The sequence below is a fragment of the Aquarana catesbeiana genome, linkage group LG11 (genome assembly GCF_042186555.1).
Source record: "Aquarana catesbeiana isolate 2022-GZ linkage group LG11, ASM4218655v1, whole genome shotgun sequence".
Taxonomy (NCBI): Eukaryota; Metazoa; Chordata; class Amphibia; order Anura; family Ranidae; genus Aquarana; species Aquarana catesbeiana.
The window spans coordinates 232255822-232327910 of NC_133334.1; positions in this window are offsets into that span (position 1 = coordinate 232255822).

Genomic DNA, 72089 nt, shown 5'->3' on the forward strand with positions numbered 1-72089 from the left:
CCAGCTGTGCTGCTAAATAATATTTATTGAACCCTGGGAAGGCCAGTTCCCCTTGTGCCAGAGGACGCATAAGTGTAGTCAATTTAATTCTAGGTAATTTATTTTTCCATAATGTTGAGGAAAAAATACTGTGTAATTGTGTAAAAAATTATTTTGGCAACCATTGTGGAGAGTTTCTAAACAAATATAAAAATTTAGGAAGGATCTTCATCTTTATTAAATGTATGTGGCCTAGCAACGACAGGGGCAAGACTTCCCATACCTTCAATTTTTTCTTAAATTCCTGTACTACTGGATTTAGATTAAACATAAGGAAATCTCCAGCCTGTCCTGAGATTATTATACCAAGGTATTTAAATTCTGCTACCCATTGCAGTTGCAAGTTTGCAGTTGCCGTATCTTGCGCTCCTTGATCAATAGCAAACAGTAGGGATTTACCCCAATTTACCTTAAGCCCTGTAAATAGTGAATAGGTATTTAGTAATTCTAGAGCTCCTTGTAGCGCTGTACACGCGTCGCCCAGGAATAGCAGCATATCATCTGCATAAAGGGCTACCCTCTCCTTCAGCCCACCCTACCTGTAGTCCCAGAATATCTAGGGTGGTCCGGAGAGCCTCTGCCACCGGCTCAATTGCTATGGCAAAGAGCGCCAGAGAGAGAGGGCAGCCCTGCCTCGTTTCTCTATATAGCTGAAAAAAGTTGACAGCTTCCCTCCCAACTTAACTGCTGACATGGGTTTATTATATATTGTTTGTATCCAGTTAATAAACAGTAATGGAAATCTCAGCCTTCTGAGTATTTCCCATAGAAAGGGCCATTCAATAGTATTAAAGGCCTTCTCTATATCCAAAGAGGCCACCCTTCTGGATCCTTTGTTAACATGGTGAGCATGTATATTAGTATGTAATCTACGTAGGTTAATATCTGTCTTTTTCTGAGGCAAAAATCCCGTCTGATCTGAATCTATAATTGTTATTAAGAAGGGTTGTATTCTCAATGTTAATATTTTAGTCAGTATTTTAATGTCTATATTTAGTAATGCTATTGGCCTATATGACGTGCACAATTTTGGATCCTTCATTTCCTTATGTATAAGTGCTATATGTGCCTGTCTCATTGAATCTGGAAGAGCCCCTTTCAATAACCCACTTGTAAATACTTCCGCTAATTTTGGGGCTAAAAAGTCCCCGTACTGTATATAAAATTCCACAGGAATTCCATCAGGGCCTGGGGCCTTTCCCCTCAGAAAAGTATGTATTGTCTTCAAGATCTCCTCACTTGTAATCGGGCTAACTAATGTCTCTCTCTCCCTATCCGTCAGCCACCCAAGGGCTATCTGGTCCAGAAGTTCCAACATCTCCCTCGAGCAGAGGTCAGAGCAGAGAGAAGAGGTGTATAAGGAGCCATAGTACCTCTTAAAAGTCTCCAAAACCCCTCAGGATCAGTTACCATTTCTCCTTCTGGGGTCCTAATTTCTGGTATAAGTGTAACCTGATGTTCCTGTTGCGCCAACCTTGCCAAAAATCTCCCACTTTTATCCCCTTGTTCAAAAATTTTTTGTCTATTTTTATATAATTCTAACCTAGTTATTTCCATCATGTGCAAATGTAAATCCCTTTGCGCGGCCATCATTATATCAAAATTAATTATACTAGGATCTAGGCTATACTTTTCCTTCTGTAGTTCTACCGGCATTTGTAATACCAGTATATTATCCTTCTGTTTCTTATTAACCGCCGCAATATTTGAGATGTATTGCCCTCGCACATATGCTTTGAAAGCATCCAAAACAATATCCAACGAAGATGATCCAGCATTATTTTCCCAATCTCATGCTAATATTGATTAAATTTTTTCTGCTATCTCTGGGTACAGCACCCACTGGGGAGCCAATTGCCACAGTGATGCATTTTTCAAGGCAGGGGTACGTATTGACAAAAACAAAGGAGAGTGGTTCGAAAGACCACTTGGTAAATATGTACAGAGGAGACGGAAAGTATTCAGACCCCCTTAAATTTTTCTCTTTGTTATATTACAGCCACTTGCTAAAATCATTTAAGTTCATTTTTTTCCTCATTAATGTACACACAGCACCCCATATTGACAGAAAAACACAGAATTGTTGACATTTTTGCAGATTTATTAAAAAAGAAAAACTGAAATATTACATGGTCCTAAGTATTCAGACCCTTTGCTGTGACACTCATATATTTAACTCAGGTGCTGTCCATTTCTTCTGATCATCCTTGAGATGGTTCTATACCTTCATTTGAGTCCAGCTGTGTTTGATTATACTGATTGGACTTGATTAAGAAAGCCACACACCTGTCTATATAAGACCTTACAGCTCACAGTGCATGTCAGAGCAAATGAGAATCATGAGGTCAAAAGGAACTGCCTGAAGAGCTCAGAGACAGAATTGTGGCAAAGCACAGCTCTGGCCAAGGTTACAAATAAATTTCTGCTGCACTTAAGGTTCCTAAGAGCACAGTGGCCTCCATAATCCTTAAAGTGGTGTTCTGGCCGAAATTATACTTTTTAAATAAAAATACCCCTATAATACACAAGCTTAATGTATTCTAGTAAAGTTAGTCTGTAAACCAAGGTCTGTTTTGTTAGTTTATAACAGTAGTTTGTTATTTTATAAACTTACAGCAGGCCGTGGCCATCTTAAGTGTGGGCATCTGAAGCCAGACTGTATTTCTTCCTGGATCTCATCCTTGCAGATCTCGCACATGCTCAGTGTAGCACAAGCAGTGTAATAGGTTTCAGGTCAGGTTTCCATAGCAATGGCAGTGTCAGAGGAAGTTGCCGCCCCTTCCCAGAAGGCATTGCAAACAGGAAATGATGCGATGGGCCATGGCCAGGGAAGAGGAAGTGAAAAATGAATACAGCAGATATACAGTAGGTGCTGAGAAAAAAAATTTAAAAATATCCAATTCGTTTACAGTGCACAGTTTAGTGAGGGATGCTGAAGAGTTGTAAAAGTGGGTGGAACTCCACTTTAAATGGAAGACGTTTGGGACGACCAAAACCCTTCCTAGAGCTGGCCGTCTGGCCAAACTGAGCTATCGGGGGAGAAGAGCCTTGGTGAGAGAGGTAAAGAAGAACCCAAAGATCACTGTGGCTGAGCTCCAGAGATGCAGTCGGGAGATGGGAGAAAGTTGTAGAAAGTCAACCATCACTGCAGCCCTCCACCAGTCAGGGATTTATGGCAGAGTGGCCCGACGGAAGCCTCTCCTCAGAGCAAGACACATGAAAGCCCACATGGAGTGTGCTGAACACCTGAAGGACTCCAAGATGGTGAGAAATAAGATTCTCTGGTCTGATGAGACCAAGATAGAACTTTTTGGCCTTGATTCTAAGCGGTATGTGTGGAAAAAACCAGGCACTGCTCATCACCTGTCCAATACAGTCCCAACATTGAAGCATGGTGATGGCAGCATCATGCTGTGGGGATGTTTTTCAGCTGCAGGGACAGGACGACTGGTTGCAATCGAGGGAAAGATGAATGCGGCCAAGTACAGGGATATTCTGGATGAAAACCTTCTCCAGAGTGCTCAGGACCTCAGACTGGGCCGAAGGTTTACCTTCCAACAAAACAATGACCCTAAGCACACAGCTAAAATAATGAAGGAGTGGCTTCACAACAACTCTGTGACTGTTCTTGAATGGCCCAGCCAGAGCCCTGACTTAAACTGAATTGAGCATCTCTGGAGAGACCTAAAAATGGCTGTCCACCAATGTTTACCACCCAACCTGACAGAACTGGAGAGGATCTGCAAGGAGGAATGGCAGAGGATCCCCAAATCCAGGTGTGAAAAACTTGTTGCATATTTCCCAAAAAGATTCATGGCTGTATTAGTTCAAAAGGGTGCTTCTACTAGATACTGAGCAAAGGGTCTGAATACTTAGGACCATGTGATATTTCAGTTTTTCTTTAATAAATCTGCAAAAATATCAACAATTCTGTGTTTTTCTGTCAATATTGGGTGCTGTGTGTACATTAATCAGGAAAAAAAAAAGAACTTAAATGATTTTAGCAAATGGCTGCAATATAACAAAGAGTGAAAAATTTAAGGGGGTCTGAATACTTTCCGTCCCCACTGTAGCTTACACAATATCCACTGCCAATGTCGGATCTGCGAAAGCTAAATATATTCGAGATGAGGTTTTATAGGAAGTGGAAAACAGGAATATGTTTTTTTTTGGATTTCTCCATCTCCAAATTTCTATTACACCTGTCTCCTGTGCCCAGTTATATAAATCAGCTGAATACTGCTTGGGAGGCTTTGGTCTATCTAACTCTGGGGAAAAAAAAAAAGAGTTGAAATCTCCAATAAATAATAATTTTGCTGGGGAATGTTGGATAATTTTCTCTAGTATTACATCTAATATTTTAAGAGGAAGGGGTGGAATATAAATTCCTGCTATTACATACTTTTGTTGCCCTAGCATATACTAAAATAACATTTTCCCTGTGCATCTGTATATACCTTCTCTATTAAACCGGAAAAAGATTTATTTATTAGCACTGACACCCCTCTTGCATAGGAAGAATAGGTAGCATGATATGCTTTTTGAATCCATGCTTTTTTTTAAAGTCCTTAGTTTCCCTCCCACTAGATGTGTCTCCTGAAGTAGAATCAACTGTGGATTATATTTTCTTACATATTGGAACATTAATGCTCATTTAAACTTAGAATTTAGCCCTCCCTCGGACATTCCATGATATTATAGAATAGCAATTATTTTCACCTGACATCGTACATAAGTGACGAAACAGAGAAGAATCTCCACATTATCCTGAGCCATATGGCTCTTAAAGAAAACATCAACGGAGCAACAAAACCACACCATCTCTGAACCCTTACACACCAAACATTTACATCTCCCTCTCCTCCCCCCTCCCATCCCACCCTATCCTTTTTCACGCCCCTCCCTAATCTGCAGCCCCATCCATCCATGGGTGGGAGCAGAACGGACCTTTTCCCTACCCTTGACCTCACTGACTATAGCTTTTATTCTATACCCAGTAAACAACACAACACAAACAAAACTAAAAAAAAAAAAAAAAAATGGAGACCCCAATATGTGCAATTAAACAATAACAATACAATTTTCACCCAGATTTGTGAGTCAGGCTCTCTAATAGACAATTGACCTTAGAGACATGTTTAAATCAAAATTATAACTGCATACCAAACATCTTGAATTTAACTTATATAGTCAGGTCTATAAATATTGGGACATCAACACAATTTTATACACCACCACAATGGATTTGAAATGAAACAAACAAGATGTGCTTTAACTGCAGACTTTCAGCTTTAATTTGAGGATATTTACATCCAAATCAGGTGAACAGTGTAAGAATTACAACAGTTGGTATATGTGCCTCCCACTTTTTAAGGGACCAAAAGTACTGGGACAATTGGCTGCTCAGCTGTTCCATGGCCAGGTGTGTGTTATCCCCTCATTATCCCATTTACAAGGAGCAGATACAAGGTCCAGAGTTCATTTCAAGTCTGATATTTGCATTTGGAATCTGTTGCTGTCAACTCTCAATATGAGATCCAAAGAGCTGTCACTATCAGTGAATCAAGCCATCATTAGGCTGAAAAAACAAAACAAAACCATCAGAGAGACAGCAAAAATATTAGGTGTGGCCAAATCAACTGTTTGGAACATCCTTAAAAAGAAAGAATGCACCGGTGAGCTCAGCAACACCAAAAAACCCAGAAGACCATGGAAAACAACTGTGGTGGATGACCGAAGAATTCTTTCCCTGGTGAAGAAAACACCCTTCACAACAGTTGGCAAGATCAAGAACACTGTCCAGGAGGTAGGTGTTTGTGTGTCAAAGTGAACAATCAAGAGAAGACTTCACCAGAGTGAATACAGAGGGTTCACCACAAGATGTAAACCATTGGTGAGCCTCAAAAACAGGAAGGCCAGATTAGAGTTTGCCAAACAACATCTAAAAAAGCCTTCACAGTTCTGGAACAACATCCTATGGGCAGATGAGACCAAGATCAACTTGTACCAGAGTGATGGGAAGATAAGATTATGGAGAAGGAAAGGAACTGCTCATGATCCAAAGCATACCACCTCATCAGTGAAGCATGGTGGTGGTGCCATAGCATGGGCATGTATGGCTGCCAATGGAACTGGTTCTCTTGTATTTATTGGTGATGTGACTGCTCACAAAGGCAGCAGGATGAATTCTGAAGTGTTTTGGGCAATATAATCTGCTCATATTCAGCAAAATGCTCCAGAACTCATTGGACGGTGCTTCACAGTGCAGATGGACAATGACCCGAAGCATACTGCGAAAGCAACCAAAGAGTTTTTTAAGGGAAAGAAGTGGAATGTTATGCAATGGCCAAGTCAGTCACCTGACCTGAATCCGATTGCGCATGCATTTCACTTGATGAAGACAAAACTGAAGGGAAAATGCCCCAAGAACAAGCAGGAACTGAAGACAGTTGCAGTAGAGGCCTGGCAAACCCAGTGTCTGGTGATGTCTATGCGTTCCAGACTTCAGGCTGTAATTAACTGTTAAGGATTTGCAACCAAGTATTAAAACGTGAAAGTTTTATGGATGATTGTTAATCGGTCCCATTACTTTTGGTCCCTTAAAAAGTGGGAGGCACATATACAAACTGTTGTAATTCCTACACCGTTCACCTGATTTGGATGTAAATACCCTCAAATTAAAGCTGAAAGTCTGCAGTTAAAGCACATCTTGTTTGTTTCATTTCAAATCTATTGTGGTGGTGTATAGAGCCAAAAAGATTAGAATTGTGTTGATGTCCCAATATTTATGGACCTGACTGTATTATTATTTTTTTTTATAATCATATCATTCCATAATCATAATCACACTTCCTTATACCCATTTCCGTAAGATAGGGAGGGAGAACGAGAAAAAAAAGGGGGATGGTAAAGCAGAAAAATCTTCCACTCCTGAAAAAGGACCCGCCCCCCCCCCCCACCTTTACCAAGGTGAGACAAGAGGGACGGGCCCTAATCCCCCCCTCCCCATATGTCGAAGAAACTGTTAATTATTCACCTTTATTCGTGTTATCCTCGTGAGTAGGGATGGGCTGAACACCTCCAGTTCGCTTTGCACCAGAACATGCGAACAGGCAAAAAATGTGTTCGAACACGCGAACACCGTTAGTCTACAGGACACGAACATGAAAAATCAAAAGTGCTAATTTTAAAGGCTTATATGCATGGTATTGTCTTAAAAAGTGTTTGAGGACTCGGGTCCTGCCCTAGGGGACATGTATCAATGTAAAAAAAAGTTTTAAAAACGGCCATTTTTTTGGGAGCAGCACCTCCCTGCTGTCTGAGTGGGAGAAGAGCAAGCGTCGCCGAAAAAGATCGAGCCGAGCTGAGTGTACTGTGTACTCGGCTCTTCTCGGCTGCGCTCGTAGTGACGCCGTCCCGCCTCCCTGTTCTCTGAGTGGGAGAGGAGCGAGCATCACCGAAAAAGACAGAGCCGAGTGTACTGTTTACTCGGCCTGGCTAGGCTCTGTGTGCAGTCCCGCCTCCTAGCCCCGCCATTGGACCGGTGATGTGTCCATCATAGGAGCCGGGCCAATGGGCGGGACTGCGAGACAAGCGGTGCAATAATTTTAAAAATCTCAGCGGCGCATAATACAATAATGCTGCAATTTTGGGCAAGGCTGTGGATGAACACTGGGCAAGGCTGGACACTGGGCAAGGCTGCAGATGAACACTGGGCAAGGCTGAACACTGGGCAAGGCTGCAGATGAACACTGGGCAAGGCTGGACACTGGTCAAGGCTGGACACTGCAAGGCTGGACACTGGGCAAGGCTGCAGATGGACACTGGGCAAGGCTGGACACTGGGCAAGGCTGAGCAAGGCTGCAAATGGACACTGGGCAAGGCTGCAGGTACACACTTCAAAAAGTTTTTTTCCTTAAACTTCCCTCCTAAACTTGAGGTGCGTGTTATACGCCGATAAATACGGTACTCGCAGCTATAATGAATTGTCGGTCCCGACTCCCAGCAATACACATAAAAGTTCATTGATAAAAACAGCATGGGATTCCCCCACATGGGAACCCCGAACCAAAATTAAAAAAAAAAAAAAATGCGTTGGGGTCCCCCCAAATTCCATACCAGGCCCTTCAGGTCTGGTATGAATATTAAGGGGAACCCCGCTCCAAATTTTTTTTTAAAAATGGCGTGGGGGTCCCCCTCAAAATCCATACCAGACCCTTCAGGTCTGGTATGGATTTTAAGGGGAACCCCACACCAAAATTTTTTTTAAAATGGCGTGGGGTCCCCCCAAAAAACCATACCAGACCCTTATCCGAGCATGAAACCTGGCAGGCAGCAGGAAAAGAGGGGGGACGAGAGAGCGCCCCCCTGAACCGTACCAGGCCACATGCCCTCCCATGATGGGGAGAAGGGCCTCATCCCCACAACCCTTGCCCGGTGGTTGTGGGGGTCTGCGGGCGGGGGGCTTATCAGAATCTGGAAGCCCCCTTTAACAAGGGGACCCCCAGATTCCGGCCCCCCATGTGAAATGGTAACGGGGTACAAATGTAGTCTTCTTCTCGTGCTCCGACGGACTGAAAAAGGAGAAAAAAGCCACACGTCGCCTACGATCTGCCTCCATGGGAGGCACCCGCCGTAATGACCAGCTGCTCTCAGGTGACAGCGCTTTTTTAACTGAGGGCGGGGTCATATGATGACGTCGCCAGGTGACCCCGCCCCCCCTCTGACGCACAGGGACATCCCTATGGCTTTCCCGTAGTGTCAGAGGTGGCGGGGCCACCTGATCTGCCCCCCTCTGACGCACGGGGACATCCCTATGGCTTCCCCATAGCGTCAGAGGGGGCGGGGTCACTCGGTTACATAACTGGGTGTCCCTGCCCCCCTCTGATGCTACGGGGAAGCCATAGGGATGTCCCTGTGCATCAGAGGGGGCGGACCGGGTGGCCTCGCCCCCCTCTGATGCTACGGGAAAGCCATAGGGATGTTCCCGTGCATCAGAGGGGGCGGGGTCACCTGGTGACGTCATAGTCTGGCCCCGCCCTCAGTTATAAAGGAGCTGTCACCTGAGAGTGGCTGGTCATTACGGCGGGTGCCTTCCGTGGAGGCAGATTGTAGGCGACGTGCAGCTTTTTTTTTTTCTTTTTCGGTCCGTCGGAGCGCGACAATGTTGAGGGCATGTGGCCTGGTAAGGTTCAGGAGGGGGGGCGCTCTCTCGTTCCCCCCCTCTTTTCCTGCGGCCTGCCAGCTTGCATGCTCGGATAAGGGTCTGGTATGGATTTTGCGGGGACCCCATGCCATTTTTTTTTAATTTTGGCGCGGGGTTCCCCTTAAAATCCATACCTTTCAGGTCTGGTATGGATTTGGAGGGGAACCCCCCACACCATTTTTTTTATTTTGGCGCGGGGTTCTCTTTAATATCCATACCAGACCTGAAAGGCCTGGTATGGAATTTGGGGGGACCCCCAAGCATTTTTTTTTTATTTTGGTTTGGGGTTCCCCTGTGGGGGAATCCCATGCCGTTTTTATCAATTAACTTTTATGTGTATTGCTGGGAGTTGGGACCGATAATTCATTATAGCCGCGGGTACTTTTAAATTACTTTTTTTTTCCTTTAGAAATGTAATTTTGCTCTCGGACTGTTGTAAACACGGGAAACATGCTTCGCTTTACAGGCATACTATAGACACCCGCCAGGTACAAAATTTAAAGGAACACTTTTATTGTTTCACTTTAAGCATTATTAAAATCACTGCTCCCGAAAAAACGTCTGTTTTTAAAACTTTCTTTTGCATTGATACATGTCCCCTGGGGCAGGGCCCGAGTCCCCAAACACTTTTTATGACAATACCATGCATATAAGTCTTTAAAATTAGCATTTTTGATTTCTCCCATAGACTTTTAAAGGGTGTTCCGCGGCTTTCAAATTTGCCGCGAACACCCCAAATTGTTCGCTATTCTGCGAACATCGGGACCATCCCTACTCGTGCGTGCCAATTTCCATCATTTATATATTTTCAGTGTCACATCTATATATGTGCTGTTATAAATATTAATAATTTGTGATAGTATATATAGTATTTTTTCTTCACCTCTCCTCCTCCTTCTGCAGCCTTCCACACTCTCCCCCTTCCTCTAAAGCAGCCTGCAGGCCGCCGTGTCATGCACAATCCCCTCTCTGCACCGCTACCGCATGAGGGCTCCTCCGCTCCACCACTTTGCCTGGCTATGCTCCCGCTATCCAACTGGACAAGGTAAGAAAGAGGGGGTGGGCGACTGTCCACTGCCCGCCCTCCATTCAATCCTCACTGATTCTCTCTTCTCCCAACTACCGCGGGAAAGAAGTCAGCTGGAACCACCGTCTCTCGCTGGAATAATCGCGAGATTAGAGCACCACGTCATCATGTCCATACGCTCACACAAAACCATCCACCCTTAGGAAGAAAGATTTCTAACACAATCTGCACTTTCCAAAGAATGTAGAAAGGGAAAGACAGCAGATATACATGTAAAACTTATGTAGGGAGATTTGTTTAATCTCTATCATCTGAGGCTATTCACTTCACTGGGTATATGTGAGGGTTTACAACCACTTTAAGTGGCCCTAGATCTTCAAAAGGTTGAGCACCCCTAGGTTAGAGCCTCTATGCATTTCTCATTGCTGTCTGTATGCTTTCTGTTTTTTGCTGCTTAGGTTTTTCTTTAAACTATTCCTGCAAATAGCATTTGTTAGCATGGACGCATAATAGATTTTAGTGCACTGTATGCCCATCCTACTAAAACATTCACATTGTTATTGCAAATGTCAAAATAAAAGGCTAAATAAAATACCTATAAACACATTACACATTAAATCTATTTGAGATTCAGATACTTTTCTTCATATTTCATTATTTTGTGCTCACATTATTCATTTCCAATAAATGCAGAATTTTAACTCTCTGGATATTAATCTGGCACTTAGACAAAACCCACAAAGTGGACATAGACAAGCAGCATAACATCCTACTGTAAATAATGCATTATCCATTACAAAGGATGTCATAATGGCTCTTTGTATTTAATCTTCATGATATGTAAAGGGCTAGCCGTACATCTCAACTGCACAATGTTAAAGAAGAGACTTTAGTGTTGATTAAATCTGGAAAATTAGAAATGCAGATACAGAAACAATGAGATTCTGTTTCATATTTTCAACTAAAGAATAAAGGATTAAATTGAATTAGTAGCTTTGAGCAAGTTTTATTTTTACTTTTAAATTACAGAAATTAGTACCAGTAACTAAGTTCCAACTAGAGAAGAAATCAAAAAGTGAGCCATCTCGGGGGCCCCCCCGGTCATGTTTGGCAGGCTGGTTGGTGATACCCCCTTCCCTCTTTGCCCCCCCCTTTTTTTTCTCTTCTCGCTCTCCCTCCCCCCTTTTTTTGCTTTTTCCCCACTTCTCTCTTCTTGTTGCTAAGACCTTTAGGGTCACCTCTGTTTTTTTTCTACTTATAATTATTGAACACGGTGGTGTTTGCTGTGCAAAAAAATGGTAGGCGGGCTACAGAGACTCCCTAGACCCGGAAGTCCAGGGTTGTTATCCCTGAGATGTTGGGGCATTTTCTACTACAATGTGGTGTTTGTTCATTTTGTCCGGTATTGGATTGCTTCCTTTTATGCACACGGATGTGGTGGTTTCTGTATTTCTGTATGTGTTACCTAAATGAAGAATTGAAAAAAAAAATCAAAAAGTGATTTTACAGATCTGAAAACCACTGTGAGCACCAATACAGTTAGCATACCTTTTTGTGAAATAGGAAGAATCAGAAAAGGCTCATTTATACTGGATATGGTTCTGGGCCCTTATCTCAAAGGGGCTTAAAAAAAAAAATTGCTTACCTGCTGTTCATTATTGGGGATAAGGTTTAGATTTGCTGCTATCATAGATTTGCAGCCCTAGCAGATTTATGTGCACGTTCACCTGGGGGAATTTTTTCACGCGGGAGAATGCACTGCATGGTTTTGAACTGTGGCCAGAAGGATTAAAAGTGCCAGTAAGTGTGCTTTCACATATGCCAGGCCCCTTCACAAGTGGGGGGCAAGAGAGCAGTCATTGCGTCAGCAGTGGAGATTGCAGGGAAGGGATAGGGAAAGTTGACATGAGGAGACAGGGACAGATAGGAAAACTGTACTTTAACGTTGATTCTAGTGCTTAGCTATTTTGGCGCGCTTTTTTGTTATTATTATTGTTGGCTTTATTTAAACTTTATTTTGGGATTCATTTGAGGTTACGCAGATATTTTTAGCTGCTATTCCTTCCATAGCAATTTTTTTGAGAAAAAATTTGCTTCTATTTCATGGGGGAGGGGGGGGGGGGTTGGGTCTGGCTTGTGTAGTAGTTTTGGGCTATGTTATATTGATAAGCCTTTATTTTAGGTTTCTTAGAGCAAGGATTCCCTTAAGAAGTAGGCTTTTGTTTTTCAGGAAGTAGTATTTTGGGGTACTTATTTATTTTGGGGCTATATTGTTTTTTTTTTTATGGCAATTAGTTGTTGTATATCTTATGGTAAAACTACTTTTTTTTTCTGGAAGATTTATCTTTAACCATTTAAGGACCGGAAGAATTTCCCCCTTAAAGACCAGGCCATTTTTTGCCATACGGCACTGCGTCGTTTTAACTGACAATTGCGCGGTCATGCGACGCTGTACCCAAACAAAATTGATGTCCTTTTTTTCCCACAAATAGAGCTTTCTTTTGGTGGTATTTGACCACCTCTGCGGTGTTTATTTTTTGCACTATAAACAAAAAAACAGCGACAATTTTGAAAAAAAAAAACAATATTTTATATTATTTTCTATAATAAATATCCCCGAAAAAAATAAAAAAAAATAAATTTCTTCATCAGTTTAGGCTGATATATATTCTTCTACATATTTTTGGTAAAAAAAAATCACAATAAGCATATATTGATTGGTTTGCGCAAAAGTTATAGCGTCTACAAAATAGGGGATAGATTTATGGCATTTTTATAATGTTATTTTTTTTTTACTAGTAATGGCGGCGATCTGCGATTTTAAGTGGGACTGCAACATTGCGGCGGAGAGATCGGACAATTTTGACACAATTTAGTGACCTGTGACATTTATACAGTGATCAGTGCTATAGCGCTGATTACTGTGTAAATGTCACTGGTAGGGAAGGGGTTAACACTAGGGGGGCGATCAAGGGGTTAAATGTGTTCCCTGCTAGGTGTTTCTAACTGTATTGGGATGTGACTTAGTAGAGGAGAGCCAGATCGCTGTCCCTATTTAGTAGGAACAAATGATCTGTCTCTTCTCTCCTAACAGAAGGGGGATGTGTGTGTGTGTTTCTGGCTCTCATGCCTGCGATCGCGCGTGGCCGGCAGACATTCGGGCCGCCGGTCATGTGCATCGGGTCTGCCGCCGTGCAGCCTGCTAAGTATGGGCAAAGCTCCTTTGGCCATACTTCCACTGTGGGAGAAGTATGTAGTCATAGGCGTGCGCAGACCATGGCATTAGGGTGTGCACCCAAAGCTCAAACACACGTGTGTATGTGTATGTATGTGTATATATATATATATATATATATATATATATATATATATATATATATATATATAGATATAGATATAGATATATAGATATATATCTATTTCGATATATAATTATATATCTATATCGATATATATCTATATCTATATCGAGATAGATAGATAGATAGATAGATAGATAGATAGATAGATAGATAGATAGATAGATAGATAGATAGATAGATAGATAGATAGATAGATAGATAGATAGATAGATAGATAGATAGATAGATAGACACACACATTTTTTTTTTTTTTTTTTTATAAAAAAAGATTTCATTAATTTTTTTTATTAATTTATATTTTTTATTTTATATTTATATTTTTTTATCATAATTTTATTTTGCAATTTCTCTATTTTTTACAATTTTATTTAATAATATATTATTATTATACCATTTTTTAGGAGCTCCGGGGGGGGGGCTTTGGTGAGATATCAGAGATCTAAACAGACCCCTGATATCTCACTTTTAAGAGAGAGATTCCCCAGTCCCTTCTTCTGCAGCCAAACAGCAGGGGGAATCTGTGCAGAACAGCATGATTAGGGTGTGCCCAGGCACACCTGGCACACCCTGTGCGCATGCCTATGTATGTAGTTCTGCACTCCTGTGAATCAGATTCAGCCAGCAGCATGCTAAAGTCAGCTGTTGGCTGACGTCACAGAGCTGGTCCAGGCTCTGCAGGGACACTGAGTTCTCAGACTTAGAGGCTGCAGGGGACAGATGCAGCATCTAACCAATGCTGCATTCACCTAAGTAAGTATGATTGTTTTTTTTTTTTTTTTTTTTTTTTTTAGAGCCAACACGTTTAAAAAGTGGCCTTTTGTTTTAAAGCAGATGTTCACACAATTTACAAGTTTAGCTTGAGTCATTTTTAAATACAGCATAATATGCAAAATGGAACTTTTTTTTTTCCGGGTGTACCTGTACATATGTGCCTCGGTCTTTTTTCGCTGCATATTGTCTCTGCGGCTGTGGGCGGGTATTTTGCGGGTATTTTCATCATTTCCTGTCCTCGCCGCACTGTCTCCTGGGATCTCATGTCATTACTCCCAGGAGTCAGTGCAGAGGCCCGCCACGAAATCTCGCGGGATTTGCCGTTCTGCCCTTTACTTACTCTGTCTTTGCTGTGTATACAATTTTTAGACATCACAACGGGGCGGGAACTTCCTAAGACGCCACCCGTTGTGATGGCAACCAGGATGTTTACGCCCCTCCGTGCCGTTACAACTGAGCATGCACGGGAACCAGCAAGGAATGCTGGTAGATCTGTAATACTGGAACCAGGAAGTGATTGCTTATGGCTTTAAATGCCCACAAGCAAGATGATAACTGCAGTACACATTTTATATAAGTTACGATTTGAAACAAAACCGGACATCTAGGGAGCAAATGAACGCAAAAAGTGAGTGTGACATTGTAAAGATGTGAATTTCTAAGTGTAAAAAAAATTTTTTAAAAATTGCGAGTGCACATCTGCTTTAGGGGCAGTATTTTGGCATTTTCATTTTTTTTTTCTTTTTAACATTTCATAATATGGCTTTTTTAAGTTTGGGATACTCAAAGTATTCACTTGTTATTGACCATCTGTTCTTGGAGTTACCACTTGTTTGCAACACGCTGTTGCATCATTTGATGTAAGACAAATAACTAGAAGATCACTAAGAACAGCATGCACCTAAACTACCTCATATTATATCAGTGACATTCACCACACTCCCCTATCCCCATAGATTAAAAAAAAGTTAGGCATACACCAGTTAGCTCTTTTATCCATGATAAAACTGTTTTGCTACTTGGCACTTTTACATTCTTATAGTCTCTGCAGTATCTTAATTCTTAGTAAAGCATAGTAAAGCCCCAGTCTACAGTATTCTCTTTGTCTATATTACATTTGGGCCTAGTCTTGCTATTTAAAATTGGTCCTGATGTTGGTCAGTTTCACACTGCGCTGTGGTCTCTTAAAGAGAAATTAAACCCTGATGGGTTTTACTTCCTCTTTATTTCCCTGCAAAGGTAAAGCATAATGGGCTACTATGCATCGCACTCACGTGACATGCGCACGGGAGCCGCCAGTCACGGCATTACCCTGGTTATAAACGGCATGATCTGCCCTTTCTAAAGTGTGCATGCGCCATAGACATCGGCGCACGGCTTTATTGTAAATATCTCCTAAACCGTGGAGGTTTAGGAGATATTTAGGAGATATTTCCAGCACCTACAGGTAAGCCTTAGTATAGGCTTACCTGTAGGTAAAAGTGGTTGTACAGGGTGTACAACCACTTTAAAGTATATGTGAACCCTTGCCTTTTAAAACAACTTATTTAATTTAAAATAGCAATGAAAGGCAAAACATTTGTGTATATACTGTGTATATATATATATATATATATATATATATATATATATATATATATAGTTGGAGCCCTATGTCCGATATGGACCTAGATAACATTTATAGTTAACGTAAGATTTACCATCGGAAATAGACCTGGAAGTGTGGACTTACCATATGAAATGGACCTGAAAGTGTGCCTTGGTCTGATGGACGGTATGCCAAAATAAGGGGGCATACCCTAGTTTAAGAAATGATTATTCTGTAAAGAGAAATGAATAGTTGAGAAATGCCTTGAAATGGGAATGGGAGGGTGGGTATCGCGCACAGGAAACCGACAAGCACCACAGGTGAGCAGACTGCTTAAATACCCCGGGGCTTCTCCCATAAATTCAGGCCACCATACTGGCCTTCCTACTTATGGTTGGAGCCCTATGTCCGATATGGACCTAGATAACATTTATAGTTAACATAAGATTTACCATCGGAAATAGACCTGGAAGTGTGGACTTACCATATGAAATGGACCTGAAAGTGTGCCTTTATCTGATGGACGGTATGCCAAAATAAGGGGGCAAAAACATTCAGGTAGGGGTATAATATTTTATTGGTTTTCAGTTATTCATTGGGTCAATTTTGAAAATACCTGTGCCATCTCTACTTGAGGATTAGGGATATACCGGGCGAAGCAGGCTGACTTCCACCTGCCTAGTCTTTTAATGACGCGGTCTGAGACCCCGTGGCGGGATGCTGCGGAGGCTGCTCCGATACGAAAGGAGTGTCCGGAATACTGACTAGGGTTAAGGTGAAAGTTGCGGAGAAGTATCCTTATGTGTTTCACAAACTGACAGGCTCTTAAGGGTTTAACTGGGAATGGTAGAAGAGGACTGGTGTCCGGCTGTTCAGGCAGGAGTGACAGAAGACGGTTGAGTACGGTGACTGGACACCAGCTGCTATTGGTTTTGTAAAGGTGAATATCCACTCCAGAGCCTGTTTGCTGGGTCTTAGAAACCGCGAGGTGAAGGACGAAATGGTCTTGGTAGCAAACCAAGTGCCGTCTGCGTAGTACCTGGCCTGCGGGATTGTTACTGGTGAATTCGCCAGATCGCAAGAACCCATAGTAGGCCAAATATATGGCTGCTTGTAGGACCATACTGGGGAGAAGACCAAATGGAGAAGTAGTCAGGATGGTCGACATATCCCTGAAGATGGGCCCCGTAATGGGTAAGCGTTTGGTGCTGATCACTGATTGGTGTTTCTGAATGCCACATAGGATGGCTCGGATAGCGTGGGACGAGAACAGTGAAGACTTTGCGGGGTCTTGAAGAGTCAAGAAATGTTGTATGCCAGCTAGGTATAGCCGAATGGTATTATAAGATAAGGCCAGCTGAGTGTGGCAATATGAAATGAAGGCCAGTACTTGCTTGACATCTGTTGTTCCTGTGCAGCAGGGTGCCAGGAATATATTGAACGCCTTCCAAGCTGTCTGGTAGGCTTTGAGTGTGTTATGGGAGAGTGAGTGATTGATAAGCTGCGTTGCTCCTTGTAAATGTTCTACTAGTCCAGGGTCTGTGACCAGACAGGGATAGGGGCCGACACTGGATTGGCTCCGGGAACCTGTTTAAAAAAGGAGGTGTAATTAAAACGTGACAGTGCGTCAGCAGCTAGATTGTATTTGCCTGGAATAAATGAACAGTGGATATTAAACTGATGTTGTAAAGACAGTTGTACCAATCTGCGCAGGAAGGACATGACTGATAGGGACTTGGACCTGCCTTTGTTGACAATGTCTGCCGTGGCCTGATTGTCGGTGGTAAAGACCACGGTTTGCCCTGTCCAACGGTGAGCCCAGAGATTTGCGGCTGCCACGATGGGATAGAGCTCGAAGAGGGAGGATGTTCGGGTAAAGCCGGGTATCAACAGTATCTGTTGAGGCCAGGGTCCTGAAAACCATTGGTGGCCAAAAATTGCCACGAAGCCTGTAGAAGCTGCGGCATCTGTCACCACCTGGGGTGAAAGGGCCGAAACCATGGGTATAAATAGGGATATGCCATTCCAGGCAGACAGGAATTCCTCCCACATAGATAGGTCCGCTATTGCTGCGGAGTCTAGACTTAGGATCTGATCGGGGTCTTGTGCTTCTGACAGGAATCTCAGCAGACGTGACATGAAGGTGCGGCCTTGTGGAATAATTCGCATGACGAAATTAAGCATTCCCAGGAGAGATTGCAACTGCTTTTTGGTACAGTGTGGGTGAATTTGTGAAGGACCACCCTAATGCGGGTTAGTTTGTCGAGGGGGAGACTGGCCTGCATGGTGCAGGTGTCTAAATTGACCCAGAGGAAGGTGATGGTGTGTATTGGGCCGTCGACTTTGTGCTCAGCGATGGGAACATTGAGATTCCCGAATACAACTCTGAGTTTGTCGAGGTCTCCTGGGGGCCTGCTGGGTGGTTCTATTAGTAAGAAGTTGTCCAGGTACTGGATGACTTCTTGGCACTGAGCCTTGTGCAAGAGTATCCAAGCGAGGGACTGAGCGAATGTGTCGAAGATCCAAGGGCTACTCTTCGAACCAAACGTCAGTTTTGTGGCAAAATAGTATGCCTCCTTCCACGTGATGCCATGCCAGCACCAAAGGGATGGGAGGATAGGCAGGAGGTTGAAGGCATCCGAGATATCGGCTTTGGAGAGCCAGGCGCCTGAACCTGCTTTGATGATTGCTTGGATTGCCATGTCCACGGAGGAATATTTTAGGGAGAATTCTTCGGAGGTGATCAGGGAATTGAGACTGGGAATGTGGGAAGAATAAGGCGCAGACAGGTCGTACACCAAACGTAATTTGAGAACTTGCCCTTGACAAGCCCAATAGGGCTGACTCTCCAGGTACTGAAAGGGGGCTGAGTGAAGGGGCCTATAATGAACTCTTGGTCTACTTCTGTCTGTAAGAGCCGATCTATGGCCTGTTCGTCAGTGGCCGCTGAACGAAGATTCCTACATTCGTGGGGTAGTGAAATGAGGCCTGTGTGAAACCCTACTGTGAATTCCTGGATGAGGTTGGTGGCCAGGGAGGGGGTGGGGTGTGAGGTGAGGTATCCTATCCATAAGACGTTGATCCGGCTTAGTCATGCCCTCTTCTGTTTGACTTTGCACAAGTTTCTTGGGTGCGCTCTTTGGCATAAGGTGCAGATGTGGAGTAGGCGGCACTGACTGAAGTTGCAGGACCCATAGTTGTAATGGTTGCAGATGGCTGCCCCTCCCACGGTTCAGACTGGGCGTCCAAATTTGTCCACCTGAGGCGTTTGTTCAGGGGCCGACTGACCCTGAAGTGCACCGGAGGTAGAGGGAAATTCGAAGGGACGTCTGATTGTCGCATTGGCGCACCAGGTGGCAGTGTGAGTGGAGGACTGGCAAATCGCACACAGGGGTGAGCGTAAGCCGGCAAAATGGCGGCAGAACAGCTCTGTGTCCATGAGACTCCAATTTGTTGTCGTTTGAAACTGTGAGCCTGGCTGCTGCCTTTGCAGAAAAGGAACGGTGGTGGTCGTAAAAGGAAAATCCTCCATACTTGTAGCCCAAGTCTACTACCGTATGGAGGTATAAGTCCAGCTCTTCCCTTCTGCTGGGAGCGGCTGAACATAGGACATCCCTCAGCATGCCAAAGGCCAATGTGAACTCTGGGACAGATAATTTCCTATTCAGTCTGGGGTCTTTGGCTTTAAGGACCACCGATACGTCACCCCAGGTATAGGCATTATTTTCTGCCAGATTGTGAACAGAAATCAGGAGAGGGGCCAGGTTGACGTCCCTGCCGTCCAAAATGTCCTTCCTGATGCTGGTTGGAACCAAATGGGAGGGGTAGACAATGGGGCTCCACCCTGTGGTACCTGCAGGAAGGGGTGTCAAGGCTTGGGTTGCGGTTGGGACGGGAATAGCCACGGCCGGCCGAGCCTCCAGGAGTGCCACCCTGGTTTGAACGTCCGTGACCGAGGAAAACAGGGACGACACCATAGTGTGAAGTTGTGAGATGGCACAGGGCATCGACTGGAGAGATGCCTGCTGGGTACTGGATCCTGCTGCAGCTTGTGGGGGGAAGAGGAGCTTGAAGAGCTCGCCTTTCCTAGCTGTAGCGGAGAAGGGCACTCCTCTGCGTCTTAGCTCTGCCGTCAAGTTGGGGATAGTCCATCCCCTGAGGGACTGCACGCTGCCGCTCTCTGAGACCGGAGAAGGTGACAGAGGGGCCATGAGGTCTTCGCTGCCGGCCTGGAACATGGTTGATCTGGTAAAGATATCCTGTCCTTGAGATCGTGTTTTTTGGTTGACTGTAACCTATTGGGGGTGACATGAATTTCAAGTTTGCTTTGTTTCCCTGAGCCATACTTACCCAACTTGTTTTCTTACTTTTTGTGTTTTTTTTTTTTTTACCTGGGGGGATATCGTCCAACCTGGTGCAGGGTGGACCTACTGAACTTTGACTGACCTGGAGGAAAATGAAAGGTGATAATTCGTGAAGGGTTTGCTGACTAGCTTGGAGCAGTAACTTGTATGGTGATTGCGGTATAGCTACAACAAAATGATTTGAAATGTTTGCCTTGATTTATGAAATGAGTGAAATCTCTTGCCATGACAGAGGTCCGGCTCGGTCATGCCGTGACTGCGACTGACCACGAACTGGGCTCTGGAGCATGTACTGAAATGAGGCAACCAAAAGAACCACTGGTGCACACCGGGACAAATCAGTGCATGTTTGATGCAACTGGATTCGAATCGGAGCGCAGTGTGAAACAACAAAATGACAGAAATGTTTTACCTTGACCAAGACTCGAATTGGTTGTGCCGCCTCTGCGACTGACAATGAACCGAGCTCTGTTATAGGTGTGGAAACAGCCGAAACAATTGGGGCATTCCATGATGAATCGGTGCATCTTGGATGCGACTGGCTTCGAAACGGTGATGCGAAATGTGGGAGTGAAATGAATGGTAATAATTCTCATGACAGAGATGCGGATCGGTCGCCCGATATCTGCGACTAACTATGATCCGGACCCTGGAGCATGTACTGAAATGAGGCCGAGCCCTGGGGCACGCCGTAATGAATCGGTGATCGTAGATGCGACTGGATTTGAAGCGGAGCGCGGGGAGTGCAGGTGTAACGTTTTGTTTGCCATGGCAGAGGCAAGAATCGATCATGCCGCTATTGCGGCTGACTACGAATCGGACTCTGGAGCATGTACTGAAATGTGGCGAGTATCTGGGGCACGCCGAGATGAATCGGTGCATTTAATGCGACTGGATTCGTATCGGAGCGTGATACGTGGCAGTGAAATGAAGGCCATGACAGAGGTACGAATCGGTGAGTCATAATGAGCGACTGACAACGAATGTGACTCTGGAGCATGTACTGAAATGAGGCCGTGAGCAACTGGGGCACACCAGAGCGAATCAGTGCATCTTTGGATGCGACTGGATTCGGATCGGAGCGCGGTATGTGACTGAAATGAATGAAATGATTCGAAATGGTTTGAAATGTTTGAAATGTTTTAGAAATGTTCTGAAATGAGAAATGACTTAGTATCGACCTGACGTGAGTCGATTAGAAATAGCGAATTATGAATCACAAAGGTTGTCTACTGACGCATGGTAACAATTTGTTAGACATGCCTGAATGGAGCGACGTCTACTTCGCGGAGGTTTACAGATAACGAAACGGTAACATGGCAATGGTGCGAGTGGTATACATTGCGGTTACGTAGTGAAATTTGCGATTGATTCGTAAGTTTGATATCACGGTTTTAGTGACATGATATCTAACAATGCGTGAAAACAAAAGTCAGTCTGAACCCTACCTGCAACAGCCGAGCCAGACGCGTGGTACGAAAATACGAATCGGTAATGCGGACTTCGAAACTCTCGAGCACGGAAATTTTTGAGAATGTGGGAACTTGCGAGACAAGAACTTGCGGACGCTGGTATTTCGGATAGTCGGCCTAGTGACGTATATCGCGCACAGGAAACCGACAAGCACCACAGGTGAGTGGGCTGCTTAAATACCCCCGGGCTCCTCCCATAAATTCAGGCCACCATACTGGCCTTCCTACATATATATATATATATACATACACACACACACATGTATATACACAGTAATGAGGCCTTAGCTACCCCGGATATCTCCTAAGCCTGCACGGACGTGGTCATCGCGGCTCTGGCCAATCACAGCGCTGGAGTCCGTGATACCCGGAAGTAACTCCAGGAGCGATGTCGCCGGCCGGGGCAGTGTACGGGGACCGCTACGGGGGCTTCGATCTAAGGCGAGTATTTCATAATGAGCTTGTATGAGATGCATACTAACTCATTATGCCTTTGTCTTGCAGGGTTTTTTTTTTATTATTGTGGGTTTACAACCACTTTAAACCTCATCTGCCACATAGTTGCTCAATTAAACAGTGTATTGAGGTTGGCTTTTAAGTTGAGATATCCTGTAAGGGCGTTAGTCCACTGCATAGCTTGGTGTCACCTGCAGACACTGAAATGGTACTTTTAATCTAAGACTCTATATCATTTATAAACATGAGAGGTGTGTCTAAAATGTGAATGGTATCAGAAAACAAACAAAACAGAAGATACAAACAAATTACCTTTATTGACCTTCAAAATAATTGCCATCCTTCACAACACACTTTTGGCAATGTTCATAAAGCTTTTGGAAACTATCAGCAAAGGCCTCTTTAGGAATCAATCGCAGAACTGCTGTCACACATGGATTGCCGCCACGTCTGCAAAAAATGCACCTTTCATGATGCTCTTCAGGCGAGAAAACAGAAAGAAGTCTGCAGGTTCCAGATCAGGGGAGTACGGTGGATGATCAAGAACAGGTACACCGCACTGAGCCGCTTGCATTCCAGATCGAACTGGTAGCACCAGGTCGCATTCACTGTGAAAATAGTTCACAAAAATGATGGATCCTGTTCACACATGGTAATTAAATCTCCAGAGGTTTCCATCTGTTTTGCTCTCTGTTCATTTTTCAGCTTGTGCTGCACAAATCGGGAACAGATCTTTAACTTACCCAAATCTTCGCGGATGATGGTGTCCTTGCTAATGCCTAATTCCTCCTCCATCAATCACAGAGTAAGTTGCCAATCTCGTGGCAGCATTTGTCATAATCGCTCGATCATGTCTGGGGATCTACTTGTCGCCTGAACGTGCCACGGTTTCCTTCCTGTCGCAAAAGCGTTTAAACCAGTCGTAAACATATTTTCTGTTCATGGCTTCTGTCCCGTACACTTGCACTAACATTTCATGCGTCTCCGTCGCCATTTTACTCTAATTTGTAGCAGAACTTGATGTTCACTCATTGCTTCATTGCACTGTGACCCTACCTCTCACACTGACTACATTCAACTGCCCGCAGCGGGTTTACTCTGGTGGTCACATGTACTTCATTCTAGGTGACGCTTCTCAACGTGTCTCTGGATAGCCATGTTCATGCATGCGTACCTGGCCCATATTGCCGTTGAGATATCAGACCATTCACCAAACTTTTTAGACACATCTCGTATAAAAAAGTAAGGGTTCCAACACCGAACCTTGGGGTACATCACTAACAACCCTAGACCATTCAGAGTATGAACCATTAACCACTACTCTCTAACTATGGTCTTTTAGCCAGTTTTCTATCCATTTACAAACTGATTTTTCCAAGCCTGTAGGCTTTACCTTACACTTTAGCTTTGTGCAGGAAACTGTGTCAAGTGCTTTTGTAAAATCCAAATATACTACATCCACATCCACCCCTCTGTCCAAGGTTTTGCTCACCTCCTCATAAATAGAAATCAGATTTTTTTGACTACTTCTCTGTCTTTACAAATCCATTCTGACTTTTTTTTATGTAGTGCACCCCCTAATGAGCCGCAAGTAAAATGGGAACCCCCACCCTGCACAGCTAGGCACACTAAATTTGCGCTTAGAGTCAGAGAACAGTCTGTGACTTCGGGTTTTTTGTTTTATTGAGAGATATAACTTGGATAGGGATTGGAGATTTTATGGGATGCCCACTTGACTTCAGAACAACTTCAGGGACAGAAGCTTGCAGAAACCCAGCTGTGTCACCTTGTTACAATTTGGTAGCAAAGGCCAATTGCAGGCAGGGACTTGCAACCCCTATACTTGGAGATAGGATGGGTAACACAGCTCACACTTTCCCAGCACTTCCTCTCTGCGGTCACTGGTACCAGCACCTCCTCTTTAGGCACTGGCTGCAGTTGCCCCTTTCACTAGCCCTCCAGACTATTTTCTCCCCACAGTCTTCCAAACTGACACTCTCTCCACAGTCAACCAGACTGACTCTCACCAGCCCACCCAGCTGACTCTCAGGAGATCTTCTGGAAGTGCTGACCTGCTCCTGCTGTCCTCTCACTTGCTCTTGTGCCTCCAGGAAGGATTTTCTCTGTTTGTTGTAGGAGGAATCTTCCAGCACCCGAGCCCCAGGCCAGAGGTCACCCCCTCCCCACATTAGGGGCACCCTGCGGGGCCTCCGACAGCTTCCTCAGCACTCCATCTTCCACCCAACTGCCCCTGCTGGCATTGCCCATGACTGTTTATGAGGTAGGCTCTGCCCCCTGCAGAGGCGTATCTAGTGCAAATGGCGCCTATGGCAAGCACTGAAACTGCTCCCCTGTCAAAAAAAAAAACAGCTAACAAAACTACAAGTAAAGCTCTTTAATCTTTCTATTAACAAATTATGGATTAGTACTACATAAACTGCCCAATGGATCAGTTCGCCCCTGGTCATTAAACATTCTACATTCAGTGAAAGTTCACATACTGCAAAGTTTGCACTGCATGAACTTGCACTGAATGTAGAATGTTTAAGGAGCTTGTTGCACAAATCACTTTATTAAACTTCATGATATCTATTTACTTAATCCATATTGAGCACTATTTGATTGTGTGTATATGCCAAGCAGAAGCAGCCAATCAAATATGGTGCTCAATATGGATTAAATTAATATGCATAGCCATAAATATCAGAAATAAAAGTGTAATAAAGTGATTTGTGCAACAGCAGGTACTACTTTTAAATAGACTGCGAATGTGACTACAGCAGATGACCAGACTGTGAATGCGACTACAGCTGATGACCAGACTGCGAATGTGACTACAGCTGATGACCAGACTGCAAATGTGACTACAGCTGATGACCAGACTGCGAATACAGGAGATGACCAGAATGCGAATGCGACATACTACAGGAGATGACCAGACTGCGAATACGACATACTACAGGAGATGACCAGACTGCAAATGCGACATACTACAGGAGATGAGCAGAATGCGAATGCGACATACTACAGGAGATGAGCAGAATGCGAATGCGACATACTACAGGAGATGAGCAGAATGCGAATGCGACATACTACAGTAGATGAGCAGAATGCGAATGCGACATACTACAAGAGATGACTAGACTGCGAATGTGACATACTACAGGAGATGACCAGACTGCGAATGCGACATACTACAGGAGATGACCAGACTGCGAATGCGACATACTACAGGAGATGACCAGACTGCGAATGCGACATACTACAGGAGATGACCAGACTGCGAATGCGACATACTACAGGAGATGACCAGACTGCGAATGCGACATACTACAGGAGATGACCAGACTGCGAATGCGACATACTACAGGAGATGACCAGACTGTGAATGCGACATACTACAGGAGATGACCAGACTGCGAATGCGACATACTACAGGAGATGACCAGACTGCGAATGCGACATACTACAGGAGATGACCAGACTGCGAATGCGACATACTACAGGAGATGACCAGACTGCGAATGCGACATACTACAGGAGATGACCAGACTGCGAATGCGACATACTACAGGAGATGACCAGACTGCGAATGCGACATACTACAGGAGATGACCAGACTGCGAATGCGACATACTACAGGAGATGACCAGACTGCGAATGCGACATACTACAGGAGATGACCAGACTGCGAATGCGACATACTACAGGAGATGACCAGACTGCAAATGCGACATACTTCAGGAGATGACCAGAATGCGAATGCGACATCCTACAGGAGATGACCAGACTGCGAATGGGACATACTACAGGAGATGCCCAGAATGCGAATGCGACATACTTCAGGAGATGACCAGAATGCGAATGCAGCATACTACAGGAGATGACCAGACTGCGAATGCGACATACTACAGGAGATGACCAGACTGCGAATGCGACATACTACAGGAGATGACCAGACTGCGAATTCGACATACTACAGGAGATGACCAGACTGCGAATGCGACATACTACAGGAGATGACCAGAATGCGAATGCGACATACTACAGGAGATGACCAGACTGTGAATGCGACATACTAGAGGAGATGACCAGAATGCGAATGCGACATACTACAGGAGATGACCAGAATGTGAATGCGACATACTACAGGAGATGACCAGACTGCGATTGCGACATACTACAGGAGATGACCAGAATGCGAATGCGACATACTACAGGAGATGACCAGAATGCGAATGCGACATACTACAGCAGATGACCAGACTGCGAATGCGACTACAAGAGATGACCAGACTGCGAATGTGACTACAGCAGATGACCAGACTGCGAATGTGACATACTACAGCAGATGACCAAGTATCCAGTTTTAAAATTGAAGCTTTCAGCAATGCATAGCTATACAGGGGGATAAAGAACATTGTCAGGGAAGGTTTAGTAACACTGAGTCTATAGGTAGAAAGAATATATATAAAACACAAAGTGCTGTGATGCTAAATAGCTGATAATTACACATAAAACCAAGTGAGGCTGCTATCAAAAGAGAGTGTTTTCAGAGTCACTTAAAAAGAATAAATAATGATATGTGAAGCGCTTCAAATATCATTATTTATAGGTAGAAAGACCTACCTGACCAGCCGGGCTCACCTCTCAGAGGTCCGGAGGCGGAGCTTTCCGCGGTAGGGGCGGGGCTTACGACGGTAGGGGCGGGGCTTACGGCGGTAGGGGGCAGGAATATTCGTGGTCCAGGAGAGGCGATGTCAGTGCTCCGAGCACATACAGAGTACATGGGGCGGGGCAGGGCAGGGTCAGAGCGTCAGTGGAACTCCCTGCCCTGCCCCTCCCTGCTGACAGAGCCTCCCGCAGCCTAAACCGAGCCCGACAGCCATCTGATAGAACACCAGCGCCGCGATCCTTCAGGCTGGCCGTGGCGCCAGGGGCTATATTAGTCTGGGAGGACAGGTGGGGGGTTTTTTTCATGCAGAGAGCGGCTTTTTGCCGCCCCTTCCCCCCATGGCGCCCATGGCACTTGCCATGGCTGTCATACCTTAGATACGCCACTGGCCCCCTGCCAGCCCATTGCTGAGGACTGGCCGAGGCCTCATAAATATGCATGACTCCTAAGCTCCACCCACTACATCTAGAACCTTTTCCAAGGTTCCAGAAAACAGGGGAAGGCACCAGAAGTTCTGTCAGATGAATCATCCACCCTCCCTGAGTCACTAATTCCTGACCCAGATTCAACCCAGGCCTGGCTCTCAGCCAAGCCAATTTACCTGCACTAGCAACTAAACTATGTACACCTAGCACACTAGCTAGAGGGTGCTACACTTAAAATGTTTTTTCATGTGTATGCATCTTTCCAATTGTAGAAGTTAAACGAACAGGTCTATAGTTACTTGGTAAAGACTTTGATCCCTTTTTAACCTCCCTGGCAGTATTCCCGAGTCTGGCTCGGGTTGAGATTTCAGTACCAAAAGCGGTAACCCCGAGCCAGACTCGGGATCGCATTGCAGGATCCATGTAGAGGTTACTTACCTTGTACCCTGGATCCTGCGATGTCTCCCTGCTGTGATCTGCGAGCCGGCATGTCTCGCTCGATTCACAGTGCCGAGCTCCGTTCCCTGTGAGCGTTGCAACGCACGGGGACGGAGTTCGGCGCCAGATTCAAAAAGTAAAAAACACAATACATATACAGTACACTGTAATCTTACAGATTACAGTACTGTATCAAATAATTACACATCCCCTTTGTCCCTAGTGGTTTGTCCTGTGCCCTGCATGCAGTTTTATATTATAAATACTATTCTTTCTGCCAGGAAACTGGAGATTGTCCATAGCAACCAAAAAATGTCCGTTTACGTCAAAAGTGCTTTTAGACCAGCTTGAAAACAGCGATAATAAATTAGAATCACTTGCTGAATTGAGCGATAGTGATTCGTGGGGAAATTTGTCATCAAAAACTGAAAGTAACGACAGCGACAATTCTGCAACTGAGCAAATTTCGAGCACATACAGAGTGTTTTTGATTTGATTACATTATTGAATAATTTTTATTATTATTATATTATTATTTGTTATAATTTATAGTTATTTATTATATTATAATTTATGATTTTGTGTTTCAAACTTTATCATACCCGGGATGTGTACTAGACTCTTGTTTGGATAGATTTAAGTGAGTTATTTCTAAGAATTAGAGGTCTACAATATAAAACGCCAAATTTCCATGCAAAATAATGATACCGCTTTCAGCACCTAAAATCTGAAATAATCATACCGCCAGGGAGGTTAAAGGATAAGTTCACCTTCCATAACATGTTACACCCATATTTAGGGTATAACACGTAACATGTTACGAATGGACTGGCCTGTGCACCTCCCCGATCCCCGCTGTGACAGCTAGCAGGGTTCTTCCACCTCCCCGCTAGCTGTCACAATTTTAAAAAAAATGATTGACAGAGCTCTGTGCATGGAAAAATACAAGGACTGGCAGCCTTTGCGGCTGTCAGCTTGTAGCTTTCAATGAAGTACCACGGCATTGTGAAGCGCTGTGGTAGTTGATTCATGCTTCCTGTCACATTGTATCTGCTTAGCCGTATGGGATGTATGGGCAAGCAGATACACTGGCAGATCGGCTGGAGACCTGCATGACACCAGCGATCTGCTGATCGCTGGTGCAATGCTTTACAGGCTCCAAAAATAAATAAATTCACATTTTTTTACCTGCAAAAAATTTTAATTTAATTTATTCTTTTTTTCTAAAAAGTGAGCTTATCCTTTAAATATAGGCACCACATTGTCCTTACGCCAGTCCAGTGGTACTATGCCGGTCAATAAAGAGTCCCTAAAAATATAAAAACAATAGCTATAAAATGACAGAGCTCAATTCTTTTAGGATATGTGGGTGTATGCCATCTGGTCCAGGTGCTTTATTCACCTTTATGCTGTCTAAATATTATGTTGAATCTGTTTTATTAAGTTTCAAGCATTTCTTAAACATTGAATAACCATACCTACTTTTCTGGTGGTGTACACAATACATACAGTGCACCCACAGTTATTACACTTTTGTTGGTGTACACATTACCGTGCACCCCTAGTGCAGTTGCTACTACTTTTCTGGTGGTGTACACAGTACACAATACAGTGTAGTGTGGTTTTGCTAAACAAAATTTACAGCATGTCCAGAAGGCCGCCAAGGAGAGGCAGACGCTCACAGGCCACTAAAAGAGGGCAAGCAGGCTCTGTCAGTCGACAGTGCTGGTCATGGACACGGTGCATCCTCAGTACGTGACTGCAGGCACGCTTGTCCTTTTTTTCTGCAGCTGGCCGTGTTATTGAGCTACAACACTGGCTCCATGTCAACAGTCACTCCTTCCCTAGCCCCACCATCATGGACGGAGGAGTCCCCCGAACTATTCGACCACAGTTTCGGGTACATGCTACAGGAGGAGAGATTTGAAGGCTCCAATGATGGTACCCAGGTTGAGGAATGGAGTAATGTGAGCCTAGAGAAAGGGGGTGCCCAAGAAGGTCAAGAAACTGGCAGTCATATTCCCCCAGCTGCAGCATACTACCAAGTTTGCTCCAGTGACGAGGAGGGAGGGGATGATGAGGTCACTGACTCTACTTGGGTGCCTCATAGAAGAGAGGAGGAGGAGGCACATCTCTAACGAGGCAGGATGCCCTCCAGGGGGCAGCTTACGGGCAGCCACCCTATTGCATCACACGGCAGAGCTAAGCAGGTGCAGGGCGCTGCTTACTCCCCGCATATTTTGAAAAGTTCTTTGGTGTGGGCCTTTTTTGACACGTGTCCAGCAGATCGTACCATTTGCAACATATATCTGAAGTGTATCAAGCGTGGCCAAAACAGCAACCGCTTGGGCACCACATGCTTGACCAGACATATGACGACCTCCCATGCAGTCCATTGGCAAAAGCACTTAAAAGACCCACATCAAAGAACAAGGCAGACCTCTCCTTGCTATTCATCAGCTGGGATCTCCAACCCCACTATACCTCCAGTCCTCTCAGAAACCTGCACTGAGAGGAATGAAGGTAAAGAAATAGGCGTCCCAAGTACTTGCGGCCAATCTGCTAGCGGTACACCAACATCCGATTTTAGCAGGAAAATTTCCCTACCCCAGTTGCTAAACCGTCAAAAGAAATTCGGTCCCGGCCATCCACATGCTCAGCGTCTGAATGCTATCTTGGCCAAATTGCTAGCACTGCAACTGCTGCCATTTCAGCTGGTAGACTCTGCCCCCTTTTGTGAATTTGTGGAATGGGCGGTACCTCAGTGGCAGGTTCCCAAACACCATTTCTTTTCACGGAAGGCCATTCCGGCTCTCTACCAGCATGTGGAAGGCAATGTCTTGGTCTCGTTGGACAGGGCGGTCAGCAGTAAGGTGCATATTACCGCTGACTCATGGTCCAGCAGGCATGGACAGGGACGCTAAATTTCTTTCACGGCGCACTGGGTAACTCTGCTGGCAGCTGGGAAGGATGCAGGACAGGGTTCAGTATTGTTGGAGCTTGTTCCACCACCACGCCTCCAAAATGCTAGTAGTGGTGATTCTGCCACAGCTCTCTCCTCCATCCCCTCTTCTTCTTCCTCTATGGCCTCTTCCTCTGCAGATTTGTCCTCTGAACCAGCGGTGCTCCGTAGGCGTTCAAGGGGCTACGCAAGCACTCAGGCAAAAAGATGCCATGCGGTGCTTGAGCTCACATCCTGAATTTGGTGGTGCAGTGTTCTTGAGCAGGTACCCAGGCTTACAGGATCTCCTGAGGCAGGCCAGGAAAGTCTGTGGTCATTTCCGCTGGTCATATAATAATGCCAGTGCTCGGCTGGCTGACATTCAAAGAGAATGCAACCTGCCCAAGAACCGCCTCATTTGTGACATGCCCACCAGGTGGAACTCAACGTTGGCAATGCTGCAGGGGCTGCACATGCAGCAGAGGGCCATCAATGAGTACCTGTGTGAGTATGGCACCAGGACAGGGTCAGGGGAGCTTGGCTTTTTTTCGCCATGCCAGTGGCTACTGATCAAGGATGCATGCACTGTCCTGTCACCATTTGAGGAGGCCACGAGGATGGTGAGCAGTGACAGTGCATGCATCAGTGATACTGTCCCTCTTGTCTTCCTGTTGGAGCACACACTTTGTGGAATAATGGACAGGGCACTTGAGGCAGAACAGCGGGAGGAAGAGGAGGACTTCCTTACCTCTCAAGGCCCCCTTTATCCAGATAGTATTCCTGCGGGCCTGCTGATCACACAGGAAGAAGAAGAGGAGGAGGATTGTGTCAGCATGGAGGTGGAGGATAACACTCAGCATCAGCAGCAGTGTTCAAGGTATCGTTTTCAGTCCCCAGAAACCCATGGAGTTGTACATGGCTGGGAGGAGGTGGTTGAGGATCATGTGATCCTTAGTGACCCAGAGGACTCAGGATCGAATGCCTCTGCAAACTTACGCTGCATGGCCTCCCTGATCCTGCAAAGCCTGTGAAAGGACCCTAGGATTCATGGTATCAAGGAGAGGGATCATTACTGGCTGGAAACCCTTCTTGATCCACGTTACAAGGGTAAGGTTGCAGAACTTATCCAGCCTTCGCAGAGGGAGCAGAGGATGAAACATCTTCGGTGGGCCTTGCAGAAAGGTTTGTGCAATGCGTTTCCAGAGCCTGGGAGGTTACAATTTCCTGGTGCTGGACAACGTGTTGCTGAGGCTTCGTTCAGTCACAGAAAGAGCGATGGAGAAGGTGGCCGGCTGACCGATGCTTTCAGACAATTCTTCAGTCCTCAGCGCCATGGTCTGATCAGTTCCAGCAACCATCGCCAGCGTCTGAATTACATGGTGCAGGAATATCTAGGGCCAAGATCAGACTTGGAGACCTTTCCAACAGAACATCCACTGGGTTACTGGATCTTGAGGATGGACCAATGGCCAGAGCTTGCTCAATATGCAATTGAGCTACTGGCCTGTCCTGCATCCATTGTTCTTTCTGAACGCACATTCAGAACTGAGGGAGGCTTTGTAACCGATAACAGAGTGCGCTTGTCCACAGACTCAGTTGATCGGCTCACATTCACAAAAATTAACCAGTCTTGGATCACCAGCTACCAAGCACCTGATGCTGATGTAACCGATTGATTTTTCTATGTATGTGGGATCCCTTAAAGACTGCATATGCTGAGTGACTATCCTATTCCTCTTCAATCTTCATGATGGTAGCTTCTAAGAATATTTTTGGTTCAGGGCACCACCACCACTGCTTAAGGCCCAATTTTTCTACCCCTGTTTAACAGGGGCATGTAATTACAACTTTTTATCAAATATTTAACAGCAGGGCTCATTCCTGCGCTCAACAAGAGTATCCGTGAGGCTTTACAGTGTTGTGCCACCACCACCACCACCACAGCCTAAGGCCCAATTTTTTTGCCCCCGTTTAACAGAGGCATGTAATTACAATTTTTGCTCTAATATTTCACAGCAGGGCCCGTTCCTGCACTCAACAAGAGAATCTGTGAGGGGGTTACAGTGTTGTGGCACCACCTATCAGGAACCATGAATCAGACCAAGACAGAAGTATAGTTAAATCACACTTGTTTAATAATAATAATAATAATAAAAAGGTAAACAGAGTAAGCGTAGTCAAAACAAGCCAGAGTTCAGTAACCGGATTGGGTAGTCCGCGAAGCAAATGTCAGAGAGCCAGAGATAAATGTAGTAGTACAGCAAGCAGGATCAGGAGCCAGAAGGAACGTCAGCCGAGCAAGTCTTCAACAGGAACGCAGGAGAATGTCTCTGTAATGTTGACAAAGGCGAAGGCAGAGATCAAGTGAGATGGACGACTTTAAGTAGGCAGGACTGACGAGCAGAATCAACAACAGTTGGGTTACTGTGGAGAGAGATGGGATTTGACAATTAGTCGACAGCTGAGCGGCCAGCTCAGAGAAGGAAGGGCTGAGCCCAGCCCTGACAGTACCCCCTCCTCAACGACCCCTCCCCCTCGGGGGACCTTCGGGCTTGAGGGGAAAACGTCTATGGGAATCACGGAGGAGGACAGGGGCATGTACGTCCGAGGATGAGACCCAAGAGCGTTCCTCCAGACCATACCCCTTCCAATGCACCAGGTAATGTATGCGCCCACGGAACCTACAGGAGTCAACAATGGATTGTACTTCATACTCCTCATGGTTCTCAGCCTGTATAGGGTGAGGACGTGGCACCGAGGTGATAAAGCGATGGCAGACCAAAGGTTTTAATAAGACGACATGAAACACATTTGAGATGCGCATACTAGGAGGAAGGTCCAAGGCGTAAGCCACTGGGTTAATCCTGCGAAGGATACGGAAAGGCCCAATAAACCAAGGTGCGAACTTCAAAGAAGGAACACGAAATCATAGGTTGCGAGACGAAAGCCAGACTCTGTCCCCAACCTGGTAGGAAGGTGCAGGCAGGCGTCTGCAGTCAGCATGGAGTCTGTACCTATCATTAGCATGTTGCAAAGCCTCCTGAACTTGTGCCCAAGTGGAACGAAGACCACGGAGATGCTCCTCTAACACAGGAATACTCTGCGTAACAAACGAGTCAGGCAACATGGAAGGTTGGAAGCCATAATTCGCCATAAACGGGGACAATCGGGAAGCAGAATTTAAGGCACTGTTGTGAGCAAATTCTGCCCAAGGTAATAGGTCTGACCAGTTGTCATGATGGTCAGAAATATAGCAACGTAAGAATTGCTCTAAGGACTGATAGGCTCGTTCTGCGGCCCCATTAGCCTGAGGGTGTTACGCAGAGGAGAAAGCAAGCTGAATTCCCAACTGTGCACAAAAGGCTCGCCAGAACCGGGAGACAAACTGACTACCCCTGTCTGAGACAATCACTGTGGGTAGCCCATGTAAGCAAAAGATCTCCCAAGCAAAAACGGAAGCCAGTTCCTTAGAAGTGGGCAACTTCGTAAGTGGAATACAATGACACATCTTTGAGAATTGGTCAACCACCATAAGGATAACAGTGTTGCCTTGGGAGTTGGGTAACTCCACAATGAAATCCATAGACAGGTGGGTCCAGGGCTTCTCTCCATTGGGTATGGGTTGTAGGAGGCCCACTGGAAGGTGTCTTGTAGACTTACTCTGAGCACACACAGAACAGACAGCTACGAAGGCAGCTACATCAGCCTGTAGACTAGGCCACCAGAATTGTTGGGAAATGGCCCAAACGAGTTGATTCTTCCCAGGGTGGCCAGCTGCCTTGGGAGAATGGTAAGTCTGGAGCACGGCAGTACGGAGACTCTCTGGGACAAAGCAGCAGTCACAAGGTTTCATAGGAGGAGCATGGACCTGAGCAGCAAGAATTTTGTCACCCAAAGGAGAAGTAAGACTGGTGCAAACCGTAGTCAGAATATGATCAGGAGGAATCATAGGAACTGGAAGCGACTCCAACTTGGAAGTGGAGGAAAATTGTCGTGACAAGGCGTCAGCCCTTACATTCTTAGTACCGGGTAAGAATGAGACAATGTGATTGTCCAAAATGAACCCGAATTCCTCCGACAACTGCTGGAAGTGTGATATGGCAAATGCCGACTTCAACCATATGTTATGGTCATGTCCCAGAATCCAGCCCTTTTGGGCGGAGGTCATGACCTTCATTGAAACCTTGACCATGATTCATGTTCCCCTAAATGCATTGATCTGTTTTCTTGGACTGGTGGGCTCCTTGGCCCACTGCCGAGCAACCAGAACACTAATAGGACTTCTCTTATTTTATGCTAGAAAGGCTCTTCTCATTAAATGGAAACAAACAGAGGTACCTACTTTGAATACATGGAAATCGCTGATCAACTCAGCGGTGCCACTGTACAAAGAGGCCTATCTCTCCAGATACTGCTCAGCCAAGTTTGACAAAATATGGCGCGTATGGTTAGAATCAGACATCACGATTACAACACAATAGGCATTGTTCCCAATGATTGTCTACCTCAGCTAAAAGTCTTGTAGCAGTGAAGACCTAACTTTGCCATTATCTGAAGGTTCTCCTAAAGGCGTTATCCTCATCCTCAGCAGCTCTTCCCGTTGTGGTCAGCTGAAATTCATGACACACTATCCTCCCCCTGTCCTCTCAATCTTAATGACACGATTCTATAGATAACTATAAATGTATAGGATCGTTTTAATGGTTGTTACCTCAGCCAGGGTATGCCCAGAGGCTGTATTATGTAACTTTGTTTTTTTTTATGCAAACTCAATAAAAAGAATTTACAAAAAAAAAAAAGAATGGGACAATGTAATTGAAAATTGACATGAAAAGAGCTCATCGCGCCCTTCTGGGAGAGAGGCGTTTAGCCTCAGACAAGAATGTGAGATTCTTATGGTCAGTAAGAATGAGAACCGGTACAGTGGTACCTCTGAGGAGAGGTCTCCATTCTTTCAGGGCTAAAATGATCGCCAACAGCTCTCTGTCACCAATCTCGTAATTGCACTCCGCAGGTGACAATTTCTTGGAAAAGTAGCCAAAAGGATGCATAGCGCTCTCAGAGGTAGGACATTGAGACAGAAGGGCGCCAACACCAGTCTCAGAAGCATCAACCTCAAGGATAAAAGGCAACATAGGATAAGGATGTGCCAACACAGGAGCAGAAACAAAGGCAGCCTTGAGACTATCAAAGGCTTTAATGGACTCCGGAGAACAACTCTGTGGGTTACCGTCCTTTCTGGTCATATCAGTCAGGGGCTTGACCAGAGACGAGAAGTTACAAATTAACCTCCGATAATAGTTGGCAAAGCCCAGGAAACACTGCAGAGGACTTAAACCCATGGGTCGGGGCCACTGTAGGACTGCCAAAAGTTTCTCTGGGTCCATCGAAAAACCAGCAGTGGAAATGACATAGCCCAGGAATTTAACCTGTTCACGATGGAACTTGCACTTCACTAGTTATTTTCAAACATCTGACTTACAAACGACTGCTACTTACAAACGGAGGGAGACAACAGGAAGTGAGAGGAAATCTACCCCTAGGAAGTGAAATTTTTCTTCTGTAAGAGTTAATATGGGAAAAAGTTGTCTCCACTGATGCTTTATCACCAATCCTAGTTTCCCTAATAACCCAAAATTTTCTAAATCCAATTGTCATTGGGACAGAAAGTGAGGTGAAATCTTCTGAACAGGGGCACAGACAGCAAAACAAATGTTACAGGGGTGATAACCCTTCTTTATATTATCCAAAAAGCTTAATAGACTTTTTGGCTGGAGCTATACTTAAAAAATGTACCTGTTCCAAATTACAGATTCAACTTAAGAACAAACCTACAGTCCCTATCTTGTTTGTAACCCGGGGACCACCTGTATACTGCTGTTCAGAGTATATAGGGCCTGGGGGCCCCAGGCCTTTTTTTTTGTAATTTGGGTGTGGGGTTCCCCTTAATATCCATACCAGATCCAAAGGGTCTGGTAATAGGCTGGGGGGAGGGGGGACCCATTCCGTTTTTCTCATTGATTTTCATCTATGACTTTTATTCCTTTAGAAATGTCATTTTGTGCAGGGATTGCACGGGAAAAATGTGCCACTTTACGGGCATACTATAGTCCCCCCCCCCCCCCCTGCACGATATTTAAAGGAATATTTCACTTTTATTGTTTCACTTTAAGCATTATTAAAATCACTGCTCCCGAAAAAACATCCGTTTTAAAAACTTTTTTTTGCATTGATACATGTCCCCTAGGGCAGGACCCGGGTCCCCAAACACTTTTTATGACAATAACTTGCATATTAGCTTTTAAAATGATCACTTTTGATTTTTCACGTTCGAGTCCCATAAACTTTAACGGTGTTCGCGTGTTCGCATGAATTTTTTGCCTGTTCGCATGTTCTGCCGCGAACCAAACTAGGGGGTGTTCGGCTCATTCCTAGTGAGAACAGGCTCCAATTACATAAATTAACTTTTAAAATACCCTGTGTGATGATTTGCCTGTTACAAAAAGGAGCAAACTGCATGGAAAAGCATATTGTAACATCCTAGACAGTGCACCTTAGCTAATGACAGCTTAACCTATCATTTTTTTATTTAGTAAACCCGTTTGCTTTAAAGAGGCATCTTACAGTGCCTTGCAAAAGTATTCACACCCTTGGCATTTTTCGTGTTTTGTTGCCTCACAACCTGAAATTAACATGGATTGTTTAAGGGTTTGCATCATTTAATTTAATGAACATGCCCACAACTTTGAAGTTTTGTTTTTGTTTTTATTGTGAAGCAAACAACAAATAGGACAAAATAACAGAAAAAGTCAATGTGCATAACTATTCACCCCCTAAAGTCAATACTTTGTAGAGCCACCTTTTGCGGCTATCACAGCTCCAAGACGCTTTGGATAAGTCTATGAGCTTGCCACATCTTACCACTGGGATTTTTGCCCATTCCTGCTTACAGAACTGCTCCAGCTCCTTCAAGTTGGATGGTTTGCGCTTGTGAACAGCAATCTTTAAGTCTGATCACAGATTTTCTATTGGATTGAGGTCTGGGCTTTGACTAGGCCATTCCAACACATTTACATGTTTCCCCTTAAACCACTCAAGTGTTGATTTAGCAAATTTGCTTTAGCCTCAAATCACACACAGAGTGGTATAGGTTTTGCTCAAGAATTTCCCTGTATTTAGCATCATCCATCTTTCCCTCAACTCTAACCAGTTTCCCAGTCCCGACTGCTGAAAAACATCCCCACAACCTGATGCTGCCACCACCATGTTTCACTGTGGGGATGGTGTTCTTTGGGTGATGTGATGTGTTGGGTTTGCGCCAGACATAGCGTTTTCTTTGATGGCCAAAAAGTTACATTTTAGTCTCATCAGACCAGAGCACCTCCCTCCATACATTTTGGGAGTATCCCACATGCCTTTTCGCAAGCTCAAAATGTGCCATTTTGTTTTTTGTTGAAAGTAATGGCTTTCTTCTGGCCACTCTGCCATAAAGCCCAACTCTATGGAACGTACTGCTTATTGTCGTCCTATGTACAGATACTCCAGCCTCTGCTGTGGAACTCTGCAGCTCCTCCAGGGTTACCTTAGGTCTCTGTGCTGCCTCTCTGATTAATGCCCTCCTTGCCCAGTCCGTGAGTTTTGGTGTGCAGCCGTCTCTTGGCAGGTTTGCTGTTGTGCCATGTTCTTTCCATTTGGTTATGATAGATTTGATGGAGCTCCTAGGGATCATCAACGATTTGGATATTTTTTTATAACCTAACCCTGACTTGTACTTCTCAACAACATTGTCCCTTACTTGTTTGCAGAGTTCCTTGGTCTTCATGGCAGTGTTTGGTTAGTGGTTCCTCTTGCTTAGGTGTTGCAGCCTCTGGGGCCTTTCAAAAAAGGTGTGTATATGTAATGACAGATCATGTGACACTTAGATTGCACACAGGTGGACATCATTTCGCTAATTATGTGCCTTCTGAAGTCACATATTTTTATGGGCTTTATAACAAGGGGGTGAATACATACGCACATGCCGATTATCATTTTTTCATTTCTGAAAAATAGTTTTATGTATATATTTTTCTAATTTTACTTCACCAACTTAGACTATTGCGTTCTGATCCATCACATATAATTCAATTTAAAAAAACATTGAACTAAAACCTGTAATGTAACAAAATAGGTAAAAAGCCAAGGGGGTGAATACTTTTGCAAGGCACTGTTAGTAAGAGAAGGCAGCACTCAAATAACAAGCAGAGAAAGGGACAGTTTTTATGGGCTTTTGTTCGCTTCAGAACTGCTTCTCTACTCATACAAGTCTATGGAATTGCAAACGCAGATAAAGTAGGTCAACTGCACCTGTAAATGAATTCTAAATTATCTCAGATGCATCTCAAACTGATGTCAAAAGCTTGTTGCATTTATCCATCTGAGCCTGTCGACTTTGGCCCTAATTCTGATTACAGCTAGTCTCTATTTCTTAAAACCATGGGCTTTTCTTAAATGCGACAAAATGTTTCAAAATCAGATATCAATAAATCCTCTATTTCACCAATAATGTTTTCTAAATATTAAAATGTCAGTAAAGCCACATCATAAAAACAGTCAATAAATAGTGTATTACATGCTGTTCATACTCACTCGGTCACTATGGGATTCATTTTCTGTATTCTGCAAAAACTGGTTGATCTTGCTGCACTCTATCCCCCCCTTCTGTTCATGTCTCCAATTCAACTAGGAATTTTGCAGCTGTGGTGGCAACTCTGCACATGCTTATTTTTCAGTGAGTGTTTATGCTGAGCACTTCCCCCCATCACATCTGAACAGCACATGTGACTATAGAGGGACACATGTGGGCCTATACACAGTGGTAAATGGCAGCCCACCTCGTCCCTCCTCCTCCATGCCCACCAACCAGCTAAACACAATGGGGGCGGGATATTCACCTTCCTTTTATTCTAACACACAGGCTGAAGGGGCGTGACACAGCCTGCGATTGGCAGAAATCCGCCTACACCATGTTATTGTCAAAAAATAATAAATATTTCATTTTAAATATATATTTGTATGATAATTTAGTTTATTTAAATTCATTATTTATTTTTACTCTGTATTCCAAAGGCTCTTTTTTTGCATTTTGAACATGTGACCAGCAGCAGAGGACTAGAAGCTACTCCTGCTTATGTTGCCCTGCAGACAGGCTGGGAAAGATCTGGGTCATGTGACAGCTGTATATCAATTAGGAAAAAGCTACTTAGATTTTTTTTTTTTTAATTAAAATAATTACAGTGCCATCATTCATTTACAGAAACAGGAGGGACAATGTAAAATTAAACAATGTGTGTTTATTATCACTTTTAAGCCCCGTACACCCAATCAGAATATCATACAAAAAATACAACTTTCGAAGTGATCGTACGATAATCTTATTGTTAGTACACAGCTGTCGTCCGAAATATTTCTCGTATGATACCAGATCGTACAATTTTTGTTTAATCAGTACAGTTTTCTTCTGAAAATTCAATACAAATGCATTACATTACTTCTGAATTTTGTATTATGTCGTACGAGAATTTTCACACTTTAGTAACCTTTTCATTTTCAGAATGGAGATTAGCAATCCAAAAAAACGGACGATCATTTGTCCGATAATCTCATTGTGGGTACTAGGCTTAAGTGTTTAAGCATGAATGAGGAATAGGATTAACTGGATTAGGTTAAAAGTTAAGGATAGGATACAGGTCAGGGATATTTTTGAACAATGTCTTTTTAGTTTCAGCACCAAAAGCCCTATGCAGACAACAAACAGTTGCAAAACCCAAAATAGTTAAAAAAAAATGGACAATACATTTCAAAATGGTTTGTGTAGCAATTATATAGGTTCTATCATTATGCGGAATATTCCTTTAAAAAAGTAAAGTGAAAGTGTTCTGCAACAATATTCATGAATAGGAAAATTACGCTTTCATCATGAAAGCAGAAAATAATTTCCAACAAGAACCATTTGACTCAGTAAACAATGAATGATCTGCTCCCAGTATTTTGACTTATTACCAATTACCTGTGCAGAACAGCTGTTCACATCCAGTAAAACTCAGCTCTCTGAAACATTTCGACTGAAATCTACCAGAACATAAGGCACACTTTGAAAGTCAATGAACCAATTCTATTATTTTTATATTGGTAATATACTGCTATCTTTAGTTGAAATATGAAAGATCATCTTTTTAAGCCACACAAATGTTGGGTGTTAAAATGTTTGTTAACCCTAAGGGCTCTTTCACATTGGCGGCAATGCTTCCCATCATCTAAAAATAAATCTGCAGGTATTTAGGCGGTCATACTGCCATCTCCTAAATGCCTGCTTTTTTTTTTTTTTTAATCCCAAGGGGGATACTGTATGAAAATATTGCAATCGCGAATCAAATGTCTGGCTCGCAGTTGGCCATTGACTTCAACTAGTGATTTTGATAGGTGGCACCTCCTATCAAACTATAGTTAAAATTGTAGTGGTCACGAAGAAAAGTATTGCAGCCATGGCATGTGTCCAGCCCTGTCCAGCTGCAATGTTAGAATGTAGGTGAGTGGTTGAGGGTGGTAAAACCTCAGCTGCCTGGGTGAAAGAGCCCTTACAATGAACTTCTCTTATTTGCTCCCTTTTTGGTCTGTTAAAGGGGAGCTTCATTCCCCCATTACTTTTTTCTCTCTTACCTTGATAACTGAGTTGTCCTAAAACGCGAATCTAGTGGTGCCTGGGGTAACCTGCCAACATACGCTGGTCCTGCCCCACATCTTCTCTTCTAACATGATCAGTGGCCAGCTCTCCCTTCTTGGGTTCTTGCAGCCAGCTCCTAATGACATCCAGTAGTGCATGCAAAGTGTTCTGGAGATGCCCTGAAGCCTACTGGGATAATGTGAGTGTCCCAGGAGGCTTTAAGCTAGGGAACATCATTATCACCAAGATGAGGAAGTGCAGGGCAGGGTCCTGCTAAAAAGATATTTAAGGGGGAAAAAAATGTGTTGTCTGATTATGTAACAGGAAGGAGGAGCTGAGTAAAGAGGGTAAAGGTCCACCTAAAAATATCTTTGAAAGTAATTTGTTATATCCGCTCAACAACTGTACAGTTGTTCTCAAAGGTTTGCATACCTTTGAAGAATTGGTAATATACAGTATGTGCCATTTTAAAGCATTTCTTTTTATTTCTTATGGGATTCATATTCAACTGTGGTTCATAACAGAATGGCACAATCATTAAAAAAAATGGCCTCAAGTAAACGAAATGACCCTTGTTCAAAAGTCTGCATCCCCTTAGTTCCTAATACTGTATATTGTCCCCTTGAGCATCAATGACAGCGTGCAGTCCTTTGCAATAGTTGTCTATGAGGCACTGAATTCTTGCAGTTGGTATTCACCTTCATCTTAGCAAAATGCCTCCCGTTCATGCAAAGTCTTTGGTCATCTTGCATGAACTGCACGTTTCAGATCTTCCCAGCGTGGCTTGATGATATTAAGGGCAGAAGACTGTAATGGCCACTCCAGAACCTTCATCTTTTTCTGCTGTAACCACTAGAGGGTCAACTTCCACCCGACTGCCCTGGCTGTCATGGCCCATGTCTATTTATGAGGTGGCCTGCCCCTTCCAGCCCCTTTTCGCTGGGGACTGGTTGAGGACCTCATAAATATGCATGGCAGCCCCTCCTTACTCCCACCCTCCAGCTCTGGAAGTTTCTACCGACTTCCAGACCAGGGGGAAGTGTCAGAGAGAGCTGCCAGATGAATCATCCAGCTCCTGAGTCACTAAACCCTGACCCAGATTCACAACCCAGGCCTGGCTCTCAGCCAAGCCAAATTACCTACACTAACAACTAAAGCTATGTACACCTAGCACACTAGCTAGAGGGTGCCACGCATTTCTATTGCTCTCAGCCTCCTCCAAATCTCCAAATTCCCTATGTCTTCTTTTTTTGCTGCTGTGATCTATTTTCCTGTTAGATGGCGGCTGCATTCGCTCTCCATGGTTGCATTGTATGCAGGAACCTAGCCACCCTCTCTTGCTCACTTCCAAGATGGACTAGGGAGTAGGGACTATGAACTACGGGATGTGTGGTGTGCATAGAGCAGTACACATGATCACAACTAACGTGCACTGCTCATTCCAAACAAATGGAGTGATAGGGCCACTTCAGACCCTGGTATTACTTGGCCAGAACTTTCTGGGCTGGTATCTGGCACTCTCAACTGGATCAGGCATACTTCAACCTCAAAAGTCAACTAAAGGCTAGCTCCCCAGAAACAGATGGGAATTCCTCTCCTTCATTCCAACAGTACATAGGTGTGGTAGGTGGCTTGATCTACCTTCAAGTCCACCACAAACACTCACTGATCATGAATTTGTGTCATTACTGCTTCTCAGATCTGCTCATCAGTCAAATTGTCACCAGGGATGTTGACCACCATCCCTGATTCCAGCTGACCATTTTGCTCTTGGCACCACTCAGTGGCTGTAGCAGGGTCCTTTTTTGATATTATGCTATTCGGCACTTCACTATTTTAACTGCCAATTGCACATTCATGCAACACTGTAACCAAATGAAATTTATGTAATTTTTTTCACATAAATAGAGCTTTCTTTTTGTGGTATTTGATCACCACTGGGTTTTTTATATTTTGCAATATAAACAAAAAAAAAAATGAAAAATTTTGACAAAAAAAAAAAGTATTTTGTTTTTGCTATAAAATATATCCAATAAAAAATGTAAAAACTCATATTTCTTCACCAGTTTAGGCCAAAATGTATTCTGCTACGTGTCTTTGGTAAAAAAATCCCAATAAGTGTACAGTATATTATTTGGTTTGCGTGAAAGTTATAGCGTCTGATATAGATACTGGAATCTTTTTTATACTAGTAATGGCGGTGATCAGCTACTTATATTGGGACTGTGATAGTATGGTGGGCAATCAAATGCTAATTGACGCCGGCTGGGGAGTACACTAACTGACAATGACATCAATAGTGACACTAATACAGTGAACAGTGCTAATACTGTACACTGTCACTGTCCTAAAGACACTAGCTGGGAAGGGGTTAACATCTAGGGGTGATCAAGGAATTAAATATGTGCCTAACAATGTGTAATATGTGTGTTATGTGGTGCTTTTACTGTTAGATCTTGCCGTTTTTTTCCTTTTTTTGCAGGGAATAAAACAGTAAGATGGCCTGTCACTATTTGGAGCTCTGTGTTGTTTACATAACAGAGCTCCCTTCTCTGAATGACGGAGCCGTTTGGGGGTGCTGGCAGTCAATCATTGATTAGTCACAGCACAGCCAGGGTGACTCTCTACCTGGAAGCGCTGCACCACATGTGTTCCAACACAGTGATGCCGCTTTGCCACCATACAAGTGAAGTGGTCGGTAAGCAGTTGAAGCAAACGTGGTAATCCACGAAATCAGCAATAAGTAATGGCATTAGAAAACAGTAACAGCAATCAATACTTCAATAACTCTTCTGTAAACAATAGGATATATCCACTTTAGAGTGCACGCTATATGAATGACAGTGATGAGATTTAACACTCCCTAAGGAGGTACCTCTTACTATGAAAAATTAAATAAGTTCTCGTGAAGCAACTATTTGTGTGAGCATTCTTTAGCCCTAGTTCTTCATCCGGCTAATGTTGGGGCCCAGTCTTTACAGTGGTGCACATGAGTACAGTCCCAGCAAAGTCTGCATGCAGTAAATAATGTTGCTAGTCAGATGGCTAGTCCCTATATGCTCAGCCTCTGCTAGCAGGAACAGGTTAATGGCAGCAGTGTCCTCCCAACAGACCCACCAATATATCAACAGGGGTTTCACTATTCAGATGTCAACTCACTTCTGGGTCTGCCTGGAGTGAATCCAGTCCTCAGCACAATGCTGTAGGCTTGTGGCAGGTTGATGTGCACACAGGAGCAGTGATGTGCACACCTCAGTCTCCTCGCAGCAAAGAGATATTCCTTCAGTATTTAGCCTGAGGAAATACAACTCTCTCTCACCTTATACCCGGCTTGCAATTGGAATTGTAGTCCAATCATCCATAGATTGCCATAGTAAAGTTTCTTTCCTGAACTTCATCTTCCATGATTCAATGCTACCAACCATCAAGTCTCTTGAGCCCCTTCTGCTTATCAGCTCCCCCTGGTGGATGGAGGCAAGATAGTGTTAACCTATTCAGCCTGCAGTCCAGTGGAGACACAAAGGATTGCAGCACAGTGTCCTAAATTGCTCTCTGTCTCTAACCAAGCACCTGGCTACACTAGCATTCACAGGATAGGTAATTTTAGCGATGATTCTCTCAGTTTTGCTATTATTTTATATTTTCATATGCTGTATGTATTTGTAGAGTCTCCCACTAGTGGCTAGCTGTAAATTCCACGGTACAGTCATCAGTCATGCTGAACATCTACTGAGAAAGAATAAGAAAACATGTATATATAATGTAAAAAAAAAAAAAACATATACATATATCAAAATGTGTGTGTATATATATGAAGCCACTTCTATCCCCTTTCAATTGTTTGACTTTACATTCATATACAGTAAGTCAGTAAGTGTTACTTTTCAAATTCACTGTGCAGTCTTGATTGTAATGCAAATAGGCATTTTTCAGTTTCATTACACAGACCCTGTCCTCAGAGGTGTACACAAGAGACCGGTAGTTAACAGTGTTGCATCACACAGTAATTAGCCAATGGGATGACCCCTGGGAGAACTCTGTAATTAATCTTCTTCACGCAGGTTTCTTTGTGACGATTGGCCAACTGGGAATTACCTTGCTCTCAGTACACAGGTAAATTCTGCTCTAAAAGCCTTGGGTTGTGCAGTTTTCCATTTCAGAAACTTATTGAAGAGTTCCGCAAACTGGAAATATGGCACTGCAAACAAACCAGTCTTTAAATCAAACTTGCAAAATGGAAAATAATCCAATTCCTTAAAGTGGACCTAACATCAGATATGTTTTTCATGATAAGTACTTGCAAGCTACATAATGTGTAGTAGAATAACTTACAGATGTTTAGCACCTTTTATAGAGTTAACAGCACATCTTCATATGCTTTTCTTTCCAGGAGGATTGCACCATCATCCAGGGTCAGCATCTACTTCCTGAACTGAAATGCTGGCTCAGAGATGCCATAACCATTTAAATCTTGGTGCATCTGCAGTTCTTTATGTAAGTGAGTCAAAAAGAGCTCCAAACAATTGTCTCAAGAGTCCAAAAGTCCTTTATTAATATCATAAGTATGAAAACAACACAAAAGGCAGTCAATGCATTTCGGGGTCTACATGTCCCTCTTTATACAATGTAGCAAAAGTTAGATTCAATGGAAGCATAAGCTCATGGATACAAGCTGCTAATGTGGGTATTATCATTATATGAACTTTCAATCCTGTCAGTTTTGTATCCAGGAATTTATGCTTGGAGTCCAATAAATACCTTTTGCTACATTGTCTAAGCCCTGAAGAGGATTTTTAGCCTCTGAAATGCGCTGGCTACCTTTGTGTTCCTTTCATACTTGTGGAACTAATAAAGGACGTTTGTGTTTTTTAGATACAAATTTGGCGCTCTTTTTGGCTTATTTATGCATTGTTTTCTAAATTTTAGCAGTCCCCCACATGTTTGTGAGGAGCAGCTAAATCTGTGCCACTAGGCTTATCCAATTACTTGTAGTAGATAAATTGTAGCGATAAAACAACATTAAATATAAAGAAAATGTCTCTGTAAACATAAAGATATGTCCCAGTGATGACGTGTTGTCAAAAAGAAGTGGTAGTCCACAAAAAATAGGTGCAATCAGTGTGGAAGTTCCTTCCGCTTCCAAAAATATCTACTCAGATGTCATCAAGGTAATAAGTGGATAAGGTACGCTTACCGGGACTGTTGGATTCTACTGCCATTAGCATAGAATCAATCGAGCTGTGTGCCACCAAGGGCAGATGTATGGAATGGTCAAGGACGGATGGAACGTCTGCAAGCCAAGATGCTGCCTCTGGATCCACAGGAAGAGAGCCAAGACTGGTTCAAAGGTTCAGACTGTTTCTCAGATCCCGGAGGTATGTGGAAAAAAAGGGGGATGCCTCCACATAGTGTAAATCAGGGTTATTTATTGCTAAAAACCGTAGTACATAAAAGTGATCACAAATAAACAAGGCAGTGTACAAGGTAAAAAGCCGCCCTACGCGTTTCGATCAATAGACCTTTAACAGGGGCATAGAAGACCCTCATAACACTGCCCAAATTTACAAAATTGTATGAGATTACAAAAATAGTACAAGACCAATCAGCTGTGAGGGAGTAAACAAACATGAATCTTATTGGACAAGGGGAGGGTCATGTGATGGAATGTGACCAACCTTCTCCTGAGGTCCAATCACTATGAGTATAATTAAATACCTGTGTATAAATCACCCAATAAGAGGATCCAATATCACCTATATCCATAAATCATTAGTGGAATCCTGGGTGGGCATGTCATGCTGAAAGCCCGCGAAGTAGGCGAAACCAAGCACGTGAGGCCAGCACCCGGAAATGTGTGTACCGCACGTGGAGGTTGCTAAGCAACGATACACGCCGTGTCCCGAAAGCCCGCAAACACATAGACGTGCTCGCGCGGCCGTCACATGATACGCAGCTGATCCACCATGTGACGCCTGACGTCACTCACAAGGGGGGAGCGTACGTGGAGGTTGCTAGGTAGCGGTGAAAGCCGTGTCGAGGAAGCCCGCGACCACGTGGGCGTGCTCGCACGGCAATCACTTGACACACAACTTATCTCCCATGTGACGACTGACGTTGATCACACAAGAGGAGCGTGTGTCAACGTGCTAGAAAAAAAACAATGTGCGTCCCGCTGGGGGATCCACACAAACGAAAATCTAGTCACATGACCTTCACATGATGAAAAGGGGGGCACATGACTGCCGGATAACCACAAAATAAACAATAAAACATGAGGTAGACAAGGCAAATAGCCCCACACACTGTAGCACGACATACCAAATCTTTAGTTCTACCCGTGGAGTGTCCTTAAAAGGTTTGTATAGAAATGGATCTATATGTAAAGGAGAAATAATGAAATAATAAAATAAAATTAAAAAAAAAAAAAATTTGGAAAAAATAGAAAAAATAGGAAAAAAAAAAAATATATATATATATATATATGTATAAAAAATGAAAAATTAAAATTAAAAAATGAAAAATGAAATAAAAAATGAATGATAAATGTGATGAAAAAAATAAATCTTTTTGAGTTATGAATAAAAGAACAATGAAAATCATGAAAGATAACACTGGCATTTTCCGGTAGCACAGGACCTAGGAGTCTATCACTCCTGAGTACTCTCCAGTGTTTTCTAAAAATAGCTTTTATTTCTTTAAAATAGAGTGATAGACTCCTAGGTCCTGTGCTACCAGAAAATGCCGGTGTTATTTTTAGAGGTGCCCGCTCCATACAAGGACAAATTGCCCCTATTATTATAGACCCTCCAAAGAAAGTCTCCTTCTTCCAACAATGTCAAGGCTTTTATCCATGTCGTAGGTGTAATGTGTGCGCGCATAATGTCAGGGTGAGACGCAAAATGGACACCTTTAGTTCTACTACCACTTTGCGCATTTACCGCATGAGAGAATTTGCCACCTGTGCCACTCAATATGTGGCATATCTGCTTACTTGCCCATGCAAGAAGCAATATGTGGGTCGTACCATCAGAACGTTCACCATACGTGTGAACGAACATATTGCTGGCATAAAAGGTGGCAAAGACAACCACACTGTACCCTGACATTACCTATTACATCATAATAAGGACCTCACGGGAAGCATATTCCAAGTGATTGATAGGTTTGTTCCCCATTGGCGGGGTGAGTCTCGTCTACGGGTTGTCTCTAAATTAGAGACTTACTGGATACATGAACTCAGATCTTACTTCCCGTTTGGGCTCAATGTGGAGTGGGATTTGAACTCATTCATTAATCTTTCATGATTTTCATTGTTCTTTTAATCATAACTCAAAAAGATATATTTTTTTCATCACATTTATCATTCATTTTTTATTTCATTTTTCATTTTTTAATTTTCATTTTTTATTTTTATTTTTATTTATTTTTTCCTATTTTTTCTATTTTTTCTATTTTTTTCAATTTTTTTTTTTTTTTTTGATTTTATTTTATTATTTCTTTATTTCTCCTTTACATATAGATCCATTTCTATACAAACCTTTTAAGGACACCCCACAGTTAGAACTAAAGATTTGTCGTGGTACAGTGTGCGGGGCTATTTGCCTTGTCTACCTCATGTTTTATTGTTTATTTTGTGGTTATCCGGCAGTCATGTGCCCCCCTTTTCATCATGTGAAGGTCATGTGACTAGATTTTTGTTTGTGTGGATCCCCCAGCGGGACGCACATTGTTGTTTTTCCAGCACGTTGACACACGCTCCTCTTGTGTGATCGACGTCAGTCGTCACATGGGAGATCAGTTGTGTGTCAAGTGATTGCCGTGCGAGCACGCCCACGTGGTCGCGGGCTTCCTCGGCACGGCTTTCACCGCTACCTAGCAACCTCCACGTACGCTCCCCCCATGTGAGTGACGTCAGGCGTCACATGGTGGATCAGCTGCGTATCATGTGACGGCCGCGTGAGCACGTCTATGTGTTCGCGGGCTTTTGGGACACGGCGTGTATCGTTGCTTAGCAACCTCCACGTGCGGTACACACATTTCCGGGTGCTGGCGTCACATGCTTGGTTTCGCCTGCTTCGTGGGCTTTCAGCATGAGACGCCCACCCGGGATTCCACTAATGATTTATGGATACAGGTGATATTGGATCCTCTTATTGGGTGATTTATACACAGGTATTTAATTATACTCATAGTGATTGGACCTGAGGAGAAGGTTGGTCACACTCCATCACGTGACCCTCCCCTTGTCCAATAAGATTCATGTTTGTTTACTCCCTCACAGCTGATTGGTCTTGTACTATTTTCATAATCTCATACAATTTTATAAATTTGGGCAGTGTTATGAGGGTGTTCTATGCCCCTGTTGAAGGTCTATTGATCGAAACGGCTTTTTACCTTGTACACTGACTTGTTTATTTGTGATCACTTTTATGTACTATGGTTTTTAGCAATAAATAACCCTGATTTACTCTATGTGGAGGCATCCCCCTTTTTTTCCACATACCTCCGGGATCTGAGAAACAGTCTGAACCTTTGAACCAGTCCTGGCTCTCTTACCGTGGATCCAGAGGCAACATCTTGGCTTGCAGACGTTCCATCCGTCCTTGACCATTCCATACATCTGCCCTTGGTGGCACACAGCTCGATTGATTCTATGCTAATGGCAGTAGAATCCAACAGTTCCAGTAAGCGTACCTTATCCACTTATTACCTTGATGACATCTGAGTAGATATTTGGGAAGCGGAAGGAACTTCCACACTGATTGCACCTATTTTTTGTGGACTACCACTTCTTTTTGACAACACATCATCACTGGGACATATCTTTATGTTTACAGAGACATTTTCTTTATATTTTATATGTTTTTTTAGCGCTACAATTTATCTACTATTGGTTTACATTTTTGTCACATGTTTTGTAGCAACTTTGTTTCTCTTCACTTTTTGGGTAGCACATTAATCATCCCCCTTTTTTCATTATCCAGTTACTTATTTTGACAGGTTAAAATCGGAACCCACCACCTCACCTCTATCTTCCCTTGGACCTCTGCAGATTTTGGCTGTGTTCATAAAATTTGGGGACAGATCCAGCTGTAGTCGCTTACCTTGTAACTTGCTGCCAAGATACAGTCTCACCATTTGAGAAAGGAGACAGAGGAAATGCTTCCAACAGCTTGCAGCAAAGTGACTGTCATGTAACCCTAGACACAGTCATTTGACTGGAGCTCAAGGATGGCTTTTTACTGATAAATGGTACAGCTTTTGAAAAAATATATTGTTGCTGTAAATTGTGAAGTGAAAAATTTATATTTGTGGCCTTGTAAAGTTACTTAGAGGCCTACTTTCATGTATCTATCTGCAAATACGTCTGTTTTGCGATAAAACCTTGTTATAGTTGTTTGTACTGATATTGGGAAAGTCTTTTTTGGGGAACTGGCAACAGTCTACTTCAAAATTGTTATTTTTTGTTGACCATATGAACCTTTTAGCTAATCATTTTCTAATTTTTGCCTTCTTGACATAAAAAGATTGGAACAAAGTTGGTTAACTTTCCTTTGCTTTTACCTTCTGTAAGCTAATGCTTTTGTATGGTTTTCCTGTTTACTTGGCATTTAACGCTTTTGCTGGAATGTCATCAATGGAGAATTACAGGTGAAAAACAAACTTCAAGGCAAACGCAACAAGTTTTGTTCTACTCAATTTCAATAAAGTGTGTGGAATGAAACTGATTGGGATTGCCTTGATCTTGATTTCTGTAGACTAATAATATTGTACTGGTTTCCTGGTTACTTGGCGTTCAACACAGTTGCTGGAATGTCATCAATTGCAGGGGAAACAAAAAAAAATGAAGAGATAAACAAGGTGAAAAGTAATTTTCATGTGTCTGTGTTCTGTTTGTGAGAAGAAGACAATGTTCTTCAAAGCATTGATGTTAAAGCTTTGCAATACAGACAGGTCATGGCTGGTGAGAGGGCCCGCTCTGATTGGCTCTTTGCATTTTGTCTGTGATCTGCGCAGTCTAATGACAGCACAATCACAGGCACTGTGCATGTGCCTGGTGCATGCACAAGTAGCAGAACGTATATTTCTTGCCAAAAACAAAGAAAAGGGGTGATGCGATCCCAAGTAAAAAGAAAGTATAGTGAAGGCAAATAGAGAAAAATTACCAAGGCAATAAAAGTGTGTCATCAAAGTCTGGAGGTAAACAATGCTTAACCCAAGGAAGCCAGAGTTTCTCAAATTGACCAAATCGATCTCTTTCCATTGCTTCCATTTTAGCATGAATAAGTGCTTTATTAGTTCTGTGTATGGTTTCAGCTAGAATTAAATATTTCGTTTTCCATGCCTTAGCAATGCTTTGTTTTGCAGCTGTTAGGAGCTGTAAAAAGAAGGCAAAATTGATTCGGTGTGATCCCATCAGGTTTCAGGTTCAATAGGGCTGTAGCAGGATTGGGCTGTATCAAAGATTTTGGAGGCTAAGTCAAAAACTGCCTTCCAGAATTTTTGGGCTATTGGGCAATCCCACCAAATATGAAGTTGAGTGCCAGAATCTGAACAGCCCTGAAAACAAGCTCCTGGGTAATCAGAAGCATATTTTGAAATTCTAACGGGGACCAAATACCAAAGGGTTAGCACCTTAAGATTAGTTTCCACAGCAACAACATTAGAAGAAGCAGACTTAGTGGTGAACCATGTGCTAGACAATTCAGTAGTATTAAATGACCGATTAAGGTCTATTTCCCATTTGGAGACATATGAGGGGGGACCAGTGTTATTACTAGCTAAAACTTGCTTATAGAGAAACTAAACAAGTCCTCTAGCATGAGAATCAGAAATACATATGCGTTCAAAACGCGACATCTGGGATAGTTCCGATTGAAGAAGTCCAAATGTATCACACAAAGTTTGAAAAGAATGTATGGAGTTGGCAGATACCAAATTATATAAACCGGATAAATTAGCTGTATTCCATGCTGTGAAAGAATTAGGAGCGATCCAGGCAGGGTAAAAAGCGGGATTTTTAACAAAAGAAACAAGCGGTAAATGGGGAGATTGAAGGCCAGGGGAAGTTTTGAATCTGTCCTAGATGGATAAAGTATGTTTTGTGATAGGATTGCGAATAAAAGTAGATCAGTTGGTCTTAACCAATAACATGTTAGATACTGAAATAAGGTCACATTCAATAGACTCAATTGTTACCCATAAAGGAATTTATTTGATTGCATAGTATTTTGGTAAATGTGTGTGCTGCATTATAGTAAGCAGAAATTTTTGGGAGACCTAAACTTCTGCAGCATTGTGGGAGACACAGAGTGGATTTAGAGGTTCAAAGTTTGGTTTTACCCCATATAAAGGAGATAATTCTGTGTTGTATAAGCCGTAAAAAATTAGATGGAACTGGGATGGTCAAGACTCTAAAAAGATATAAAAACTCGGGCAATATAGCCATCTTAATTACATTAATTGTGCCTAACCAGGATAGAGGGATACAGGACCACTGTGATAATAATTCAGTCAGTAACCCGTTTTAGTAATGGAGGGAAGTTAGCTGCGTATAAGTCAGTTATCTTAGGAGTGAGTTGTATTCATAGGTATGGAAGTCTATGAGGTGTCCAAGAAAAGGGGAGTGAATCTTTAGCAAGCTGAGGGTCTGAAGGAGGCAAGGAAACGTTGAGTGCAGTCCATTTTTTTAAATAGTTAACTATTAAGCCCGAAATGTGTGCAAAACGATTTAGGACAGAGAGGAGATTAGGTGCTGAGATATGGGGAGATGACATACTTTATGATGACATCCAGCTAATTCAATACCTTTTATGTTTGGATCAGATCTATTTAAATGGGCCAAGGGTTCAATGAGTGCAAATAGGAGGGGGGAGAGAGGACATCCTTGATGGGTGCCTCTTCCAATAAGGAAGGAGTCTGATTTAAAAGCTGCATATTTGATAAATGCATTTGGCTTGTCTAATAAGGATGAAATCCACTTCAAAAAATGCGGTCCAACCCCCCATTTTTGAAGAATATATTGTAAGTATGGCCATGAGACAGTGTCAAATGCTTTTCTCATATCGAGCGACAAAAAACACGCAGGTAGACGTCTGGATTTAGTAACATGGGTGAGTAAAGAAGCTTTACTATTATTACTACTACTAATATTATTACTTGCTTGGTGCGAGAGGTTAATGCCCAACTTGATCTTGATTAATAAGTTTGCCTATTATTTGATTCAAGCGTGTCGCAAGTATTTTAACGAAAAGTTTAATGTCAATATTAAGAAGCAAAATAGGAAGGTAATTTGTCCAAGAGGTTGTATCAGGTTTAGGTTTGGGAAGCATGGAAATTATGGCCATTAAGGATTCTGAACAAAAAGAGTGTCCCCTCAACAACGTATTGAAGGCCTCAGTTAGGATAGGAGATAATATATCAGAAAATTTCTTGTAGTAGGAAGCACAAAATCCTTCTGGGCCAGAACGTTTATTGTCTTTTAAAGCCTTAATAGCCACAATAACTTTTGTTGCAGAGATGGGACACTCAAGTCTTTCACGGTGGGTTTGTGAGAGTGTTGGCAGCGTAATTTGTGAAAAAGGGGAATCAGCAGCAGCATGGTCCAAATTATGGTTGGGCGAATATAATTTAGCAAGATTTGAGTGGAATGTGTGTAAAATTTTGACAGGGTTACTTGTGTATGAATCACGGTTTAGTTTGAGTCGCACAGATGTTGTGGGTTTTTTTGTTTGCTTAGAGGTATTAAAGGTGTTGCGATTTACGTATCAATTTATCTGCAGAGTCAGTGAGAAACAGGTCGAATTCTAAGCAGGTTCTATCAGAGAGAGAAATTTGGAATGGATCGTGACGCAAATTGAAGTAATTTTCAAATTTTTGGTAAAGGAGCTTACTAGGGATGCACCGAAATTTCGACCACCGAAACATATCGGCCGAAAATGGCCCTTTCGGCAAAAAGCCGAAAGAGAATTTTTGCCGATACTGGCGCTGAAAATGGGGCGGGGCTTGGGCGGGGCTCCGCCCCCACCCCTGATGCCACCTATCAGGGGGGCTTCCTATATCGCTGAAAGAGGGGAGAGCCGCCACCACCGCCTGTTTGATTACAGTGCCGGGAACATCACAGCTTTCATTTCAATAGCTGTGTGTTCCCCGCTGCGCGCCGTCACATACAGCCCCTCCCCCTTGTCCGGGCCAGGCAGCGGCTCTCCTCTCCCTTCACTGGCTGCAATGGGGACACTGGCTACACTACTGGGGACACAAGCTGCACTACTGGGGACACTGGCTGCGCTGCAATGGGGACACTGGCTACGCTGCAATGGGGACAATGGCTACGCTGCAATGGGGACACTGGCTGCCCTACTGGGGACACTGGCTGCCCTACTGGGGACACTGGCTGCCCTACTGGGGACACTGGCTGGCTGCATCTGATGGGCACTGGTGAGGCTGCATTGATCTCTTGTATCATGTCCACAGTCTCTGACTCTCTGACCATGTCCCCAGTCTCTGACCATCTCCCCAGTCTCTGACCATCTCCTGTACCATGTCTGCAGTCTCTGACCATCTCCTGTACTATGTCCTCAGTCTCTGACTATCTCCTGTACCATGTCTTCAGTCTCTGACCATCTCCTGTACCATGTCCTCAGTCTCTGACCATCTCCTGTACCAGGTCCCCAGTCTCTGACCATCTCCTGTACCAGGTCCCCAGTCTCTGACCATCTCCTGTACCAGGTCCCCAGTCTCTGACCATCTCCTGTAGTATGTCTGCAGTCTCTGACCATCTCCTGTAGTATGTCTGCAGTCTCTGACCATCTCCTGTAGTATGTCTGCAGTCTCTGACCATCTCCTGTAGTATGTCTGCAGTCTCTGACCATCTCCTGTAGTATGTCTGCAGTCTTTGTCCATCTCCTGTACCATGTCCTCAGTCTCTGACCATCTCCTGTATCATGTCTGCAGTCTCTGACCATCTCCTGTACCATGTTCTCAGTCTCTGACCATCTCCTGTACCATGTCTGCAGTCTCTGACCATCTCCTGTACCATGTCCTCAGTCTCTGACCATCTCTTGTACCATGTCCTCAGTCTCTGACCATCTCTTGTACCATGTCCTTAGTCTCTGACCATCTCCTGTACCATCTCTGCAGTCGCTAACCATCTCCTGTACCATGTCCCCAGTCGCTAACCATCTCCTGTATAAAAATATTTTTTAAAACAGTCACTTTCGATATCGGTGTTTCGGTATCGGTTTCGTTTTTCGGGATCAAGGAAGATTTATTTTCGGTATCGTTTTCGGCACCAAAAAACCCATTCAGTGCATCCCTAGAGCTTACACTCACGTTTGAGATATGATGCTTACCGGATAAGCGTACCTCGAATTACAGGTTTATGGGCTTCCCAAAGAGTGAGAGGGGAAATATATGCAGAAGTGTTATTAATGAGATAATCATTGAGAGCATGTTTAATATCTAGACAATGGGACAAGTTAGAATGGAATCATTAATGCACCAAGAGGAATCCTGTGATCTCGGGATAGGGGAGGAGATGGTAGTACAAACTGCACTATGATCGGACCAAGTAAAGGGCATAATAACTGATGATAGGATTTCTGGGGCCATGCCAACACTTAGGAAGATATGATTATTTCTAGAAAATGATTTGTGTGGATGGGAGTAATATGTAAAGCATTTACGGGCTGGATTGTGCTCACGCCAAGAGTTTAACATGTTATGCTTATATATAAGTTGGTGAAATGAAAGCTTAGGGGAACAGGAGGAGGGAGAAGGAGGAGATTTATCCAAGAAGGGAAGAAGAACTTGGTTTGAGTCTCCACATAATATCACTGTACCTAACTTGTGTGAATCAATTACATGAATAAGACGGGAAAGAAATGATAATGGATGTTTATTAGGAGCATAATATGATACAATGGTTACAACAACATCAAAAAATGTGCCTAATAAGAATGAGGTAGCGGCCTTCGGGATCTTTAAAGGGTAACTCCACTTTCGTGGGAAAAAAAAATGGCAAAGAAAGAAAAAATAATACAGCACATATGATTGCGACACTAATCATTTTGTAATTGTTATTAAAAATTACCTTTCCTTTTCGGCAGCCAATGCAATTTTCTGAGAATACATTGCAATATGGATACTTGGAGTTTTCTGTACACAGTGTGTGTACTGACCACTCCCCAGAAACATAATTTCCTGCTTGCATGATTGGCTCACCAATTTTCCCAGAAGTCTGCCTAAGATACAAGTCAGATTTCAGGCATCCCTTGCAACAAAAATGTCATTTTTTGAGAGATACTTTCAATAGGAACCCGTCTAAAGGGATGCAGGCCCAGTAGATTTCCTCATTAGTGCCCTGTAGCTCCACACCTGACAGTTAATTATGAAACCACTCTCATTAGACCTATTCAGAACAGAGGCACAGAGAAACACACATGGATTTCTTCAGAATAACAAAAGGTAGGAATCTGCAACAAAGTTTGTTATAATCTTTGCAATGTACATTGATCACCCAGAAGGGAATGTTTTTTTTCTGAACAAAAGTGGAGTTATGCTAAAATTTCAGATGAAAGTACAAATGGGGTTGTATAGCTATAAGAACACCTAGTTGTTTAGTAGCTGCCAAGGCTGTATATACCTGTGGATAAGAGGAGCTGAAAAACTTAGGAGTAGACTGTTCAGTAAAATGGGTCTCCTGTAGGCAAAGAATGTGGGTTTTAGCTGCGGCAAATGAACGGAATGCTTTAGTGCGTTTTTGTGGTATATTAAGACCTTGGACATTTAGGGTCAAAATGTTTAAGGGGGTCATATTGGTAATAGTGTATAAGGAGTTGCATAATAAAACCGTTGAGTTCTGACAGTGGGATTACATACAACTCAGTATGGGGGGTAGGAAAAAGGAAAGGCTGGAAGAAAAGGAAAGGAATCGGCTCTTGTCGAGCAGATATTACTAAGATTTGTAAAATAATAAAGAGTACTGGTGAGCAACAAGAAGTGCACCAGAGGCCAAAGAGCTACTGTCAGAAGCCCACAAAATAATACGGATCCGAGGGTAGCAAACTGGAGGCATAAAAACACCACCAAAGGGAACATCGCCAACAATAAAAAGTAATACATAAATAGAAATGATACCATTGTCCCATTGTCTCAAAAAGTTCCATACCCAGCAATGTGTCATGAGAAAGCATATGAAGAGGGATGGAAGAGATGGGGTAAGGTGTATACAAGTAACAAAAAACATCACAGAAAACATTCAAAAAACGAATAATAGCTCAAAGCTATGTAAAGAAATATAGCAAACAACTTGCTGCTGTCAGTAAACAAAAAAAAAAAAAGCAGAAAAGTAAGGCGTTAAACATTAGAAAAAGTTTGCATCGAGGGAGTTCTAAACTGGTAAGACAAAAAAAAAGTTTACCAAACATCTAGTTAGTTGTAAGTTAAACAAATAATATCTGACATCAAGTCATCCAAAAAGAAAAAAGTCAGTCCATAGAGTCCTCTGGAGTTGGTGTAGGAGAAGAAAAACTACATAATTTTGATTGCCCCTGGCGATTTTTATTCCCTTCAGCACTAGCTGGTTTTTGCAGGGAAAGGGTAACCATTCAATTTTGTGCCTTGCTTTGTTTCAGAGAGCATTCTAGAAGCTTGATGTTTTGTAAAGAAGATTGAATTTCTTCATTAGAACGGCAGACATATTTAGATCCTTGGTAAATGAAGCAAATTGAAAATGGAAAGCCCCATTGATAGGTGATTTGATGTCACTGTAAAACGTGAAGTGGCTTCAAAGCCCGCAGCTTACAAATGGTGACCTGAGATATATCAGCAAAAAGTTGATAGGTATGTCCCTGGAAAATCAGTGAAATATTTTGCTCTAGCTGCAGCTAAAAGTTGTTCCTTGGTACAGAAATACTGAAATTTGGCGATAATATTGCGCGGTGGTCCATCAGCTTTGCAAAATGTGAGGGCTCTATGAACCCTGTCCATCTCCATTCGTTTGACTGGTATGGAAGGCTGTAGTTCTTGAAATAGGGATAGCATAGTGGCTTGCAAATCAGTGACAGATTCAGGTATTCCACTTATACGAATATTGGAACCCTGGGCCAGATTGAGGTTTGCTTAAGGGCTTTGAGAAGCATTTTTTCAAATTTCCTTGGAACAGAAGAATGAGCAGGGTCTGTAAAAGATGTCATTTGTGAAGTTTGTATAGATGAATCTGAGTCATATTCCCCTTGTGTTGCCACAAATACTTTGGAGCGCTGAGAGGATTTCACTGAGTGTGAGGTAACAGGGGGAGGGGATGCCGCTATTGCCATTCTGACTGAAGCCCATGCGCCTCCGCAAAATGTCATTATCTAGCTGTGCTTCAGAAATTCACCACTTTCTACCCACCATTTTTTCCTGTTTAGCAGTGGGAAGGTTAACAGACCAAAAGGGAGCAAATAAGAGAAGTTTACTCTAATGGGGGCTATACGCACTTTAATAAATGATCAATATATTTTCTGATTGATCTCTCTCAATAGGAATAATTCATTTATATTCAACAACCCATTCTTCTAATACACCTCATACGGAGGAGTGGATTTCAATTGATAGTTAAGATAGGATCATAACTAGCGGTCATAACCCATCAATCTCATAATATGATCGACTGACATATGATTGTATTCATTAACAAAAGTATCTCAGCTCTGCCAATTGATGCAAAACGATCGATAATATTCCACCCTGGCTGATCTACTACGTTTGATCAACACCAAAAAACTCAAAACGGAGTCTAAATTGATCAGATGCAAAGTTATGGCTATTCAATTGTTTGCAGACTTGATAATTTTGATCAAATTCCAAAAAATCAAAGAGTGGGTGGCCACCTTTGGTGTGTACATATACTTTAAAGCAGCGGTCCTCAACCTTTTTGGCACCAGGGACCGGTTGCTTGAAAGAAAATTGTGCCAAGGCCCGGAGCTATGAATATGAGCTATGAATAAGCACTAATGTTAGTGCAAAACGTCAGCTCTTCTGTCTGCTGTGATTTTCATCTTTGATTTTGATGTGAATTTTCCCAATAAATAAGGCTATTTTTCAAGAGTGCGGCTGTCCAGAATCAGTTCCTGCTTATTGCTACTAGCAATTGCCAGCACCTACGGCTTCCGAACCGAGAGAGAGGTTTACCTTCTGTCTGTCCTCCTTGAGCTGTGACATCTTTCTTTTCCACAAGGCCCGGAGGGGGCCGCACGGGTTGTAAGTGATTTTTCACGGGCAATTTGTCAGGGCAATGGCTGGTGTTAGCGCTTAAATCATCCCGGCACCTCGGTTGGTATGGTAGCAGGATGATTGAAGCGCATTATTTATATTATTACATTGTAAAATAAGATTAAATAGTTCAACTCACCAGAATGCAGAATCAGTGGGAGCCCTGAGCATGTCACTTGCCACCAGATGGGGATGTCACTTGCCACGCTGCCTGCCACCAGATGGGAATGTCACTTGCCACGCTGCCTGCCACCAGATGGGGATGTCACTTGCCACGCTGCCTGCCACCAGATGGGGATGTCACTTGCCATGCTACCTGCCTCCAGGTGAGGATGTCACTTGCTACACTGCCTGCCACCAGATGGGGATGTCACTTGCCACAGTGCCTGCCACCAGATGGGGATGTCACTTGCCACAGTGCCTGCCACCAGATGGGCATATCACTTTTTTCCCCCTAGCATTGCAGAGTACTTAGAGATCCGCCACTTTCAGCCTCTCCTCAGCGCGGGTAAACTAGCTGCAGGCACTTGCGAGTGAGAGATGAGAGTGAGGGTCAGCGGTCAGAGATGACGTCATTCTCTCTTCTCAGCGTGGCTGCACCTCTGTTTGGATCAGCCTTAGCAGCCCTGTTAGAGTGGAACAATGAGAGATGATGTCATCTCTCTGCTCCCCCGCTGCACCGCTGACAATACACTGTCTCCTCCACAGCCCAACAGCAGAGGCGGCGCAGCCCGATGTTGGGACATGGCCCACAGGTTGGGGACCTCTGCTTTAAAGTATAACTAAAGGCAAAAGCTTTTTTTTCTTTTAGTTTGTGTAGAGTGGAGAGGTAATAGAACATCTGTCAAGTTTTTATTGCTGTCTTTGTCCCCGTTAGGGAAATTCACCCAACCCTATTTGTCATGTTAACCATTATCACTAAAAGTGAACGAAAATCCCAAATTTTGATTTGTCCCCAGAACAGGAATACAGGGGAAATCCTCCAAAGGGGACAGTACTTCCTGTGACCCTGGTGGCAACCAAGGATTTCATCATTTTGGAGGTATTTCTTCTTACTTCCTTTTTTGGCTATGGGACAATAAGTGAAGGGAAATCTCCCCAATGCGACACAAATAGCAAAAAAAGACCTGACAACAGTTATAACCCTCCTAATACTCTATCCAGAATGAAAAAACAATGCCTTTAGTTCTACTTTAAGTTGCATGTTAATTTTCCTCTAAATATAGCAAAAAATGTAACTTGCTACAAAACCATTTTCTTCTGGGTGCTCCCAACACTAACTAGCCTTCACACAAGATAAAATTCTGTCTAGGTGTGCCATTGACAAAATGCCTTCATTAAAATCTTATGTTGGTTATTACATTTCTGAGGCTCAGAGAAGGAAATGAAGACAACTACACCTTATACCCTTCATGTCTGAATCCTCAGATGTCTTGGAGGTGGGCATTGCTCATAAGGGGAGCCGTATTGGCACTCACATATGTCTATGTTGATGAGCCCCACACTAAAGGAAAAAAAAAATAAAAGATCAGCAAATCTAATGAGTCTTCAGAGGAAATAGCAGAGTAGTAATTTACACCTAAAACTCATTGAATATTCAACTAGAGCAATTAGAGAAATGCAGAGATCCTGGTGATGCAAACAGGCTACAGTGTTATTGCTCATTAGTCAGCCTCCATCTTTAATAGCAATGCTAATAGCTCACATTATAGGGCTCACTAAACAAAACCAATTAGTATACGTGTATTTCTTTATAATAGAAGAACAATGTGCCAGTCCTGAAGTACCTAACACCATTGTAAGTCTGTAACCCTCCCTTCATGTAAAAAAAAGCAACAGGCCCATATTTAAGGGGTTTGTCCACCCAAAATTAACATTTTTATTTTTGGTAGATGCTGGAGAGTTTTACTACCTGCCTTTTTCTTACATCTCATTGGGTTATCTCTGCACACTGGCAGTGACAATTATGAAGAGGTCCTAATTTCCATAATATGGAGATTGGGAACTCTTTTTAATGGTCACTACCATGCTAAGTAATATGTAAGTGTAATGCCGCGTACACACGAGCGGACTTTACGGCAGACTTTGTCTGGCGGACTTTACGGCAGACTTTGTCTGGCGGACTTTGACGGACTTTACAACGGACTTTCCGAATGAACGGACTTGCCTACACACGATCACACCAAAGTCTGATGGATTCGAACGTGATGACGTACGACCGGACTAAAACTAGGAAGTTCATAGCAAGTAGTCAATAGCTGCCCTAGCGTCGTTTTTTGTCCGTCGGACTAGCATACAGACGAGCGGACTTTTCGACCGGACTCGAGTCCATCAGAGAGATTTGAAACATGTTTAAAATCTAAGTCCGTCAAACTTTTGAGAAAACAAAGTCCGCTGGAGCTCACACACGATCGAATTGTCAGACGAAATCCGGTACACTGGACCAAGTATGCCGTAAAGTCCGATCCTGTGTATGTGGCATTAGAGCTACGAATATTTAATATGGATGCTGTGGAAACAGCATGTGGTCATACTGTCTGGACAGATTAATTTCTATGAAGGTATTTTATTGCATTAAGTGGCAGATAAAACAGAACATCCCTGGTCAGGCACCCCCCCTTGTGTTCTCTGTAAAACAAGTCTATGTGAGGACATTACTGCTGAGAGGTGTGACTGCTACTCAGCTCTGCCATCAGGGCACCGCAGTGTGAGAGCAGCATTTTCACCAAACAAAGGTTATTCTGAAGCATTTCTGCAACAAATCATTACATGACTATAAAGAAAATAAAGATGTGAGACTTAAATTGGGCTTTAAGTAAAATGCTAACTAAAAATAAATCATGATGCATTCACATTCAAAAGTAAAATGGTAGCATACTCCCTATAGATGAAATCCTATTGCATTTCCGTTGAAATCCCAGTGTAATCCATCTGTATTCTGTGGTGTTTAAACTTCCTCATGTGATATATATCCCCAGACTCCGGGGAATGCGCTTCTGAAAAACATGCCACATTGAAGAAGTGTTTGTATGTTCATTGATGTCACGGTTGGATTTAGTCATAAAGCAGCAACACTTCTCTTCGTAGGTCTGATTGAGGCTGGATTTCCATGTTGCTTTGTGAAAATGCTTGCCGGTTTTGTAAGTTTTTAGCAAACATTCATGTTTTTTTTTTTTAATGCTTCCAAACACACGTTTTGCTTAATTTTGCTGCATGCATTTACCATGAAAAAAATAAGAAACGCTTTTTTTTCTGTGGATGGTATACTGCAATAAAAAGCAGGAAAATGCTACACATGTGCATTCAGTTCTATGGACCCCAAAACATCTGTTAATGCAGGAAAATGTATACAGTACAGTCACATGAATAGGAATTATATGACAATTCTACATTTACTGCTGTTTTCCTTTGTTACATGCTGGTAACCATGTAACACCATCACCTTGTCCATTCAAGGACTGTGTGATTCCAAAAGGGTCCCTCTCCCTACCATCCTGATCCACTAAAGCTCTCTATACACTATTACAATTTTGTTAGAAAATGACCGAATAGATGGATAGATGGATTTCTACGGCATAATCATACGTTTTTAACTCCCCGCCCTCACCCCCCCAAACAAGCCCTAACAGTGAATGTGGTATTCATTCAGGAAAGTCCACTCACCCAAAATCGAATCAAGTACTTTCAAGCAACATCCATCAAATCATCGAATGTACCGATGAGAATGTTCAAATGAGCATTCAAATATCTATTAATCTATAAAATAATAGGCCAGCTTTATACTTACCTAGCCAGCAATTCTGTGCTGCCCTTTCTTCTGTCACAGCCAGCAAAAAAATCCTCATCGGCTGGTGTTGGATGCTTTGGTTAGCGGTGATATATCTACCTCTATCATATGACATTTTGTAGGCCAAGCAGTTGGCTGTTAGACCCAAGCACTGCCACTTGCTTCTCCATACCTAAAGCAATGGGTACTGCTGTTGGCTGTTATGGAGGAAGGATTAGCAGGGGAGCAGTAGCAAGATGAGTATCAGTGGGTTAGGGGCCATTGCCCTGAGAGTGTCCCTTTAAAGTTTATCTCTAGTTTTCAATGTTCCATCCACCCTCCTGGAACCACCCCCCCCACCCCCCACCCCCCCATGTGATTTTTAAAAAATGTGAATACCTTTTTAAATGGGTTTTCTGGCTGACCTCATGAAATGCAGGTTCCTGTTCCTCTTTTTTCTGATCATCAGAATTTTGAAGAGTGGGTGTCGATGTTATGATGTCAGTGGCAATCTCTATAGTATTGTGAGTCTAGGTCGATATGGTGAAACATTCCCAGGGGGTACCATTCACAATAAAGTAATTTCCATTGTCATGCGATTCTTTTCTTTTTATCTTTTTTTTTTTTCCACTTCAGCGAAAATTTTTCTGAGAGACATTATTTCAACTTTATATGTCAAACTTTATCTCTTCTCATTTTTCACATCATTGTGGATTGTTTCCGTCACATCTTTATTATTTTTCCCTTCAAGGGTATTATTTATTAATTTTAAAAACCAACAACGAAACGCCTCCTTTATATATGAACCCACTTGTCATGCGATTCTGTGTGACTACAGTCACATCTGAAATCGCACTAGTGTGATCAGAGCTTGAAAAAGCATTTTGAAGAAATGGGATAGAGAGACATTTTCTTGGCTTTGGGAGGAACAACATCCTAAAAATGAATACCCTCCCACAATTCCTTTTCCTGCACCAAACCCTACCTGTAAAACTTTACTGCCCATTTCCTAAAATACTTCCTCTGAACCCATTGGCAACACAGAGTTAATGCCTGCAACTTAGGAAAACACAAACTCCAGTGTGGTAATGGTTTCCCAGACCTCCTCTCCTCTTTCAAAAGATCCTAGATTGGTGTAAACACGTCTACAAAATTGTGGGTCCAATTAGAGCAAAACCAGCTACACCAACTACTGCAAGAACTACCTACACAAGACAAGAGCCTATTGATAAGGAACACACATATCTCCATGCAGTCTTCTATTACTGTATAGGGAACACCTGCCTTAACACCTGGATGCCCAGGCACAAGCTGTAAATCTTCAATGGAAACAAATACATTTCGAAGAAGAAACTTTGTGTCTCTAGGGGGCTGGAAGACAAACCCTCATATACAGGCTCTGGAAGATCCACTATTCTCACTATGGAGGGAGAACCATGACACTTTCTGTTCACCCTACCACATCTTTTGAAGATCTTTGCTTGGATTCCACCACCTTGAGACATGCAGTTTCATACTCTTAATAAGGTCTACTGAACTAGCAATCTGTCAATTACTCCTCTCACTACCTGAAATAGAACAAAAGAGAAATGGGAAAGGGACCTTGGCAGAACCTTCACAGTGGAAGAGAGATACTATATTCTTTACTCTACTCATAAATCCTCAAAAACTTACAAAATACAGTGTCTCTTCAGCCTCACACACCATATTACCGCACATTTATTTTTGCTGGCACTGCCAACAGGCCATAGTTAGCCATAGTTTCTGAGACTGTCCAGTGCTTAGACCTTTTTGGGATGGAATTCAATCAATAATTAAAAAAACAGATCACTATGTGTAAGAACCTTGTAGCCTACTTACTGTTTCTTAGCCTGTTCCCCAAACATGCCTATAAGTTCATCTTATCAATATAGCAAGCACATGTGTCCTCCTGCTGTGGAAGCTACTCATCCCCTTTTCTCAACCTTGGCTGTACAGTGCTCAAAAGTTCAAGTATTACAGTATCTCACAAAAGTGAGTACAACACTAAAGAAATGATACTTTGCTACAATCTAAAGTAGTGAGTGTACAGCTTGTATACCAGTGTAAATTTGCTGTCCCCTCAAAATAACTCACACAACCATTAATGTCTAAACTGCTGGCAACAAAAGTGAGTACACCCCTAAGTGAAAATGTCCAAATTATCTCTCTTACTCTCTCATACTGGTCACTGGAAGTTCAACATGGTACCTCATGGCAAAAAACTCTGAGGATCTGAAAAAAAAAATTGTTGCTCTACATAAAGATGCGTCTTACCTACAGTTAAGCGTGGTTGTGGGAGTGTCATGGTCTGGGGCTGCATGAGTGCTGCTGGAGCTGGGGAGCTACAGTTCATTGAGGAAAACATGAATGCCAACATGTACTGTGACATACTGAAGCAGAGCATGATCCCTTCCCTTCGGAGACTGGGCCGCAGGGCAGTATTCCAACATGATAACGACCCCCAAACACACCTCCAAGAGGACCACTGCTTTGCTAAAGAAGCTGAGGGTAAAGGTGATGGACTGGCTAAGCATGTCTCCAGACCTAAACCCTATTGAGCATCTTTGGGGCATCCTCAAACGGAAGGTGGAGGAGCACAAGGTCTCTAACATCCACCAGCTCCGTGATGTCATCATGGAAGAGTAGAAGAGGACTCCAGTGGCAACCTCTGAAGCTCTGGTGAACTCCATGCCCAAGAGGGTTAAGGCAGTGCTGGAAAATAATGGTGGCCACACAATATATTGACACTTTGTGACCAATTTGGACATTTTCACTTAGGGGTGTACTCACCTTTGTTTACAGCAGTTTACACATTAATGGCTGTGTGTTGAGTTATTTTGAGAGGACGACAAATTTACACTGTTATACAAGCTGTACACTCACTACTTTACATTGTAGCAAAGTATAATTTCTTCAGTGTTGTCACATGAAAAGATATAATAAAATATTTACAAAAATGTGAGGGGTGTACTCACTTATTGTGAGATACTGTATGTACTATAGAAGATCTTACCCTAACTTAATCAGGAGAGTAGTTTCGGAAAATCTGCTACTATAAGGTGGACTTTACCTTCTTCAAAGAATATAAAGCTCTTTTCTCCTTCATGTTCATTTTTCAAAAGATGCCCCGAAATGCAAATATCCTCCAAAGTGTGTGTGTGTGGGGGGGGGGAGCTTGGAACCTACAGAAACATCCTCTCCCCCCTTCACCCTCTTAATTTTTCCCTTGTCCTATCTTTTCTTATTCCATTAGCTTTTTCCCACTTCTGTCCTTTTATCCCTCCCGCTACCCCACTTTCCCAACTGTCCTCAAGGTGTCCTTCTTTCCTTTTTCCACCCCCTGCACACACTTAGTGACTCTAAAGGAAAGGATTTTAATAAAAACATGTTATACTCTCCTGCTCTGTGCAAAGGATTTGCACAGAGAACAGCCCCGATCCTCTTCTTTTTCAGTCCCCCACCAGTGGTCCTGGCTCTTCCCCCCTGCCAAGTGCCCCAATAGCAAGCCTCTTGTTATGGGGGGACTCGAGCAGGCTCATTTTTGAGCCGCACTCTGTGAGTCCATTCACACATAGAACGCTGCTGCCCACACTCTCTCCTCATTGGCTCACTGGCTGTGATTGACAGCGGCAGAAGCCAATGGCTCCTTCTGCTATGTAAGCCAATGAGGAGAGAGATACATGGGAGAGCAAGTTCTCTCATGCACATTGCTGGATTTAGAGTGGACTCAGGTAAGTATAAGGGGGAGCTAGAGGGCACTGCACCTAGAAGGTTTTTTAACTTTAATGCATAGAATGCATTAAAGTAAAACACTTGAGCCTTTATTATTATTAACGATTTATATAGCGCCAACAGTTTATGCAGTGCTTTACAATGTAGAGGGGGGACAGCACAAATACAGTACAATACAGAAGGGACAGGAGGGTCCTGCTCATAGAGCTTACATTCTAAAGGGAGGGGTGGTGGTACAAAAGGTAATAGAAGGTAATATAACCACTTTAAAGCGGGATTCCGTCCCTGAAAAAAAAAATGTAAAAGTCAGCAGCTACAAACACTGTAGCTGCTGACTTTAAATAAGTAGACTTACCTGTCCTGGGTGCCCGCGATGTCGGCCGCCCGAGACCGACCCGTCCCTCGGCTCTCGGGTCCCGGCACCGCCATCCTAGGTAAGGGAAACAGGCAGTGGAGCCTTGCGGCTTCACTGCCAGTTTCCTACTGCGTACGCACGAGCGGCGCATCGCTCTGTGAATGGCCCAGTGGTGTTCTGGGAACACACACAGTTCCCAGAAGGCAACGGGGCTGCTCACCGAACATGCCACGGAATAGGAAGAGGCAGATTAGGAAGACTGCCTAGCAACAAGGGTTTAGGTAAGTTTTAAAAAAAAATTTTCAAATGTTTTTTTTTTTTTTTTTTTTTTTTTTTTTAGGATTTTTCATGCAATTTTTTTTTTTTAGGGTGGCCCTCCACTTTAACTTAGTTATAATAAATAGAAGATAGCAGGGGGTGCAGTATGCCTTTTACTGTGGTTTACTACACATAAATACAAAGATTCCCATAGATTTTTCAGTGAACCTGGAATTCATACATATGCTTCCTATTATTATGTCAATATGTCCAAATGCCAACTGCATAATGTATTCTGCACTGCTCTACCAATCTGCCTAAAAAAGTTTATTATTCTTGATATAAACCTAGAAGATATATGCTTAATTTCAACAAAACACACACACGTATATATATATATTGTCATATCATCTTGTTTCTTAGCCCTGGTGAAGGGGGAGTTCTTAGCCCCCAAAATGAGTTGGATTTATCCTCTGACATTTTATCAAGGATAATAAACTTTTTCTTAGACTGGCACTAACTCATGATGCTCTCATGCTTTTACACTTCGCTCAGACTTTTCTGGGAACCCTGTGGAATACCCTGCTTCCTTGAACTAGAGATCAGATACCGTGCCTTGAAAAAGTATTCATACCCCTTGAAATCTTCCACATTTTTACAACCAAAAACGTAAATGTATTTTATTGGGATTTTATGTGATACACCAACACAAAGTCGCATATAATTGTGAAGTGGAAGAAAAATGATAAATGGTTTTCAATTTTTTTTACAAATAAATATCTGAAAAGTGTGGCCTGCATTTGTATTCAGCCCCCGAGTCAATACTTTGTAGAACCATCTTTCGCTGCAATTACAGCTGCAAGTCTTTTGGAGTATGCCTCTACCAGCTTTGCACATCTAGAGTGTGACATTTTTGCTCATTTTAACATTTGACATTCTTTGCAAAATAGCTCAATCTCTGTCAGATTGGATGGAGAGCGTCTATGAACAGAAATTTTCAAGCCTTGCCACAGATTCTCAATTGGATTCAGGTCTGGACTTTGACTGGGCCATTCTAACACATGAATATGCTTTGATCTAAACCATTCCATTGTAGCTCTGGCTGTATGTTTAGGGTTGTTTTCCTGATGGAAGGTGAACCTCCACCCCAGTCGTAAGTCTTTTGCAGACTCTAGCAGGTTTTCTTCTAAGATTGCCTAGTATTTGGTTCCATCCATCTTCCCACCAACTCTGACCAGCTTCCCTGTCCCTGCTGAAAAAAAGCATCCACCACACATAGAGTTTTGCTTTTAGGCCAAAAAGCTCAGTTTTGGTCAAATCGGACCAGAACACCTTCTTCCACATGTGTGTTGTGTCCCCCACATGGCTTCTCACAAACTGCAAATGGGACTTCTTATGGCTTTTTAACAATGGCTTTCTTCTTGCCACTCTTCCATAAAGACCAGATTTGTGGAGTGCACAACTAATAACTGTCTTGTAGACAGATTCTCCCATCTGAACTGTGGATCTCTGCAGCTCCTCCAGAGTTACCATGGGCCTCTTGGCTGCTTCTTTGATTAATGCCCTCCTTGCCCGGTCTGTCAGTTTAAGTGGACGGCCATGTCTTTGCAGTTGTGCCATACTCTTTACATTTTTGGATGATGGATTGAACAGTGCTCTGTGAGATGTTCAAAGGTTGGGATATTTTGTTTATAACCTAATCCTGCTTTAAACTTCTCCACAACTCTGTCCCTGACCTGTCTGGTGTGTTCCTTGGCCTCCATAATGCTGTTTGTTCACTAGGGTTCTCTAACAAACCTCTGAGGGCTTCACAGAGTAGCTGTTTTTATACTGAGATTAAATTTGGATGACTTCTGAAGGCAATTGAAAACTATTTATCATTTGCCTTCCACTTCACAATTATGTGTTGGTCTATCACATAAAATCCCAATAAAATACATTTATGTTTTTGGTTGTAGCGTGACAAAATGTGTAAAATTTCAAGGGGTGTGAATACTTTTTCAAGGCACGGTATGACTTTCCTATTTGGGTCCAGTGCTCCTACACATCTTTTGCTATAAAAAAGTAGACTTCTTTAGTAACCCGGCCTTCCCGCTGGCTCTCCGCTCCTTTACCTTTGGCCCTTGGGACAGATATGACCATCCATGGCTCTCCCAGGTCCTACAATCTGGCCCATCATTGACTACAGCTAACCCATCCAATGCCCCACCACACACTCCTATACAATGGCCACAGAGTCAATAAACTTTGTCCTATATCCGATGCAATAACACATTCTCGAATATCACTGCTGGCTCAATTACATTCAAATCTCTCCTTTTACAGAAAGACCCACCAACACATACTGTACTATCTTTTAACTATATTCTGTTTTTATAGCTGCTACGCTTTCAGACCTCCCCACCTACACGCTAATTTGGCAAAGAACTCCAGACTACCATTGCTCCTCCAGACTGGGAAAAGTGTTTTACCTTGACATATAAATTATCATTAGCGGCCAAGACACAGGAAAAAGGGTCTAAACTAGGTGATATAGGTGCCCCTCTCTCCTTTGCCAAGTCGATCGTATGGTCACAGACACCTGTTGGTGATGCCAGACCTCCAAAGGCACTATGCTCCACATCTGGTGGGAATGTCCCCACATTCAAGCATTTTGGTTGCGAATCCTCAGCCTTTACTGTACGCTTATGGCAACCAACATCCCAATGTTTCCCACATTGGCACTTCTCTCCATGATTCCTGGATCCATAACATCCACAAAAAAGATGTCCTTAGACACTTTCTAGCAGTGGCCAGGATATTGGAAAACGACTGCCACAGCTCCCCTTATGGAATGGGCAACCAAACTTGACTCCATCAGGGACCTCGAACATTTGCTGTTGCAGGAAAATGATAGGGAAGAACAGTTTATAAAAACCTGGATCGCAGGGTCTATATTTAGTTTTTCCGCAGCATTGCATAATTGGATCAAGGAGGATATTTCTCCAGCATCCGCACTCCCCCTCTCCTTTATTTGCTTCCTCCCTCCTTTCCTACGCCCCATCTTTTAACTGCTTGGGACACCAGCCGTAGTGTTCACTTATGACCTCCTTGTCAACCAGCAAACCTGTCAGCTGACTGGTTTGCACCTGTTAGGAAGGGCACGCCAGCAATCAAGATGGTGACCACAGATGTCCCCCTGATCTGCATGTCCCACTGAGAAGGGCTGCATGGGCACGTTTGCATGCACCTATGCACACTAGTGCTGCACGAAATGCCAACGTTGGCGTGCACGTCCAGTGACGTTTGTGGTGCTAACAGACTATTTAAACTGCCTTACTTCCTTGGATCAGTGCTGTCTGGTCTACAGCGTTACCTGTGACCCCTGATTATCGTTTGCCTGTACCTGCTCCAGTTGACCTACCCGGCTTGCTCCTGACTATCCTTGCTTATCTGCCTGCATTTGACCTCGGCCTGTCTTGACTACGTTCCTGCCTGTTCCTTCTGCTACCTTGCTGCCAGCCTGTTGTCGAACCTGCCTGTACCTGAGACCACGTTCCTGCCTGCTCCATCTGCTACCTTGCTGCCAGCCTGTTCCTGAACCTGCCTGCACCTGACCCTGCTCCAGTGTCCACCTGCACTGGACTTGTGTGCCTACGCTTCCAGTCCATCTGCCTGCACCTGCCTGAGCTCCAGTTTGAAGTCTGACAGCTGTTCCTGGGTCCATTCCAGTTCCTACTTCAGTTCCGGTCCAGCTCTTCTACCAGCAACGTTGTCAGGCACTTGTGCGACTCTGCACTCCTGTGCCTCCTGTTTTCTCTATCAAGGGCCTCAAGTCAGAGGTGTAAGAGAGGCCTCTCTCTGCATACCAGACTTTACCACCAGGTATGTGACAGCATCAATACTTTATCACCCAAGGTGGGTGACACCCAACAAGCCTGACACAGCCATTACCTTCATTGGGTACCAGCTATATGCTCCGAGATGGTGGTGCCCAAACCTTGGCACATTATGTCTTCCTCAGTCATAAGTTATACAGTATGTTTATATACGTGTTCATATATTGTACATATATGACAAAGTGGATAATTTATTTTAAAAAAAATGTTTTTGTTTCCCATAACATCCAGTCCAGTATTCATTTTTACAATCTAACCTGGAGAAATAAAATATGTACAACTAGTTGCTTTGGGTCAGTGTTGCCAACCTCCCAGATTAAAATTTACTGACACAATACCCAAAATTTACTGGCACAGCC